General features: G+C 50.0%; 1 protein-coding gene and 1 long non-coding RNA gene across 2 annotated transcripts; both read left to right on the top strand.

Moving 5' to 3' along the window:
- Positions 1-10,784: 10,784 nt before the first annotated feature.
- LOC127922917 (LIM and calponin homology domains-containing protein 1-like) lies at positions 10,785-69,106 on the top strand. The gene is made up of 7 exons (XM_052506920.1): positions 10,785-11,027; positions 27,136-27,206; positions 27,395-27,464; positions 31,291-31,397; positions 67,776-67,806; positions 68,033-68,049; positions 68,812-69,106. Exons 1-7 carry the CDS (start codon positions 10,929-10,931, stop codon positions 69,104-69,106), a joined length of 690 nt encoding a protein of 229 aa, XP_052362880.1. The 5' UTR covers positions 10,785-10,928.
- LOC127922916 (uncharacterized) lies at positions 24,298-25,222 on the top strand. The gene is made up of 3 exons (XR_008112783.1): positions 24,298-24,869; positions 24,987-25,072; positions 25,186-25,222. It is a non-coding gene; the product is annotated as an uncharacterized LOC127922916 (long non-coding RNA).
- Positions 69,107-69,129: the final 23 nt, after the last annotated feature.

Below are 69,129 nucleotides of genomic sequence, written 5' to 3'. Positions count from 1 at the left end.
CACCTCACGTCTGGCCTCGTGAACCAGGCTTCCTTAACTGGAAACCTGGGAAGATCCATGTCAGAAATCCGCTAGAGAGGTTGGAACCCGGTCTAAATCAAGTCACGCCTCACAACAAACCAATCAAATGCCTTGCTTGGGAGGAGCTCCGAAGGTGTTCACCAGGTTAGTGCCGTAGGAGTTACCGTGACGACTAACATGTCAACAGAACAGACACTGTGACTAAACATTTAGAATATTCACAGCTACCATGATGACTAACATGTCAACAGAACAGACACTGTGACGACTAACATGTCAACAGAACAGACACTGTGACTAAACATTTAGAATATTCACAGCTACCGTGACGACTAACATGTCAACAGAACAGACACTGTGACTAAACATTTAGAATATTCACAGCTACCATGACGACTAACATGTCAACAGAACAGACACTGTGACGACTAACATGTCAACAGAACAGACACTGTGACGACTAACATGTCAACAGAACAGACACTGTGACGACTAACATGTCAACAGAACAGACACTGTGACGACTAACATGTCAACAGAACAGACACTGTGATGACTAACATGTCAACAGAACAGACACTGTGATGACTAACATGTCAACAGAACAGACACTGTGATGACTAACATGTCAACAGAACAGACACTGACGACTAACATGTCAACAGAACAGACACTGACGACTAACATGTCAACAGAACAGACACTGACGACTAACATGTCAACAGAACAGACACTGTGATGACTAACATGTCAACAGAAGAGACACTGTGATGACTAACATGTCAACAGAACAGACACTGTGATGACTAACATGTCAACAGAACAGACACTGTGATGACTAACATGTCAACAGAACAGACACTGTGATGACTAACATGTCAACAGAACAGACACTGTGACGACTAACATGTCAACAGAACAGACACTGTGACGACTAACATGTCAACAGAACAGACACTGTGACTAAACATTTAGAATATTCACAGCTACTGTGACGACTAACATGTCAACAGAACAGACACTGTGACTAAACATTTAGAATATTCACAGCTACTGTGACGACTAACATGTCAACAGAACAGACACTGTGATGACTAACATGTCAACAGAACAGACACTGTGATGACTAACATGTCAACAGAACAGACACTGTGATGACTAACATGTCAACAGAACAGACACTGTGATGACTAACATGTCAACAGAACAGACACTGTGATGACTAACATGTCAACAGAACAGACACTGTGATGACTAACATGTCAACAGAACAGACACTGTGATGACTAACATGTCAACAGAACAGACACTGTGATGACTAACATGTCAACAGAACAGACACTGTGACTAAACATTTAGAATATTCACAGCTACCATGACGACTAACATGTCAACAGAACAGACACTGTGACGACTAACATGTCAACAGAACAGACACTGTGATGACTAACATGTCAACAGAACAGACACTGTGACTAAACATTTAGAATATTCACAGCTACCATGACGACTAACATGTCAACAGAACAGACACTGACGACTAACATGTCAACAGAACAGACACTGTGATGACTAACATGTCAACAGAACAGACACTGACGACTAACATGTCAACAGAACAGACACTGTGATGACTAACATGTCAACAGAACAGACACTGACGACTAACATGTCAACAGAACAGACACTGTGACGACTAACATGTCAACAGAACAGCTACTGTGATGACTAACATGTCAACAGAACAGACACTGTGTCTAAACATTTAGAATATTCACAGCTACTGTGATGACTAACATGTCAACAGAAGAGACACTGTGACGACTAACATGTCAACAGAACAGACACTGACTAAACATTTAGAATATTCACAGCTACTGTGATGACTAACATGTCAACAGAACAGACACTGTGATGACTAACATGTCAACAGAACAGACACTGTGATGACTAACATGTCAACAGAACAGACACTGTGATGACTAACATGTCAACAGAACAGACACTGTGACTAAACATTTAGAATATTCAAATCAAATCAAATCAAATCAAATCAAATTTATTTATATAGCCCTTCGTACATCAGCTGATATCTCAAAGTGCTGTACAGAAACCCAGCCTAAAACCCCAAACAGCAAACAATGCAGGTGTAAAAGCACGGTGGCTAGGAAAACTCCCTAGAAAGGCCAAAACCTAGGAAGAAACCTAGAGAGGAACCGGGCTATGTGGGGTGGCCAGTCCTCTTCTGGCTGTGCCGGGTAGAGATTATAACAGAACATGACCAAGATGTTCAAATGTTCATAAATGACCAGCATGGTCGAATAATAATAAGGCAGAACAGTTGAAACTGGAGCAGCAGCAGTCAGGTGGAATGGGGACAGCAAGGAGCCATCATGTCAGGTAGTCCTGGGGCACTGTCCTAGGGCTCAGGTCCTCCGAGAGAGAGAGAAAGAAAGAGAGAATTAGAGAGAGCATATGTGGGGTGGCCAGTCCTCTTTGGCTGTGCCGGGTGGAGATTATAACAGAACGTGGCCAAGATGTTCAAATGTTCATAAATGACCCAGCATGGTTGAATAATAGTAAGGCAGAACAGTTGAAACTGGAGCACAGCTACCATGATGACTAACATGTCAACAGAACAGACACTGTGACTAAACATTTAGAATATTCACAGCTACTGTGACGACTAACATGTCAACAGAACAGACACTGTGACGACTAACATGTCAACAGAACAGACACTGTGATGACTAACATGTCAACAGAACAGACACTGTGATGACTAACATGTCAACAGAACAGACACTGTGACGACTAACATGTCAACAGAACAGACACTGTGATGACTAACATGTCAACAGAACAGACACTGTGACTAAACATTTAGAATATTCACAGCTACCATGACGACTAACATGTCAACAGAACAGACACTGTGACTAAACATTTAGAATATTCACAGCTACCATGACGACTAACATGTCAACAGAACAGACACTGTGACTAAACATTTAGAATATTCACAGCTACCGTGACGACTAACATGTCAACAGAACAGACACTGTGACTAAACATTTAGAATATTCACAGCTACCGTGATGACTAACATGTCAACAGAACAGACACTGTGACGACTAACATGTCAACAGAACAGACACTGTGATGACTAACATGTCAACAGAACAGACACTGTGATGACTAACATGTCAACAGAACAGACACTGTGATGACTAACATGTCAACAGAACAGACACTGTGACGAAACATTTAGAATATTCACAGCTACCATGACGACTAACATGTCAACAGAACAGACACTGTGACGACTAACATGTCAACAGAACAGACACTGTGACGACTAACATGTCAACAGAACAGACACTGTGACGACTAACATGTCAACAGAACAGACACTGTGACGACTAACATGTCAACAGAACAGACACTGTGACGACTAACATGTCAACAGAACAGACACTGTGACGACTAACATGTCAACAGAACAGACACTGTGATGACTAACATGTCAACAGAACAGACACTGTGATGACTAACATGTCAACAGAACAGACACTGTGACTAAACATTTAGAATATTCACAGCTACCATGACGACTAACATGTCAACAGAACAGACACTGTGACTAAACATTTAGAATATTCACAGCTACCGTGACGACTAACATGTCAACAGAACAGACACTGTGATGACTAACATGTCAACAGAACAGACACTGTGACTAAACATTTAGAATATTCACAGCTACTGTGATGACTAACATGTCAACAGAACAGACACTGTGACGACTAACATGTCAACAGAACAGACACTGTGATGACTAACATGTCAACAGAACAGACACTGTGACTAAACATTTAGAATATTCACAGCTACCGTGACGACTAACATGTCAACAGAACAGACACTGTGACTAAACATTTAGAATATTCACAGCTACCATGACGACTAACATGTCAACAGAACAGACACTGTGATGACTAACATGTCAACAGAACAGACTGTGACTAAACATTTAGAATATTCACAGCTACCGTGACGACTAACATGTCAACAGAACAGACACTGTGACTAAACATTTAGAATATTCACAGCTACTGTGATGACTAACATGTCAACAGAACAGACACTGTGACGACTAACATGTCAACAGAACAGACACTGTGACGACTAACATGTCAACAGAACAGACACTGACTAAACATTTAGAATATTCACAGCTACCATGACGACTAACATGTCAACAGAACAGACACTGTGATGACTAACATGTCAACAGAACAGACACTGTGACTAAACATTTAGAATATTCACAGCTACTGTGACGACTAACATGTCAACAGAACAGACACTGTGATGACTAACATGTCAACAGAACAGACACTGTGATGACTAACATGTCAACAGAACAGACACTGTGATGACTAACATGTCAACAGAACAGACACTGTGATGACTAACATGTCAACAGAACAGACACTGTGACTAAACATTTAGAATATTCACAGCTACCGTGACGACTAACATGTCAACAGAACAGACACTGTGACTAAACATTTAGAATATTCACAGCTACTGTGATGACTAACATGTCAACAGAACAGACACTGTGACTAAACATTTAGAATATTCACAGCTACCGTGACGACTAACATGTCAACAGAACAGACACTGTGATGACTAACATGTCAACAGAACAGACACTGTGACTAAACATTTAGAATATTCACAGCTACCGTGACGACTAACATGTCAACAGAACAGACACTGTGACTAAACATTTAGAATATTCACAGCTACCGTGACGACTAACATGTCAACAGAACAGACACTGTGACGACTAACATGTCAACAGAACAGACACTGTGACGACTAACATGTCAACAGAACAGACACTGTGACGACTAACATGTCAACAGAACAGACACTGTGACTAAACATTTAGAATATTCACAGCTACCGTGATGACTAACATGTCAACAGAACAGACACTGTGATGACTAACATGTCAACAGAACAGACACAGATTTTTTCACATCATTTCTGTTATTTCAAGATGAGCTGCAGCAAGAAGGAGAAATGGTTTACAATGCAACAGGTTTTGGTGTTTCTGGAGTGATTGTCTGAAGGCTAACACGAGGGACAGGAAGTAGCTAGACACACGAGGGACAGGAAGTAGCTAGACACACGAGGGACAGGAAGTAGCTAGACACACGAGGGACAGGAAGTAGCTAGACACACGAGGGACAGGAAGTAGCTAGACACACGAGGGACAGGAAGTAGCTAGACACACGAGGGACAGGAAGTAGCTAGACACACGAGGGACAGGAAGTAGCTAGACACACGAGGGACAGGAAGTAGCTAGACACACGAGGGACAGGAAGTAGCTAGACACACGAGGGACAGGAAGTAGCTAGACTGATGTTCGCTGAGCAGGTTACCCTACACATAACCCATGGTGGGCCTGTAGTGTAGGTAGACCCTACACATATAACCCATGGGTTGCTGAATCCTAGCTGACAAGGTAAAAATCTGTCGTTCTGCCCCTGAACAAGGCAGTTAACCTACTGTTCCCCAGTAGGCCGTCATTGTAAATAAGAATTTGTTCTTTAACAGACCTGTCTAGTCAAATATAAATAAAACTGTGGGACCTTATCGACAGGTGTGGGCCTTTCCTACTCCTGCCAAATTAATTGAGTTTACCACAGGTGGACTCCAAGCTGTAGAAACATTTTTAAGGATGATCAATGGAAACCATATACACCTGGCTCAAACTTCTAGTCTGATGGCAAGGGTCTGAATACTGGTATAAACTGAGGTTATTATATCATTTAGAAATGAGCCAGCATTTCTAAACCTCTTTTTGCTTTGTCAATATCGGCCATTGTGTGTAGATTAATGACGGGGAAAAACCCAATTTAATCCGTTTAGAATAATGTAACAAAGTGTGAGGAAAGTCTAGGGGTCTGAATTCTTTCAAATGCATTATGTTTAATGTAAAATGTCTCCATATATTTGTTTAAATGTGTTTGTTGTTGTCTCTTGCAGGCCATCAGAGGCTCTTGGTAGGTGGCAACTGGGGCCAGTGCAGGGTGAGAACACAATGCAACATAAGGACCCTCTTCAGATGTTACTTATGTAGAATTTCATATTTTATTCTCTCCCTCCCTCGTTCTCTCCCTCTCTTTCAGGTGGAGGCAGATAACGTGAACTTCCATTTCATCACCTTTGTCAATGTGAAAGGACAGCTTTATGAGCTGGGTGAGTGTGTGTGGCTGAGTCCCGGTGTTCCGCCCCTTCTCCCCGGTGTTCCGCCCCTTCTCCCCGGTGTTCCGCCCCTTCTCCCCGGTGTTCCGCCCCTTCTCCCCGGTGTTCCGCCCCTTCTCCCGATTCCGCCCCTTCTCCCCGGTGTCAACACACACTTTCCGCCCCTCTATATCTCTGTGATTCTGTTGTGTCCCGGTGTTCGGATGGGAGGACCCCTTCTCCCGGTGTTCCGCCCCTTCTCCCCGGTGTTCATCCCCTTCTCCCCTTCCGTTTACCCTTCTCCCCGGGTGTCTATTTACACACTTTCTCTGTCTCTCTCTGTGATTCTGTTGTGTAGATGGTAGGATGGAGGAACCGGTGACTGGAACCACCAAGGGATGACTCCTTCATCAGTGCGTTCCTCTTCCGTTCATCTAATCTCAGCCGGCGTGTCAAACCTTCGGTTCATCTGATCCGGCCGCGTGTCAAACCTTGTTCATCTAATCCCCGGCCGACGTGTCAAACCTTCGGTTCATCTATCTCAGCCGATCCCCGACTGACGTGTCAGAAGATTCATCACCCTAGCCGGCGTGCACTGTTTTCCTCAACCGGCGCCTCCCGGCCCAGACGCAAACTGCGTCAGACTTTATTCCCCGCGACGATCACCTACAGAGCAGCACTGTTTTTCCTCACAAAAATGGCGCCTCCCCGGCAGCAGCGCGCGTCGTCCTCCCGGCGGCCGGGCGCGCGTCGTCCCCTCCCCGGCGGCCGGCAGACGGCGTCGTCCCTCCCCGGCGGCGGGGAACGCGCGCGTCGTCACCTCCCGGCAGCCGGCGACGATTGGTTCGTCCCTCCCGGCAACCCGGACATTTGATAAGTCGTCCCTAATGAGGAGGACAGCTGAGAAATGTTCAAACAATAAAAACCAAACTTGATCTGATCTATAAACTATGACAGTGGCCTATTTTTGATTGATAAGCTAATGTAGTAATATCAATAAATGTTCAAACAATAAAAACCAAACAACGGGAACCTTAAAGACTCCTCCCAGAAATGTGTTTTGATTAGAAGTTTAACTAGTGATTCCGGGCTATGCCTTAAGCAAGCTGCAATGTGCTTTTCTCTGGACCAAAACATGACTTCCTATTGCTAGCTGATGTGGAGTGCATACCTTCTGTGCTAGCTGATGTGGGAGTGCATACCTTCTATTGCTAGCTGATGTGGCGTGCATACCTTCTATTGCTAGCTGATGTGGGGCGTGCATACCTTCTATTGCTAGCTGATGTGGGAGTGCATACCTTCTATTGCTAATGATGTGGGCGTGCATGCCTTCTATTGCTAGCTGGTGTGGGCGTGCATGCCTTCTATTGCTAGCTGGTGTGGGAGTGCATACCTTCTATTGCTAGCTGGTGTGGGCGTGCATGCCTTCTATTGCTAGCTGGTGTGGGCGTGCATGCCTTCTATTGCTAGCTGGTGTGTTTAAACTGGAATAATGTTGTAGTTTACACGGGCAAGTATTAGAATATTTGACAGGGCATATTTAATTATTAATCTGACTATTTCTCATAGATCTGGGAAGCTAAAAGGCTAGCTAGCTTGCTGTGTTTAGCCATACTGGAGATGTGAGAAGCTAAAGGGCTAGCTAGCAGGCCTGTAGCGCTATGCAGGTGAAGCTTGTAGAAAGAGTCAGGAATATGTAGTGTGGAGAGGATGTGTTCATTAGGATAACGTCTCCTGAGATGTCATAATATAATGATGATGCCTGGCTAACGTCTAAACAACGCAGAATGGACGTATATAGACATTCTACATCTGTCAGGCGTCTTGCCATTGAGCTCACTGCGTCACTCCCAGTGTATCCTCTTTAACCAGGGTTGTGCTAGCTGGGCTGTTCGTCTGGCGTTTCGCTACACCCTCAATAACATCTGCTAAATATTTGATTAATTTATCAGAGGCTCCAGAGCCACGGTTAGTGCTTAATCTCTCTCGTCTCTCTCCCCAGGATGCAGCCAGGGTGGTCGGGGTTTTGTGGAGAGAGCAGAGGGAAGTCCTTCTCTGCTGTGGCCCTCTGTCATACCTAGAGACCCTGGGGGAGGGCACGCACACATACATACACACACACACACACGCACACTGTACGTAGATGGTAGTTGCACAAGCCACGGGTGTCACGTTGATGTCACTACTGCTGTACTTTCTGTCTGCTGTACGGTTTTATTTATTTAATCAGATCACCACTGAGAAAGTAGTGCACTTACATGGGGGAGTAGGGAGGCGTTTGATCTGCAGCCAATCAGGTGTTCCTGTTTTTCTGCTGTCTGACTCCTCAGCTCTGTTTCTAACAGCTGTTACTGTGTTGGGATGACGTTGTTACTGTGTTGGGATGACGTTGTTACTGTGTTGGGATGACGTTGTTACTGTGTTGGGATGACACTGCAACAATGTTGGCTGTTACTGCGTTGTTACTGTGTTGGATGACACTGCAACAACAATCTGTGTCTTCCTTCCTGTGCTGCTGACTGCCAATAAACAACCAAACTACACACTTCTCCTCTGTGTGATGTAAAGTCATTCACTTCTGTCATTACTTTACTTGAGTAGCTTTCAGAGTAAACTGAAGTAGCTTCTACTTTGGAGGGTATTTCAGTTCTCTTTCCATCCTGATATTTTCAAACATGTTCGATTTTACTTAAAGTAGTATCTGTACTTTATGTTTATTTGACTTCTTTCACTTCACTTCACTACATTCCCCCAAAATACGTACATTTTCCCTGACAGACAAAAAGTGCTCATTACATTTTGAATGCTTAGCAGGACAGACAAAGTGTCCAATTCACTTTCTTGTGAACATCTCTGGTAATCCTTACTGTCTCTGATCTGGAGGACTCACTGAACAGAGAACATCCCTGGTCATCCCTACTGTCTCTGATCTGGAGGACTCACTAAACAGAACATCCCTGGTCATCCTTACTGTCTCTGATCTGGAGGACTCACTAAACAGAGAACATCCCTGGTCATCCCTACTGTCTCTGATCTGGAGGACTCACTGAACAGAGAACATCCCTGGTCATCCCTACTGCCTCTGATCTGGAGGACTCACTAAACAGAGAACATCCCTGGTCATCCCTACTGCCTCTGATCTGGAGGACTCACTAAACAGAGAACATCCTGGTCATCCCTACTGTCTCTGATCTGGAGGACTCACTAAACAGAGAACATCCTGGTCATCCCTACTGTCTCTGATCTGGAGGACTCACTAAACAGAGAACATCCCTGGTCATCCCTACTGCCTCTGATCTGGAGGACTCACTAAACAGAACATCCCTGGTCATCCCTACTGCCTCTGGTCTGGAGGACTCACTAAACAGAACATCCTGGTCATCCCTGGACATGTCTCTGATCTGGAGGACTCACCCATAAACAGAACATCCCTGGTATCCCTACTGCCTCTGGTCTGGAAGACCAGTTACTCAGTAGTCGGAGAGAACATTATCCCCTGATCTAGGGGGTGAGAGTTTCCCCAAACACCCATCGATCATATTAATCAACTACCTTTCATCAAATTCTCCACATTTTTCTCTCAAAACAGGTGGGTTGTTTGTATACACACACCGTAAAGCTTTTTGTACTTGTATATTGAGCATTTATAGCCCCAGTGGAATATATCTACAACTTCTTCAAAATGTCAAATGTGATCAATTTACCACAACTGTTTTGTTGAAATATCTCCAAGTTGTGAGTCCATCTTGTGTTAACGTGAATAACGGGGGGGAGAGTTGCCAGCTCCCGGGGCAGTTACACCTAGAACCCTACTATGTTTTGATCCTTTAGAACATTATTTTTAAACGAATCTAAACTACTGGAATTAAAAATAAATTTGGACTAAAAAACTTCCATGTAAATTAAATATGTAAATCATGTTAAGTAGCCTGATAATGAACCCATGTATTGATGTGAAAACAGATTTGTATTTATATCAATTAATGTGTTTGTAAAAATCAATTGAAAATTGAAAATAAATTGAAATTTAATTAAATAACAGAAGACCAAAGTTATCGCTGTGGTCGTCGGACGGAAGTTGTCCAGATCAGAGCTGGGAGCGCGTCGCCGTGGTTACAGACGCGGTGCGGCAGCGCGTCGCCGTGGTTACAGATGCGGTGAATCAACGCGACCTTTCTGCTTCTCTGGCGCTCGGTGGCAGCAGCGTCACGTTGTCTCGCCAGCTGACCGGAATTATAACGCCACCGTTTGTAAAATACACACACCGCCCCAACCCCCCTCCAACATTCTTCTATCCTCCCCGTCCTGCGGGCACCAGGACCGGCTGCTTGGCGTCTGTCTCGCGCCTGGCCGGTTGGAGGTTATTTTTAGTGTCCGGTTGGTTCGTGTTGCAGTGTGGGAGTCACGATAGATCATTTTTCCTCTACAGCCCAACCGGGAGACGCTCACGCCGAGTTACTGAGAATTCTGCTAGAATAAATGGATATAACAGTTACGGGCCCTCCGTGAGCCTTAACCGGTGGAATAACAAGCCCAGCTGTCCGGTAGGAATTAAGGGACGACATTGCCGAGCTTTTCTTAACAGAGAAAAGGATATTTAAACCCCACGAGCGCACCATAGCCTACTGAAGCCGTTATCAGAGATGGCCAGCACCGGGACTGAGCGCGAGGAACCTCACGTTCCCCTGGACGAACTGAGACATCCCGAGTCTGCATTCAGAGAGTCGCAGAAGTGGATTGAGGTGAGATGTCTGTGTATAAACAGGGTTATTACCGGGGTTCCTCTTCATGGAATACCTAGGATAGGGTAAGTAATCCCTCCCCCCGCCCCAAAAAAAAGATTTAGATGCAAGTGGCTGTTCCACTGGATGTCATAAGGTGTATGCACCAATTTGTAAGTCGCTCTGGATAAGAGCGTCTGGACTTAAATGTAATGTAAATGTTATAAATGTTATATTACAGTAGGAGGTTCTAGACACCGGTGTTATAAATGTTATATTACAGTAGGAGGTTCTAGACACCGGGGTTATAAATGTTATATTACAGTAGGAGGTTCTAGACACCGGGTTATAAATGGGTTATAAATGTTATATTACAGTAGGAGGTTCTAGACACCGGGGTTATAAATGTTATATTACAGTAGGGGTTATAAATGTTATATTACACAGTTTCTAGACACCGGGTTATAAATGTTATATTACAGTAGGAGGTTCTAGACACCGGGGTTATAAATGTTATATTACAGTAGGAGGTTATAGATATTACAGTAGGAGGTTCTAGACACCGGGGTTATAAATGTTATATTACAGTAGGAGGTTCTAGACACCGGGTTATAAATGTTATATTACAGTAGGAGGTTCTAGACACCGGGGTTATAAATGTTATATTACAGTAGGAGGTTCTAGACACCGGGGTTATAAATGTTATATTACAGTAGGAGGTTCTAGACACCGGGGTTATAAATGTTATATTACAGTAGGAGGTTCTAGACACCGGGGTTATAAATGTTATATTACAGTAGGAGTTCTAGACACCGGGTTATAAATGTAATATTACAGTAGGAGGGTTATAAATGTTATATTACAGTAGGAGGTTCTAGACACCGGGTTATAAATGTTATATTACAGTAGGAGGTTCTAGACACCGGGGTTATAAATGTTATATTACAGTAGGAGGTTCTAGACACCGGGGTTATAAATGTTATATTACAGTAGGAGGTTCTAGACACCGGGTTATAAATGTTATATTACAGTAGGGGTTATAAATGTTATATTACAGTAGGAGGTTCTAGACACCGGGGTTATAAATGTTATATTACAGTAGGAGGTTCTAGACACCGGGGTTATAAAAATGTTATATTACAGTAGGAGGTTCTAGACACCGGGGTTATAAATGTTATATTACAGTAGGGGTTATAGACACCGGGGTTATAAATTTTATATTACAGTAGGAGGTTCTAGACACCGGGGTTATAAATGTTATATTACAGTAGGAGGTTCTAGACACCGGGGTTATAAATGTTATATTACAGTAGGGGGTTATAAATGTTATATTACAGTAGGAGGTTCTAGACACCGGGGTTATAAATGTTATATTACAGTATGAGGTTCTAGACACCGGGGTATACATGTTATATTACAGTAGGGGTTATAAATGTTATATTACAGTAGGAGGTTCTAGACACCAGGGTTATAAATGTTATATTACAGTAGGAGGTTCTAGACACCGGGGTTATAAATGTTATATTACAGTAGGAGGTTCTAGACACCGGTGTTATAAATGTTATATTACAGTAGGAGGTTATAGACACCGGGGTTATAAATGTTATATTACAGTAGGAGGTTCTAAACACAGGGGTTATAAATGTTATATTACAGTAGGAGGTTCTAGACACCGGGGTTATAAATGTTATATTACAGTAGGAGGTTATAGACACCGGGGTTATAAATGTTATATTACAGTAGGAGGTTCTAGACACCGGGGTTATAAATGTTATATTACAGTAGGAGGTTCTAGACACCGGGGTTATACATGTTATATTACAGTAGGAGGTTCTAGACACCGGGGTTATAAATGTTATATTACAGTAGGAGGTTCTAGACACCGGGGTTATAAATGTTATATTACAGTAGGAGGTTCTAGACACCGGGGTTATAAATGTTATATTGCAGTAGGAGGTTCTAGACACGGGGTTATAAATGTTATATTACAGTAGGGGGTTATAGATGTTATATTACAGTAGGAGGTTATAGACCCCGGGGTTATAAATGTTATATTACAGTAGGAGGTTCTAGACACCGGGGTTATAAATGTTATATTACAGTAGGAGGTTCTAGACACCGGGGTTATAAATGTTATATTACAGTAGGAGGTTCTAGACACCGGGGTTATAGATGTTATATTACAGTAGGGGGTTATAAATGTTATATTACAGTAGGAGGTTATAGACACCAGGGTTATAAATGTTATATTACAGTAGGAGGTTCTAGACACCGTTATAAATGTTATATTACAGTAGGAGGTTCTAGACACCAGGGTTATAAATGTTATATTACAGTAGGAGGTTCTAGACACGGGGTTATAAATGTTATATTACAGTAGGAGGTTCTAGACACCGGGGTTATAAATGTTATATTACAGTAGGAGGTTATAAATGTTATAAATTACAGTAGGGGTTATAAATAAATTATATTACAGTAGGGGTTATAAATGTTATATTACAGTAGGAGGTTCTACATTATAAATGTTATATTACAGTAGAAGGTTCTAGACACCGGGTTATAAATGTTATATTACAGTAGGGGTTATAAATGTTATATTACAGTAGGAGGTTCTAGACACCGGGGTTATAGATGTTATATTACAGTAGGAGGTTATAAATGTTATATTACAGTAGGAGGTTCTAGACACCGGGGTTATAAATGTTATATTACAGTAGGAGGTTCTAGACACCGGGGTTATAAATGTTATATTATATTACAGTAGGGGGTTATAGATGTTATATTACAGTAGGAGGTTCTAGACACCGGGGTTATAAATGTTATATTACAGTAGGAGGTTCTAGACACCGGGGTTATAAATGTTATATTACAGTAGGAGGTTCTAGACACCAGGGTTATAAATGTTATATTACAGTAGGGGGTTATAGATGTTATATTACAGTAGGAGGTTCTAGACACCGGGGTTATAAATGTTATATTACAGTAGGAGGTTCTAGACACCGGGGTTATAAATGTTATATTACAGTAGGAGGTTCTAGACACCGGGGTTATAAATGTTATATTGCAGTAGGGGGTTATAGATGTTATATTACAGTAGGGGGTTATAAATGTTATATTACAGTAGGGGGTTATAAATGTTATATTAAAGTAGGGGTTATAAATGTTACAGTAGGGGGTTATACATGTTATATTGCAGTAGGGGGTTATAAATGTTATATTACACTAGGGGGTTATAAATGTTATATTACAGTAGGGGGTTATAAATGTTATATTACAGTAGGGGGTTATAAATGTTATATTACAGTAGGGGGTTATACATGTTATTACAGTAGGGGGTTATAAATGTTATATTACAGTAGGGGGTTATAAATGTTATATTACAGTAGGGGGTTATAAATGTTATATATTACAGTAGGGGTTATAAATGTTATATTACAGTAGGGGTTATAAATGTTATATTTACAGTAGGGGTTATAAATTTATATTGCAGTAGGGGTTATAAATGTTATATTACAGTAGGGGTTATAAATGTTATATTACAGTAGGGGTTATAAATGTTATATTACAGTAGGGGGTTATAAATGTTATATTACAGTAGGGGTTATAAATGTTATATTACAGTAGGGGGTTATAAATGTTATATTACAGTAGGGGTTATAAATGTTATATTACAGTAGGGGTTATAAATGTTATATTACAGTAGGGGGTTATAAATGTTATATTACAGTAAGGGGTTATAAATGTTATATTGCAGTAGGGGTTATAAATGTTATATTACAGTAGGGGTTATAAATGTTATATTGCTGTAGGGGGCTATGGGGATTATAAAATGTTATATTGCAGTAGGGGTTATAAATGTTATATGGGTAGGGGTTATAAATGTTATATTACAGTAGGGGGTTATAAATGTATATTACAGTAGGGGTTATAAATGGGGATAGCCTATAAAATGTTATATTACTGTAGGGGTTCTGGACTGGAGACCTGGGACTGAGGGGTAGCCTATAAATGTTATATTGCTGTAGGGGGTTCTGGACTGGAGACCTGGGACTGAGGGGATAGCCTATAAATGTTATATTGCTGTAGGGGTTCTGGACTGGAGACCTGGGACTGAGGGGATAGCCTATAAATGTTATATTACTGTAGGGGTTCTGGACTGGAGACCTGGGACTGAGGGGATAGCCTATAAATGTTATATTACTGTAGGAGGTTCTGGACTGGAGACCTGGGACTGAGGGGATAGCCTATAAATGTTATATTACTGTAGGGGTTTTGGAGACCTGGAGACCTGGGACTGAAGGGGATAGCCTATAAATGTTATATTGCTGTAGGGGGTTCTGGACTGGAGACCTGGGACTGAGGGGATAGCCTATAAATGTTATATTGCTGTTTCTGGACTAGACCTGGGACTGAGGGGATAGCCTATAAATGTTATATTGCTGTAGGGGGTTCTGGACTTTAGACCTGGGACTGAGGGGATAGCCTATAAATGTTATATTACAGTAGGGGGTTCTTGACTTTAGACCTGGGACTGAGGGGATAGCCTATAAATGTTATATTGCTGTAGGGGGTTCTTGACTTTAGACCTGGGACTGAGGGGATAGCCTATAAATGTTATATTGCTGTAGGGGGTTCTGGACTGGAGACCTGGGACTGAGGGGATAGCCTATAAATGTTATATTGCTGTAGGGGGTTCTGACTTTAGACCTGGGACTGAGGGGATAGCCTATAAATGTTATATTGCTGTAGGGGGTTCTGGACTTTAGACCTGGGACTGAGGGGATAGCCTATAAATGTTATATTGCTGTAGGGGTTCTGGACTGGAGACCTGGGACTGAGGGGATAGCCTATAAATGTTATATTGCAGTAGGGGTTCTGGACTGGAGACCTGGGACTGAGGGGATAGCCTATAAATGTTATATTGCAGTAGGGGGTTCTGGACTGGAGACCTGGGACTGAGGGGATAGCCTATAAATGTTATATTACAGTAGGGGTTCTTGACTGAGACCTGGGACTGAGGGGATAGCCTATAAATGTTATATTACAGTAGGGGGTTCTGGACTGGAGACCTGGGACTGAGGGGATAGCCTATAAATGTTATATTGCAGTAGGGGGTTCTTGACTTTAGACCTGGGACTGAGGGGATAGCCTATAAATGTTATATTGCTGTAGGGGGTTCTGGACTGGAGAGCTGGGACTGAGGGGATAGCCTATAAATGTTATATTACAGTAGGGGTTCTGGACTGGAGACCTGGGACTGAGGGGATAGCCTATAAATGTTATATTGCTGTAGGGGGTTCTGGACTGGAGACCTGGGACTGAGGGGATAGCCTATAAATGTTATATTACAGTAGGGGGTTCTGGACTGGAGACCTGGGACTGAGGGGATAGCCTATAAATGTTATATTGCTGTAGGGGGTTCTGGACTGGAGACCTGGGACTGAGGGGATAGCCTATAAATGTTATATTACAGTAGGGGGTTCTGGACTGGAGACCTGGGACTGAGGGGATAGCCTATAAATGTTATATTGCTGTAGGGGGTTCTGGACTGGAGACCTGGGACTGAGGGGATAGCCTATAAATGTTATATTACAGTAGGGGGTTCTGGACTGGAGACCTGGGACTGAGGGGATAGCCTATAAATGTTATATTACAGTAGGGGGTTCTGGACTGGAGACCTGGGTCTGAGGGGATAGCCTATAAATGTACTGTTGCCCTGTCACCTGTTGTCTCGCAGGGTGTCCGGTTACAACTTGACTAGAAGGCACAATGTGGGACATTACTGCTGCGTGATGAAGTGTGTGTGTGTGTGTGTGTGTGTGTGTGTGTGTGTGTGTGTGTGTGTGTGTGTGTGTGTTTGATTGAAACTAAGGGAATATGATCTAGTAAGGGATGGAACTTACTAGAATAGTATCTCTCGGTGGCCATGTTTGGTTTGTCTGAAGACACCTGGAGAGAGAGACCCGTTCCCCCTGAGCGCATGCACCAGAACCCCGCCTCCCGCAGACGAGAGCCAGGAGATTCCGGGTGGTAACCATGGCAGTGAACATGTGGACTAGTATTCACGCACATGGCTCTCTCTCTGTGACGTTTACAATCAGTGACCTCTGTGTGTGTCGAGGGGGAGGGTCTTGTTATTGTGAGTAGATCTACATGGTAACCTGTTTCCCCACCTTCTGATTGGTGGACAGCGACTGAGTGAAGCTGGTTCAACACTTCCTGTTTCAACCAGAGATCATGAGGATGAGGACGACGATGGTATCTTTGGTATCTTGTCAATCACCACCCACACACACGCACGCACGCACGCACGCACACACACACACACACACACACACACACACACACACACACACACACACACACACACACACACACACACACACACACACTCTGTCTTAGGTCAGTTAGGATCAACACTTTATTTTAAGAATGTGAAATGTCAGAATAATTGTAGAGAGAATGATTTATTTCAGCTTTTATTTCTTTCATCACATTCCCTTTCTTTCATCACAAGTTTACATACACTCAATTAGTATTTGGTAGCATTGCCTTTACATTTTTTTAAACTTGGGTCAAACATTTCGGTAGCTTTCCATAAGCTTCCCACAATAAGTTGGGTGAATTTTGGCCCATTCCTCCTGATAGAGCTGGTGTAACTGAGTCAGATTTGTAGGCCTCCTTGCTCGCATTCACACTTTTCAGTTCTGTCCACATTTCTATGGGATTGAGGTCAGGACTTTTGTGATGGAAAAATGACTTGTGTCCTTCACAAAGTAGATGTCCTAACCGACTTGCCAAAACTATAGTTTGTTAACAAGAAATGTGTGGTGGTTGAAAATGGAGTTTAATGACTACAAACTAAGTGAATGTAAACTTCTGACTTCAAATGTAGGTAGCACACAGGAGGACATTTATCTCTGTTGAGATCATTTCCTTTTTAATTTATAGCCAGAGGTAAAACATTTCCTGTTTTGACTAATTTAATAGAGTGGGTTGGTCTGCTCAATACCAAATTAGCATACCCCTGAGCTGAGCAACTGGGTCTTCCTCTATACCCACCCACCTGTGGATGGGACTACCAGCTCTCTGTAACCTAGAGGGCAACCAGTGGGTCTGTCTCCTCTATACCACCCACCTGGTAGTGTGGTGGATGGGACTACCAGCTCTCTGTAACCTTGAGGGCAACCAGTGGGGTCCATCTCCTCTATACCACCCACCTGGTAGTGTGGTGGATGGGACTACCAGCTCTCTGTAACCTAGAGGGCAACCAGTGGGTCCATCTCCTCTATACCACCCACCTGGTAGTGTGGTGGATGGGACTACCAGCTCTCTGTAACCTAGAGGGGCAACCAGTGGGTCCATCTCCTATACCACCCACCTGGTAGTGTGGTGATGGGACTACCAGCTCTCTGTAACCTAGAGGGCAACCAGTGGGTCCATCTCCTCTATACCACCCACCTGGTAGTGGTGGATGGGACTACCAGCTCTCTGTAACCTAGAGGACAACCAGTGGGTCCATCTCCTCTATACCACCCACCTGGTAGTGTGGTGGATGGGACTACCAGCTCTCTGTAACCTAGAGGGCAACCAGTGGGTCCATCTCCTCTATACCACCCACCTGGTAGTGTGGTGGATGGGACTACCAGCTCTCTGTAACCTAGAGGACAACCAGTGGGTCCATCTCCTCTATACCACCCACCTGGTAGTGTGGTGGATGGGACTACCAGCTCTCTGTAACCTAGAGGACAACCAGTGGGTCCATCTCCTCTATACCACCCACCTGGTAGTGTGGTGGATGGGACTACCAGCTCTCTGTAACCTAGAGGACAACCAGTGGGTCCATCTCCTCTATACCACCCACCTGGTAGTGTGGTGGATGGGACTACCAGCTCTCTGTAACCTAGAGGACAACCAGTGGGTCCATCTCCTCTATACCACCCACCTGGTAGTGTGGTGGATGGGACTACCAGCTCTCTGTAACCTAGAGGACAACCAGTGGGTCCATCTCCTCTATACCACCCACCTGGTAGTGTGGTGGATGGGACTACCAGCTCTCTGTAACCTAGAGGACAACCAGTCTGTCTCCTCTATACCACCCACCTGGTAGTGGGTGGATGGGACTACCAGCTCTCTGTAACCTAGAGGACAACCAGTAGGGTCTGTCTCCTCTATACCACCCACCTGGTAGTGTGGTGGATGGGACTACCAGCTCTCTGTAACCTAGAGGACAACCAGTGGGTCCATCTCCTCTATACCACCCACCTGGTAGTGGTGGATGGGACTACCAGCTCTCTGTAACCTAGAGGACAACCAGTGGGTCCATCTCCTCTATACCACCCACCTGGTAGTGTGGTGGATGGGACTACCAGCTCTCTGTAACCTAGAGGACAACCAGTGGGTCCATCTCCTCTATACCACCCACCTGGTAGTGTGGTGGATGGGACTACCAGCTCTCTGTAACCTAGAGGACAACCAGTGGGTCCATCTCCTCTATACCACCCACCTGGTAGTGTGGTGGATGGGACTACCAGCTCTCTGTAACCTAGAGGACAACCAGTGGGTCCATCTCCTCTATACCACCCACCTGGTAGTGTGGTGGATGGGACTACCAGCTCTCTGTAACCTAGAGGGCAACCAGTGGGTCCATCTCCTCTATACCACCCACCTGGTAGTGTGGTGGATGGGACTACCAGCTCTCTGTAACCTAGAGGACAAACCAGTGGTCTGTCTCCTCTATACCACCCACCTGGTAGTGTGGTGGATGGGACTACCAGCTCTCTGTAACCTAGAGGACAACCAGTGGGTCTGTCTCCTCTATACCACCCACCTGGTAGTGTGGTGGATGGGACTACCAGCTCTCTGTAACCTAGAGGACAACCAGTGGGTCCATCTCCTCTATACCACCCACCTGGTAGTGTGGTGGATGGGACTACCAGCTCTCTGTAACCTAGAGGACAACCAGTGGGTCCATCTCCTCTATACCACCCACCTGGTAGTGTGGTGGATGGGACTACCAGCTCTCTGTAACCTAGAGGACAACCAGTTCTGTCTCCTCTATACCACCCACCTGGTAGTGTGGTGGATGGGACTACCAGCTCTCTGTAACCTAGAGGGCAGACCAGTGGGTCCATCTCCTCTATACCACCCACCTGGTAGTGTGGTGGATGGGACTTTCTCTCCTTCTCTGTAACCTAGAGGACAACCAGTGGGTCCATCTCCTCTATACCACCCACCTGGTAGTGTGGTGGATGGGACTACCAGCTCTCTGTAACCTGAGGACAACCAGTGGGTCTGTCTCCTCTATACCACCCACCTGGTAGTGTGGTGGATGGGACTACCAGCTCTCTGTAACCTAGAGGACAACCAGTGGGTCTGTCTCCTCTATACCACCCACCTGGTAGTGTGGTGGATGGGACTACCAGCTCTCTGTAACCTCCAACCAGTGGGTCTGTCTCCTCTATACCACCCACCTGGTAGTGTGGTGGATGGGACTACCACCAGCTCTCTGTAACCTAGAGGACAACCAGTGGGTCCATCTCCTCTATACCACCCACCTGGTAGTGTGTGGATGGGACTACCAGCTCTCTGTAACCTAGAGGACAACCAGTGGGTCTGTCTCCTCTATACCACCCACCTGTAGTGTGGTGGATGGGACTACCAGCTCTCTGTAACCTCAATCTGGGTCATCTCCTCTATACCACCCACCTGGTATGTGGTGGATGGGACTTCTCTCCAGGACAACCAGTGTCCATCTCCTCTATACCTCTCACCTGGTCTAGTGTGGTGGATCTCTCCACTCTGTCTCCTAGAGGACAGCAGTCTCTCTCTCCCACCTCTATATCCATCTCTATCTCCAGTGTCTCTCTGGGCTCCTGTCTCTCTCTCTATCTATCCCTGTCTCTCTCTCTCTCTCTCCCACCTGAGGACTCTCTCTCTCTCCACCTGTCTCTCTCTCTCTCTCTCTCTCACCTGTCTCTCTGGATCTATATCTCAGCTCTCTCTCCACCTGTCTCTCTCTCTATCTCCTCATCTATATCTGGTGGATCTCCAGCTCTCTGTCCACCTGTCTCTCTCTCTCTCTCTCTCATCTATATCTCCATCTCTCTTTCTCTCTCTCTCATCTATATCTATTTCTCTCTCTCTCCACCTCTCCTCTCTCTCTCTCTCTCTCTCTCCACCTCTCTCTCATCTCCATATCTCTCTCCTCTCTCATCTATCTCTCTCTCTCATCTACCTGTCTTCTCTCTCTCTCATCTATATCTCTCTCTCTGTCTCATCTATATCTCTCTCTCATCTCATCTCTATCTCTCTCTCTCTCTCCACCTCTCATCTATATCTCTCTCTCTCCACCTGTCTCTCTCAATCTGTCTCTCTGTCTCTCTCTTCTCTAATTCTCAAGTTATTTATGACTGTAAGGCTGCTCTCTCTTTCTCAAGTTATTTAGTGTCTGTGTGTGTGTGTGTGTGTGTGTGTGTGTGTGTGTGTGTGTGTGTGTGTGTGTGTGTGTGTGTGTGTGTGTGTGTGTGACATTGGTGTCCAAGGAAACATAACAGCAGCAGCCTTCAGGTTAGTTTGTCTCCTCGAGGCCCGCCCCTGCATGGCACAGCGGCCACATAGAAATGTGTGTTCTAAACATGTGTGTTCTAGAACATAGAGACTCTGACGTGTGTTCTAGAACATAGATACCTTCTGACGTGTGTTCTAGAACATAGAACATGTGTTCTAGAACATAGATACCTCTGACGTGTGTTCTAGAACAGAGAGACCTCTGACGTGTGTTCTAGAACATAGATACTCTCTGACGTGTGTTCTAGAACATAGATACCTCTGACGTGTGTTCTAGAACATAGATACCTCTGACGTGTGTTCTAGAACATAGATACCTCTGACGTGTGTGTGTGTGTGTGTGTGTGTGTGTGTGTGTGTGTGTGTGTGTGTGTGTGTGTGTGTGTGTGTGTGTGTGTGTGTGTGTGTGTGTGTGTGTGTGTGTTTTTTTTTGTACATGCCAGATGTCACAGCTGTCCTTGCAGGGATTAATTGGAATAGCTTCAGATGTCCAACTGCAATATCTCTGTGGGGGTGTGTGTGTAATCTGGAGAGTTAAATGGAGAGAGAGTCCGTACAATAATTATACATTTGATTAATATAGATTATAGAAAATTATTATATGAAATAACTGTTTGATTGGGCCTCCTCGTCGCGCCAAGGACTAAGGCACCGCATCGCAGTGTTGAGGCGTCACTACAGATCCAGGTTCGTTGGTAAACTGGGGTTGATGTCCTGATGTTGAGTCAGGAGAATAGTGTCTATCGTTGGATGTTGAGTCAGGAGAATAGTGTCTATCGTTGGATGTTGAGTCAGGAGAATAGTGTCTATCGTTGGATGTTGAGTCAGTAGAATAGTGTCTATCGTTGGATGTTGAGTCAGTAGAATAGTGTCTATCGTTGGATGTTGAGTCAGTAAAATAGTGTCTATTGTTGGTAAACTGGGGTTAATAACCTGATGTTGAGTCAGGAGAATAGTGTCTATCGTTGATGTTGAGTCAGTAGAATAGTGTCTATCGTTGGATGTTGAGTCAGAGAATAATGTCTATCGTTGGTAGACTGGGGTTAATAATCTGATGTTGAGTCAGTAGAATAGTGTCTATCGTTGGATGTTGAGTCAAGAGAATAGTGTCTATTGTTGGTAGACTGGGGTTAATAATCTATGAACTGGACTGTGTGTTTAGTAGACAGTAGGGCCTGTCATCATTCACTATGAACTGGACTGTGTTTACAGGCAGACAGGGCCTGTCATCATTCACTATGAACTGGACTGTGTGTTAACAGGCAGTAGGGCCTGTCATCATTCACTATGAACTGGACTGTGTGTTTACAGGCAGTAGGGCCTGTCATCATTCACTATGAACTGGACTGTGTGGCAGTAGGGCCTGTCACAGAATTGGACTGTGTGTTAACAGGCAGTAGGGCCTGTCATCATTCACTATGAACTGGACTGTGTGTTTACAGACAGTAGGGCCTGTCATTCACTTCTGGACTATGAACTGACTGTGTGTTTACAGACAGTAGGGCCTGTCATCATTCACTATGAACTGGACTGTGTGTTTACAGACAGTAGGGCCTGTCATCATTCACTATGAACTGGACTGTGTGTTTACAGGCAGTAGGGCCTGTCATCATTCACTATGAACTGGACTGTGTGTTTACAGGCAGTAGGGCCTGTCATCATTCACTATGAACTGGACTGTTGTGTGTTTTCACAGGCAGTAGGGCCTGTCATCATTCACTATGAACTGAACTGTGTGTTTACAGGCAGTAGGGCCTGTCATCATTCACTATGAACTGGACTGTGTGTTTACAGGCAGTAGGGCCTGTCATCATTCACTATGAACTGGACTGTGTGTTTACAGGCAGTAGGGCCTGTCATCATTCACTATGAACTGAACTGGTGTTTACACTGGCAGTAGGGCCTGTCATCATTCACTAGGGCCTGTCATCATTCACTATGAACTGGACTGTGTTTACAGACAGTAGGGCCTGTCATCATTCACTATGAACTGGACTGTGTGTTTACAGACAGTAGGGCCTGTCATCATTCACTATGTCATCATTCACTATGAACTGGACTGTGTGTTACAGACAGTAGGGCCTGTCATCATTCACTATGAACTGGACTGTGTGTTTACAGGCAGTAGGGCCTGTCATCATTCACTATGAACTGGACTGTGTGTTTACAGACAGTAGGGCCTGCCATCATTCACTATGAACTGGACTGTGTGTTTACAGACAGTAGGGCCTGCATCATTCACTATGAACTGGACTGTGTGTTTACAGGCAGTAGGGCCTGCCATCATTCATATGAACTGGACTGTGTGTTTACAGACAGTAGGGCCTGTCATCATTCACTATGAACTGGACTGTGTGTTTACAGACAGTAACAACAACGTGACTTCAGATCATTAGAACACATTCACCAAAAAGACACAAAATACACCTGAATAGATTTCTGTAAATATTTAAAAACACAACGAGAGTCCTCCTCCTACATTAGGGAACTTTACAGTCCTATTGATTAAACAACCATGAAAAGACAGGTTCTCGCTCCCTCAGTTATACACATCAACAACAACCAGATCAACAACTTATGCTAGCCAGAGCAAGATGAACTCATATCTAACAAAGAAACATTAGGTAAACCCTCTCAAACTTTTCCAGCTCGTTGGCTGTCAAAATTGGACTGATAAACGATGGAGCTTACCCACCAATGCATGCTTGTCCCAACCCACGCTTTGACAACTGAATGGGAACTTGCCTGCCCTCACATTTGATCGATTTAAAAAAATATATATATATTTTACCTTTATTTAACCAGGCAAGTTAGTTAAGAACAAATTCTTATTTTCAATGACGGCCTAGGAACAGCGGGTTAACTGCCTGTTCAGGGGCAGAACGACGGATTTGTACCTTGTCAGCTCGGGGGTTTGAACTTGCAACCTTCCGGTTACTAGTCCAACGCTCTAACCATTAGGCTACCCTGCCGCCCCTACGCTCTAACCACTAGGCTACCCTGCCGCCTCTACGCTCTAACCACTAGGCTACCCTGCCGCCCCGATGCCAAATACATTTGATTGACAACTAGGGGTGCGTTCATAATTGCCTCCAGTGTGTCAGAATGCGATCTGGGTCGTTTGTAAATTCAGAGCGTTTCGCTGTCTCAGTGTTCTGTTATGGAAGGTTGAGTCAACTACAACAATGTCTGTGTTCTGTTATGGAAGGTTGAGTCAACTACAACAATGTCTCAGTGTTCTGTTATGGAAGGTTGTGTCAACTACAACAATGTCTCAGTGTTCTGTTATGGAAGGTTGTGTCAACTACAACAATGTCTCAGTGTTCTGTTATGGAAGGTTGAGTCAACTACAACAATGTCTGTTCTGTTATGGAAGGTTGTCAACTCTGTCTCAGTGTTCTGTTATGGAAGGTTGAGTCAACTACAACAATGTCTCAGTGTTCTGTTATGGAAGGTTGAGTCAACTACAACAATGTCTCAGTGTTCTGTTATGGAAGGTTGTGTCAATGTCTCAGTGTTCTGTTATGGAAGGTTGAGTCAACTACAACAGTGTTCTGTTATGTCTCAGTGTTCTGTTATGGAAGGTTGTCTCAGTGTTCTGTTATGGAAGGTTGAGTCAACTACAACAATGTCTCAGTGTTCTGTTATGGATTTTTTGGCTCAAATAGAACAACAATGTCTCATGTTCTGTTAAAACCCCTTTGAAGTTCATGGTTTTTGTAGCATGAACTGGGAATGTGATATTTTTGACTGATATTATGATTGTCTGTTTTGTTTCATGTCTGCCAAGTAGTTAAAAAACTTTCCCTTCCACTCTACATTATTACTGTAATGATGCTCTTATTACATATGTGTTAACTGTTGTTACTTCTGTTGTCAATTCACTTGTTTCATATGTTGTTAATGTTCTTAGTTAATTTGAATAAATGTATTTGATGTACAAATGTAATGTTTTTCTGTCATTTAGATTTCAGGAAGAAATTCCTGTAAATGTACAGCATTATACTGGCAACAGTTGGCAGCTTTAAGGTTGAATGAAATATTACTGTAAAATACATGATAAACTGGGTGGTTGGAGCCTACAACAATGTCTCACGCTGATTGACTGTTAGCCGTGGTATACAACGGTTTGACAAAACATATTTTACTTTTCTAATTCGTTGGTAACCAGTTTATGATAGCAATAAGGCACCTCGGTTTGTGGTATGTGGCAATAAACTCACGGTTAACGGCTGATGCTATCAAGGCACTCCACGTTGCGTGTGCCCAAGAACAGCCTAAGCCATATTCACATCCTCAGTGCCTTACTGCTTAATTATAGCATCAATGCTGTTAAGCAAATGTACAATGTTATGCTGGTGCCAATAATGACTGTGCATTTACAGAGAAAAGACAGGGTATGGCTAAACCCAGTTTTAAAAACCTGGTTAGAACCTCTTTATAACCTGGTTAGATCCTGGCTAGAACCTCTTTAAAACCTGGTTAGAACCTCTTTATAACCTGGTTAGAACACTCTTTATAACCTGGTTAGAACCTCTTTATAACCTGGTTAGAACCTCTTTATAACCTGTTAGAACATAACCTCTTTTTATAACCTGGTTAGAACCTCTTTATAACCTGGTTTGAACCTCTTTATAACCTGGCTAGAACCTCTTTATAACCTGGTTAGAACCTCTTTATAACCTGGTTAGAACCTCTTTATAACCTGGTTAGAACCTCTTTATAACCTGGTTTGAACCTCTTTATAACCTGGTTAGAACCTCTTTAGAACCTATGGCTGGTTGAACAGTCTTTATAACCTGGTTAGAACCTCGTTTATAACCTGGAACCTTTAGAACCTCTTTACAACCTGGTTAGAACCATTTTTAGCCTGGTTAGAACCTCTTTATAACCTGGTTCCTTTTTTTAACCTGGACTTAGAACCTGGTTAGAACCTCTTTAGAACCTGGTTTGAACCTCTTTAGAACCTTTTTAGAACCCTTTTAGAACCTGGCTAGAACCTCTTTATAACCTGGTTAGAACCTATTTATAACCTTGTTTGAACCTCTTTAGAACCTGGCTAGAACCTCTTTAGTACCTCTTTTAAGCTGGCTAGATCATCTTTATAACCTGGTTAGAACCTCTTTATAAGCTGGTTAGAACCTCGCTAGAACCTGGTTAGAACCTTGCTAGAACCTGGTTAGAACCCTCTTTATAACCTGGTTAGATCCTCTTTATAACCTGGTTAGATCCTCTTTATAACCTGGTTAGAACCTCTTTAGAACCTGGTTAGAACCTCTTTATAACCTTGTTTGAACCTCTTTAGAACTGTGTTTGAACCTCTAGAACATTTTAGAAGCCGGTTAGAACCTCTTTATAACCTTGTTTGAACCTTTTTAGAACCTTTTTAGAACCTGGCTAGAACCTCTTTAGAACCTGTCTAGAACCTGGCTAGAAACTCTTTAGAATCTGGTTAGAACCTATTTAGAACCTGGCTAGAACCTGGCTAGAACCTCTTTAGAACCTTTTTATAACCTGGTTAGAACCTCTATAGAACCGTGATGATGTGTGTTCTCCCCAGGAGGTGACGGGAAAAAGTTTCGGTGAGAAGGACTTCCGGAGCGGCCTGGAGAACGGGATCCTGCTCTGCGAGTGAGTCTGTGACCTCACTTCCGCCTTTGAAATCCCCACAATCCTCTGCTGTTCCACTGTCTCTCATTAAACACACACACACACACACACACACACACACACACACACACACACACACACACACACACACACACACACACACACATACATACTGAGTGTAGTGAAGTATTTGTCTGTGTCTCTTCCAGGTTACTGTGTTCCATCAGACCAGGTTTGGTCCAGAAAATCAACAGACTACCCTCGCCCATCGCTGGACTGGTCAGTACCACTAAATCAAATGGTTTAGAAACACCATTCTACGTCAGCCGATGTCACAAAGTGCTGTACAGAAACCCAGCCTAAAACTACAAACAGCAAGCAATGCAGATGTAGAGGCACGGAGGCTAGGGAAAACTCCCTAGAAAGGCAGGGACCTAAGAACAAACGTAGAGACGAACCAGGCTCTGAAGAGTAGCCAGTCTTCTGGTACTATACTAATATTACCTAACCAATAACTAGGCTGTACTGGGTAGAGAGGAACCAGGCTCTGAAGAGTAGCCACTCTTCTGGTACTATACTAATGTTACCTAACCAATAACTAGGCTGTACTGGGTAGAGAGGAACCAGGCTCTGAAGAGTAGCCACTCTTCTGGTACTATACTAATGTTACCTAACCAATAACTAGGCTGTACTGGGTAGAGAGGAACCAGGCTCTGAAGAGTGGCCAGTCTTATGGTACTATACTAATATTACCTAACCAATAACTAGGCTGTACTGGGTAGAGAGGAACCAGGCTCTGAAAGAGTGGCCAGTCTTCTGGTACTATACTAATGTTACCTAACCAATAACTAGGCTGTACTGGGTAGAGAGGAACCAGGCTCTGAAGAGTAGCCAGTCTTCTGGTACTATACTAATATTAACTAGGCTAACCAATAACTAGGCTGTACTGGGTAGAGAGGAACCAGGCTCTGAAGAGTAGCCAGTCTTCTGGTACTATACTAATGTTACCTAACCAATAACTAGGCTGTACTGGGTAGAGAGGAACCAGGCTCTGAAGAGTGGCCAGTCTTCTGGTACTATACTAATGTTACCTAACCAATAACTAGGCTGTACTGGGTAGAGAGGAACCAGGCTCTGAAGAGTGGCCAGTCTTCTGGTACTATACTAATGTTACCCAATAACTAGGGTCTGGGTCCAGGCTCTGAAGAGTAGTCTATATACTAATGTTACCTAACCAATAACTAGGCTGTACTGGGTAGAGAGGAACCAGGCTCTGAATGCCACTTCAATACTACACTGTGCTAACCACTGCTACTGCACTCATACTGTACTAATACTGCACTAATACTACACCAATGCTGTTACTAATACTGCATTAATACTACACCAATACTGCCTAATAATGGTACACTAATGCTACACTGATACTGCTCATGCTTGCTAATGTTATGAATGCTGCGCTTGTGCTGCTACACGTGCTGCTAATGCTGCACTAATATTGTACTAATATTACACTGAATGCTGCACTGCTGCTGCTATTGCGCAAATGCTGCTAATACTGCACTGTGCCATTACTGTGCGCGCTACTGCACTGATAATGCTGCTAATGCTACTGCGCTGTGCTGCACTGATGCTGCACTGTGCTGCTGTGCTGCTGTGCCAATACTGCACTAATGCTGCTGGTGCTGCACTGGATGCTGCTGTGTTGCTGTGCTGCGGCGGATGCACTGCTGCTGCGCTGTACTGCACTGGTGCTGCACTGATGCCACACGGATACAAGCACTGCTACTGCACTAATGCCACTAATGCTACTGGTACTACACTGATGCCATGAATACAACACGGCTACTGCACTAATACCACACTAATGCTACACACTAATTCGACACTAATACTACACTAATACTACACCAATACTGCACTAATACTACACTAATACTGTGCTAATGCTAACATAATACTGCACTAATATTGCGCTAATGCTACACTAAATCCAATCAAATGTATTTATATAGCCCTTCCGTACATCAGCTGATATCTCAAGGTGCTGTGCAGAGCCCAGCCTAAAACCCCAAACAGCAAGCAATGCAGGTGTAGAAGCACAGTGGCTAGGAAAAACTCCCTAGAAAGGCCAAAACCTAGGAAGAAACCAGGGAACCAGGCTATGTGGGGTGGCCAGTCCTCTTCTGGCTGTGCCGGGTGGAGATTATAACAGAACATGACCAAGATGTTAAAATGTTCATAAATGACCAGCATGGTCGAATAATAGTAAGGCAGAACAGTTGAAACTGGAGCAGCAGCACGGTCAGGTGGACTGGGGACAGCAAGGTCAGGTCATCATGGGTCAGGTAGTCCTGGGACATGGTCCTAGGGCTCAGGGTCCTAGGGCTCCAGGTCCTCCGAGAGAGAAAGAAAGAAAGGAGGAGAGAATTAGAGAGACGCACACTTAGATTCACACAGGAGAAGTACTCCAGATATAACAAACTGACCCTCGCCCCGACACATAAACTACTGCAGCATAAATACTGGAGGCTGAGACAGGAGGTTCAGGAGACACTGTGGCCCCATCTGAGGACACCCCGGACAGGGCCAAACAGGAAGGATATAACCCCACCCACTTTGCCAAAAGACAGCCCCCACCACTAGAGTGTTGGACACCCCCGGACAGGGCCAAACAGGAAGGATATAACCCCACCCACTTTGCCAAAGCACAGCCCCCACACTAATAGTGTTGGACACCCCCTGGACTGGGCAAACAGGAAGGATATAACCCCACCCACTTTGCCCAACTGCTACACCCCCCACACTAATAGTGTTGGACACCCCCGGACAGGGCCAAACAGGAAGGATATAACCCCACCCCACTTTGCCAAAGCACAGCCCCCTCACTAATAATGTTGGACACCCCGGACAGGGCCAAACAGGAAGGATATAGCCCCACCTCTCTTTGCCCCAGCACAGCCCCCACACTAATAGTGTTGGACACCCCCCTCCTCCCAGGGCCAAACAGGAAGGATATAACCCCACCCACTTTGCCAAAGCACAGCCCCCACACTAATAGTGTTGGACACCCCCCCCAGGGCCAAACAGGAAGGATATAACCCCACCCACTTTGCCAAAGCACAGCCCCCCACACTAATAGTGTTGGACACCCCCTCCCAGGGCCAAACAGGAAGGATATAACCCCACCCACTTTGCCAAAAGCACAGCCCCCTCCCACTAATAGTGTTGCCTATGCTCATTGCTGGACTGGTCCAGTATTATACTACTATATTACTACAATACTACTGCTATACTGCTACACTACTACTGCAATACTAAATAAACTAAACCTCTACTCTCTTTTCCTCTCTCCCTCCCCCCCTCCCATTCCCTCTCCCTCCTCATTCCTCTCCCTCCTCCCCTCCCCATGCCTCTCCCTCCCCCCCTCCCTCCCATTCCTCTCCCTCCCTCCCTATTCCTCTCCCTCCCTCCCCATTCCTCTCCCTCCTCCCTCCCCCATTCCTCTCCCTCCTCCCTCCCCATTCCTCTCCCCATCCTCCCTCCCCATGCCTCTCCCTCCCCCCCCTCCCTCCCATTCCTCTCCCTCCCCTCCCTATTCCTCTCCCCCCTCCCCATCCCTCCCCATGCCTCCCTCTCCCTCCCTCCCTATTCCTCCCCCTCCCTCCCCATTCCTCTCCCTCCTCCCCCCTCCCTCCCCATTCCTCTCCTCCTCCCCCTCCCTCCCCCATCCCTCTCCCTCCTCCCCCTCCCTCCCCCATCCCTCTCCTCCCCCTCCCTCCCCCCTCCCTCCCCATTCCTCCTCCCCCTCCCCATCCCCATCCCCTCTCCCTCCTCCCCCTCCCTCCCCATTCCTCTCCCCATTCCTCTCCCCCATCCCCCTCCCTCATTCCTCTCCCTCCTCCCCCATCCCTCCCCATTCCTCTCCCTCCTCCCCCCCTCCCTCCCCTCCTCCCCCCTCCCTCCCCATTCCTCTCCCTCCTCCCCCATCCCTCTCCCTCCTCCCCCTCCCTCCCCATTCCTCTCCCTCCTCCCCCCTCCCTCCCCATTCCTCTCCCTCCTCCCCCCTCCCTCCCCATTCCTCTCCCTCCTCCCCCATCCCCAGGACAACCTGTCAGTGTTCCTCAGAGGCTGTGAGGAGTTGGGTCTGAAAGGTTCCCAGCTCTTTAATCCGGGAGACCTTCAGGACACCTCCATACAAGCCAACCTCAGGTTAGAGAGAGAAACGTGTGTGCGTGCGTATATATAAATATACACAGTATATAACTAGGCCCCTATCAAGGCCTGAACTGTCCCTCAGAAACCCTTCCTCTCCCTATCAAGGCCTGAACTGTCCCTCAGAAACCCCTCCTCTCCCTATCAAGGCCTGAACTGTCCCTCAGAAACCCCTCCTCTCCCTATCAAGGCCTGAACTGTCCCTCAGAAACCCTCCTCTCCCTATCAAGGCCTGAACTGTCCCTCAGAAACCCTTCCTCCTATCAATGCCTGAACTGTCCCTCAGAAACCCTCCTCTCCCTATCAAGGCCTGAAATGTCCCTCAGAAACCCCTCCTCTCCCTATCAGGCCTGAACTGTCCCTCAGACCCCCTCTCCCTATCAAGGCCTGAACTGTCCTGTCCCCTCAGAAACCCCTCCTCTCCCTATCAAGGCCTGAACTGTCCTCAGAAACCCTCCTCTCCCTATCAAGGCCTGAACTGTCCCTCAGAAACCCTCCTCTCCCCTATCAAGGCCTGAACTGTCCCTCAGAAACCCTTCCTCTCCCTATCAAGGCCTGAACTGTCCCTCAGAAACCCCTCCTCTCCTATCAAGGCCTGAACTGTCCCTCAGAAACCCCTCCTCTCCCTATCAAGGCCTGAACTGTCCTCAGAAACCCTCCTCTCCCTATCAAGGCCTGAACTGTCCCTCAGAAACCCCTCCTCTCCCTATCAAGGCCTGAACTGTCCCTCAGAAACCCTTCCTCTCCCTATCAATGCCTGAACTGTCCCTCAGAAACCCTTCCTCTCCCTATCAAGGCCTGAACTGTCCCTCAGAAACCTCCTCTCCTATCAAGGCCTGAACTGTCCCTCAGAAACCCCTCCTCTCCCTATCAAGGCCTGAACTGTCCTCAGAAACCCCTCCCTCTCCTATCAATGGACTGAACTGTCCCTCAGAAAATCCCCTCCTCTCCCTATTAAGGCCTGAACTGTCCCTCAGAAACCCTCCTCTCCCTATCAAGGCCTGAACTGTCCCTCAGAAACCCCTCCTCTCCCTATCAAGGCCTGAACTGTCCTCAGAAACCCCTCCTCTCCCTATCAAGGCCTGAACTGTCCCTCAGAAACCCTCCCTCCCTATCAAGGCCTGAAACTGTCCCTCAGAAACCCTGTCCCTATCAAGGCCTGAACTGAAACCCTTCCTCTCCCTATCAAGGCCTGAACTGTCCCTCAGAAACCCTCCTCTCCCTATCAAGGCCTGAACTGTCCCTCAGAAACCCTCCTCTCCCTATCAAGGCCTGAACTGTCCCTCAGAAACCCTCCTCTCCCTATCAAGGTCTGAAATGTCCCTCAGAAACCCCTCCTCTCCCTATCAAGGCCTGAACTGTCCCTCAGAAACCCTCCTCTCCCTATCAAGGCCTGAACTGTCCCTCAGAAACCCCTCCTCTCCCTATCAAGGCCTGAACTGTCCTCAGAAACCCTCCTCTCCCTATCAAGGCCTGAACTGTCCCTCAGAAACCCTCCTCTCCCTATCAGGCCTGAACTGTCCTCAGAAACCCCTCCTCTCCCTATCAAGGCCTGAACTGTCCCTCAGAAACCCTTCCTCTCCTATCAAGGCCTGAACTGTCCCTCAGAAACCCCTCCTCTCCCTATCAAGGCCTGAACTGTCCCTCAGAAACCCTCCTCTCCCTATCAAGGCCTGAACTGTCCCTCAGAAACCCTCCTCTCCCTATCAAGGCCTGAACTGTCCTCAGAAACCCTCCTCTCCCTATCAAGGCCTGAACTGTCCTCAGAACCCTCCTCCTCCCTATCAAGGCCTGAACTGTCCCTCAGAAACCCCTCCTCTCCCTATCAAGGCCTGAACTGTCCCTCAGAAACCCCCTCTCCCTATCAAGGCCTGAACTGTCCCTCAGAAACCCCTCCTCTCCCTATCAAGGCCTGAACTGTCCCTCAGAGCCCTTCCTCTCCTATCAAGGCCTGAACTGTCCCTCAGAAACCCTCCTCTCCCTATCAAGGCCTGAACTGTCCTCAGAAACCCCTCCTCTCCCTATCAAGGCCTGAACTGTCCCTCAGAAACCCCTCCTCTCCCTATCAAGGCCTGAACTGTCCTCAGAAACCCTTCTCCCTATCAAGGCCTGAACTGTCCTCAGAAACCCCTCCTCTCCCTATCAAGGCCTGAACTGTCCCTCAGAAACCCTCCTCTCCCTATCAAGGCCTGAACTGTCCCTCAGAAACCCTTCCTCTCCCTATCAAGGCCTGAACTGTCCCTCAGAAACCCTTCCTCTCCCTATCAAGGCCTGAACTGTCCCTCAGAAACCCTTCCTCTCCCTATCAAGGCCTGAACTGTCCCTCAGAAACCCCTCCTCTCCCTATCAAGGCCTGAACTGTCCCTCAGAAACCCCTCCTCTCCCTATCAAGGCCTGAACTGTCCCTCAGAAACCCTTCCTCTCCCTATCAAGGCCTGAACTGTCCCTCAGAAACCCCTCCTCTCCCTATCAAGGCCTGAACTGTCCCTCAGAAACCCCTCCTCTCCCTATCAAGGCCTGAACTGTCCCTCAGAAACCCTCCTCTCTCCTATCAAGGCCTGAACTGTCTCTCCAGAAACCCTTCCTCTCTATCAGGCCTGAACTGTCCTCAGAAACCCCTCCTCTCCCTATCAAGGCCTGAACTGTCCCTCAGAAACCCTCCTCTCCTATCAAGGCCTGAACTGTCCCTCAGAAACCCTCCTCTCCCTATCAAGGCCTGAACTGTCCCTCAGAAACCCTTCCTCTCCCTATCAAGGCCTGAACTGTCCCTCAGAAACCCCTCCTCTCCCTATCAAGGCCTGAACTGTCCTCAGAAACCCTCCTCTCCTATCAAGGCCTGAACTGTCCTCAGAAACCCTCCTCTCCTATCAAGGCCTGAACTGTCCTCAGAAACCCCTCCTCTCCCTATCAAGGCCTGAACTGTCCCTCAGAAACCCTTCCTCCCTATCAAGGCCTGAACTGTCCCTCAGAAACCCTCCTCTCCCTATCAAGGCCTGAACTGTCCCTCAGAAACCCTTCCTCTCCCTATCAAGGCCTGAACTGTCCTCAGAAACCCTCCTCCCTATCAAGGCCTGAACTGTCCCTCAGAAACCCTTCCTCTCCTATCAAGGCCTGAACTGTCCCTCAGAAACCCTCCTCTCCCTATCAAGGCCTGAACTGTCCCTCAGAAACCCTCCTCTCCTATCAAGGCCTGAACTGTCCTCAGAAACCCTCCTCTCCCTATCAAGGCCTGAACTGTCCCTCAGAAACCCTCCTCTCCCTATCAAGGCCTGAACTGTCCTCAGAAACCCTTCCTCTCCTATCAAGGCCTGAACTGTCCTCAGAAACCCCTCCTCTCCCTATCAAGGCCTGAACTGTCCTCAGAAACCCTTCCTCCTCCTCCCTATCAAGGCCTGAACTGTCCCTCAGAAACCCCTCCTCTCCTATCAAGGCCTGAACTGTCCCTCAGAAACCCCTCCTCTCCCTATCAAGGCCTGAACTGTCCCTCAGAAACCCCTCCTCTCCTATCAAGGCCTGAACTGTCCCTCAGAAACCCCTCCTCTCCCTATCAAGGCCTGAACTGTCCCTCAGAAACCCTTCCTCCCTATCAAGGCCTGAACTGTCCCTCAGAAACCCTTCCTCTCCCTATCAAGGCCTGAACTGTCCCTCAGAAACCCTCCTCCCCTATCAAGGCCTGAACTGTCCCTCAGAAACCCTCCTCTCCCTATCAAGGCCTGAACTGTCCCTCAGAAACCCTCCTCTCCTATCAAGGCCTGAACTGTCCCTCAGAAACCCTCCTTCCCTATCAAGGCCTGAACTGTCCCTCAGAAACCCTCTCTCCCCATCAAGGCCTGAACTGTCCTCAGAAACCCTCCTCTCCTATCAAGGCCTGAACCCCTCAGAAACCCTTCTCTCCCTATCAAGGCCTGAACTGTCCCTCAGAAACCCTCCTCTCCTATCAAGGCCTGAACTGTCCCTCAGAAACCCTCCTCTCCCTATCAAGGCCTGAACTGTCCCTCAGAAACCCTCCTCTCCCTATCAAGGCCTGAACTGTCCCTCAGAAACCCCTCCTCTCCCTATCAAGGCCTGAACTGTCCCTCAGAAACCCCTCCTCTCCTATCAAGGCCTGAACTGTCCCTCAGAAACCCTCCTCTCCCTATCAAGGCCTGAACTGTCCTCAGAAACCCTTCCTCCCTATCAAGGCCTGAACTGTCCCTCAGAAACCCTCCTCTCCCTATCAAGGCCTGAACTGTCCTCAGAAACCCCTCCTCTCCTATCAAGGCCTGAACTGTCCCTCAGAAACCCTCCTCTCCCTATCAAGGCCTGAACTGTCCCTCAGAAACCCTCCTCTCCTATCAAGGCCTGAACTGTCCTCAGAAACCCTCCTCTCCTATCAAGGCCTGAACTGTCCCTCAGAAACCCTCCTCTCCTATCAAGGCCTGAACTGTCCCTCCTCTCCCTATCAAGAAAGAAACCCCTCCTCTCCCTATCAAGGCCTGAACTGTCCCTCAGGCCTGAACCCCCTCCTCTCCCTATCAAGGCCTGAACTGTCCTCTTTTCCTTCTATCAGGCCTGAACTGTCCCTCAGAAACCCTTCCTCTCCTATCAAGGCCTGAACTGTCCCTCAGAAACCCTCCTCTCCTATCAAGGCCTGAACTGTCCCTCAGAAACCCTCCTCTCCTATCAAGGCCTGAACTGTCCTCAGAAACCCTTCCTCTCCCTATCAAGGCCTGAACTGTCCCTCAGAAACCCTCCTCTCCCTATCAAGGCCTGAACTGTCCCTCAGAAACCCTCCTCTCCCTATCAAGGCCTGAACTGTCCCTCAGAAACCCTTCCTCTCCCTATCAAGGCCTGAACTGTCCCTCAGAAACCCCTCCTCTCCTATCAAGGCCTGAACTGTCCCTCAGAAACCCTCCTCTCCCTATCAAGGCCTGAACTGTCCCTCAGAAACCCTCCTCTCCCTATCAAGGCCTGAACTGTCCTCAGAAACCCCTCCTCTCCCTATCAAGGCCTGAACTGTCCCTCAGAAACCCCTCCTCTCCCTATCAAGGCCTGAACTGTCCCTCAGAAACCCTCCTCTCCCTATCAAGGCCTGAACTGTCCCTCAGAAACCCTCCTCTCCCTATCAAGGCCTGAACTGTCCTCAGAAACCCTCCTCTCCCTATCAGGCCTGAACTGTCCCTCAGAAACCCTCCTCTCCCTATCAAGGCCTGAACTGTCCCTCAGAAACCCTCCTCTCCCTATCAAGGCCTGAACTGTCCCTCAGAAACCCTTCCTCTCCCTATCAAGGCCTGAACTGTCCCTCAGAAACCCCTCCTCTCCTATCAAGGCCTGAACTGTCCCTCAGAAACCCCTCCTCTCCCTATCAAGGCCTGAACTGTCCTCAGAAACCCTCCTCTCCCTATCAAGGCCTGAACTGTCCCTCAGAAACCCCTCCTCTCCCTATCAAGGCCTGAAATGTCCCTCAGAAACCCTCCTCTCCTATCAAGGCCTGAACTGTCCCTCAGAAACCCTTCCTCTCCTATCAAGGCCTGAACTGTCCCTCAGAAACCCTCCTCTCCCTATCAAGGCCTGAACTGTCCTCAGAAACCCTCCTCTCCTATCAAGGCCTGAACTGTCCCTCAGAAACCCTCCTCTCCCTATCAAGGCCTGAACTGTCCCTCAGAAACCCTCCTCTCCCTATCAAGGCCTGAACTGTCCTCAGAAACCCTCCTCTCCCTATCAAGGCCTGAACTGTCCCTCAGAAACCCTTCCTCTCCCTATCAAGGCCTGAACTGTCCCTCAGAAACCCCTCCTCTCCCTATCAGGCCTGAACTGTCCCTCAGAAACCCTCCTCTCCCTATCAAGGCCTGAACTGTCCCTCAGAAACCCTCCTCTCCCTATCAAGGCCTGAACTGTCCCTCAGAAACCCTTCCTCTCCTATCAAGGCCTGAACTGTCCCTCAGAAACCCTCCTCTCCCTATCAAGGCCTGAACTGTCCTCAGAAACCCTCCTCTCCCTATCAAGGCCTGAACTGTCCCTCAGAAACCCCTCCTCTCCCTATCAAGGCCTGAACTGTCCCTCAGAAACCCTTCCTCTCCCTATCAAGGCCTGAACTGTCCTCAGAAACCTGAGACTCCCCTCTATCAAGGCCTGAACTGTCCTCAGAAACCCTCCTCTCCCTATCAAGGCCTGAACTGTCCTCAGAAACCCTCCTCTCCCTATCAAGGCCTGAACTGTCCCTCAGAAACCCCTCCTCTCCCTATCAAGGCCTGAACTGTCCCTCAGAAACCCTCCTCTCCCTATCAAGGCCTGAACTGTCCTCAGAAACCCTCCTCTCCCTATCAAGGCCTGAACTGTCCCTCAGAAACCCTCCTCTCCTATCAAGGCCTGAACTGTCCCTCAGAAACCCTCCTCTCCCTATCAAGGCCCTCCCTCTCCCTCCCTCCCTATCAAGGCCTGAACTGTCCCTCAGAAACCCTCCTCTCCTATCAAGGCCTGAACTGTCCTCAGAAACCCTCCTCTCCCTATCAAGGCCTGAACTGTCCTCAGAAACCCTTCCTCCCTATCAAGGCCTGAACTGTCCTCAGAAACCCTCCTCTCCCTATCAAGGCCTGAACTGTCCTCAGAAACCCTCCTCTCCTATCAAGGCCTGAACTGTCCCTCAGAAACCCCCCTCCCCTATCAAGGCCTGAACTGTCCCTCAGAAACCCCTCCTCTCCCTATCAAGGCCTGAACTGTCCCTCAGAAACCCTCCTCTCCCTATCAAGGCCTGAACTGTCCCTCAGAAACCCTCCTCTCCCTATCAAGGCCTGAACTGTCCCTGTCCCTCAGAAACCCTTCCTCTCCTATCAAGGCCTGAACTGTCCCTCAGAAACCCTCCTCTCCCTATCAAGGCCTGAACTGTCCCTCAGAAACCCTTCCTCTCCCTATCAAGGCCTGAACTGTCCTCAGAAACCCTCCTCCCTATCAAGGCCTGAACTGTCCCTAGAAACCCCTCCTCTCCCTATCAAGGCCTGAACTGTCCCTCAGAAACCCCTCCTCTCCCTATCAAGGCCTGAACTGTCCCTCAGAAACCCTCCTCTCCCTATCAAGGCCTGAACTGTCCCTCAGAAACCCTCCTCTCCCTATCAAGGCCTGAACTGTCCCTCAGAAACCCTCCTCTCCCTATCAAGGCCTGAACTGTCCTCAGAACCCCTCCTCTCCCTATCAAGGCCTGAACTGTCCCTCAGAAACCCTTCCTCTCCCTATCAAGGCCTGAACTGTCCCTCAGAAACCCCTCCTCTCCCCATCAAGGCCTGAACTGTCCCTCAGAAACCCTTCCTCTCCCTATCAAGGCCTGAACTGTCCCTCAGAAACCCTCCTCTCCCTATCAAGGCCTGAACTGTCCCTCAGAAACCCTTCCTCTCCTATCAAGGCCTGAACTGTCCCTCAGAAACCCTCCTCTCCCTATCAAGGCCTGAACTGTCCCTCAGAAACCCTCCTCTCCCTATCAAGGCCTGAACTGTCCCTCAGAAACCCTCCTCTCCTATCAAGGCCTGAACTGTCCCTCAGAAACCCTCCTCTCCCTATCAAGGCCTGAACTGTCCCTCAGAAACCCCTCCTCTCCCTATCAAGGCCTGAACTGTCCCTCAGAAACCCTTCCTCTCCCTATCAAGGCCTGAACTGTCCTCAGAAACCCTTCCTCCTATCAAGGCCTGAACTGTCCCTCAGAAACCCTCCTCTCCCTATCAAGGCCTCAGAAACCCTCCTCTCCTATCAGAACTGTCCCTCAAAACCCTCCTCTCCCTATCAAGGCCTGAACTGTCCCTCAGAAACCCTTCCTCTCCTATCAAGGCCTGAACTGTCCCTCAGAAACCCTCCTCTCCCTATCAAGGCCTGAACTGTCCCTCAGAAACCCTCCTCTCCCTATCAAGGCCTGAACTGTCCCTCAGAAACCCTCCTCTCCCTATCAAGGCCTGAACTGTCCCTCAGAAACCCTTCCTCTCCCTATCAAGGCCTGAACTGTCCCTCAGAAACCCCTCCTCTCCCTATCAAGGCCTGAACTGTCCCTCAGAAACCCCTCCTCTCCCTATCAAGGCCTGAACTGTCCCTCAGAAACCCCTCCTCTCCCTATCAAGGCCTGAACTGTCCCTCAGAAACCCCTCCTCTCCCTATCAAGGCCTGAACTGTCCTCAGAAACCCTTCCTCTCCCTATCAAGGCCTGAACTGTCCCTCAGAAACCCCTCCTCTCCTATCAAGGCCTGAACTGTCCTCAGAAACCCTCCTCTCCCTATCAAGGCCTGAACTGTCCCTCAGAAACCCTCCTCTCCCTATCAGGCCTGAACTGTCCTCAGAAACCCTTCCTCTCCCTATCAAGGCCTGAACTGTCCCTCAGAAACCCCTCCTCTCCCTATCAAGGCCTGAACTGTCCTCAGAAACCCTCCCTCTCCTATCAAGGCCTGAACTGTCCTCAGAAACCCTCCTCTCCTATCAAGGCCTGAACTGTCCTCAGAAACCCCTCCTCTCCTATCAAGGCCTGAACTGTCCCTCAGAAACCCTCCTCTCCCTATCAGGGCCTGAACTGTCCTCAGAAACCCTTCCTCTCCCTATCAAGGCCTGAACTGTCCCTCAGAAACCCTCCTCTCCCTATCAAGGCCTGAACTGTCCCTCAGAAACCCTCCTCTCCCTATCAAGGCCTGAACTGTCCCTCAGAAACCCTTCCTCTCCCTATCAAGGCCTGAACTGTCCCTCAGAAACCCCTCCTCTCCCTATCAAGGCCTGAACTGTCCCTCAGAAACCCCTCCTCTCCCTATCAAGGCCTGAACTGTCCTCAGAAACCCTCTCCCTATCAAGGCCTGAACTGTCCCTCAGAAACCCTCCTCTCCTATCAAGGCCTGAACTGTCCTCAGAAACCCTCCTCTCCCTATCAAGGCCTGAACTGTCCTCAGAAACCCTTCCTCCCTATCAAGGCAACTGTCCCTCAGAAACCCTCCTCTCCTATCAAGGCCTGAACTGTCCTCAGAAACCCTTCCTCTCCTATTAAGGCCTGAACTGTCCCTCAGAAACCCCTGTCCCTGAAAATGTCCTCAGAAACCCTTCCTCTCCCTATCAAGGCCTGAACTGTCCTCAGAAACCCCTCCTCTCCCTATCAAGGCCTGAACTGTCCTCAGAAACCCTTCCTCTCCCTATCAAGGCCTGAACTGTCCTCAGAAACCCCTCCTCTCCCTATCAAGGCCTGAACTGTCCTCAGAAACCCCTCCTCTCCCTATCAAGGCCTGAACTGTCCCTCAGAAACCCTCCTCTCCCTATCAAGGCCTGAACTGTCCCTCAGAAACCCTCATCAAAACTGTCCCTCAGAAACCCTCCTCCCTATCAAGGCCTGAACTGTCCCTCAGAAACCCTTCCTCTCCCTATCAAGGCCTGAACTGTCCTCAGAAACCCTCCTCTCCCTATCAAGGCCTGAACTGTCCCTCAGAAACCCCTCCTCTCCCTATCAAGGCCTGAACTGTCCCTCAGAAACCCTTCCTCTCCCTATCAAGGCCTGAACTGTCCCTCAGAAACCCCTCCTCCTCCTATCAAGGCCTGAAATGTCCCTCAGAAACCCTCCTCTCCCTATCAAGGCCTGAAATGTCCCTCAGAAACCCTCCTCTCCTATCAAGGCCTGAACTGTCCCTCAGAAACCCTTCCTCTCCCTATCAAGGCCTGAACTGTCCCTCAGAAACCCTCCTCTCCCTATCAAGGCCTGAACTGTCCCTCAGAAACCCTCCTCTCCCTATCAAGGCCTGAACTGTCCCTCAGAAACCCCTCCTCTCCCTATCAAGGCCTGAACTGTCCCTCAGAAACCCCTCCTCTCCCTATCAAGGCCTGAACTGTCCTCAGAAACCCTCCTCTCCTATCAAGGCCTGAACTGTCCCTCAGAAACCCCTCCTCTCCCTATCAAGGCCTGAACTGTCCCTCAGAAACCCTCCTCTCCTATCAAGGCCTGAACTGTCCTCAGAAACCCCTCCTCTCCCTATCAAGGCCTGAACTGTCCTCAGAAACCCTCCTCTCCCTATCAAGGCCTGAACTGTCCTCAGAAACCCTTCTCCCTATCAAGGCCTGAACTGTCCTCAGAAACCCCTCCTCTCCCTATCAAGGCCTGAACTGTCCTCAGAAACCCCTCCTCTCCCTATCAAGGCCTGAACTGTCCTCAGAAACCCTCCTCTCCCTATCAAGGCCTGAACTGTCCCTCAGAAACCCCTCCTCTCCCTATCAAGGCCTGAACTGTCCCTCAGAAACCCTCCTCTCCCTATCAAGGCCTGAACTGTCCCTCAGAAACCCTCCTCTCCCTATCAAGGCCTGAACTGTCCCTCAGAAACCCTCCTCCTCTCCCTATCAAGGCCTGAACTGTCCCTCAGAAACCCCTCCTCTCCCTATCAAGGCCTGAACTGTCCCTCAGAAACCCCTCCTCTCCCTATCAAGGCCTGAACTGTCCTCAGAAACCCCTCCTCTCCCTATCAAGGCCTGAACTGTCCCTCAGAAACCCTCCTCTCCCTATCAAGGCCTGAACTGTCCCTCAGAAACCCCTCCTCTCCCTATCAAGGCCTGAACTGTCCCTCAGAAACCCTCCTCTCCCTATCAAGGCCTGAACTGTCCCTCAGAAACCCTTCCTCTCCCTATCAAGGCCTGAACTGTCCCTCAGAAACCCCTCCTCTCCCTATCAAGGCCTGAACTGTCCCTCAGAAACCCTCCTCTCCCTATCAAGGCCTGAAATGTCCCTCAGAAACCCTTCCTCTCCCTATCAAGGCCTGAACTGTCCCTCAGAAACCCTCCTCTCCCTATCAAGGCCTGAACTGTCCCTCAGAAACCCTCCTCTCCCCTATCAAGGCCTGAACTGTCCCTCAGAAACCCCTCCTCTCCTATCAAGGCCTGAACTGTCCTCAGAAACCCTCCTCTCCCTATCAAGGCCTGAACTGTCCCTCAGAAACCCTTCCTCTCCTATCAGGTCCTGAAACCCTGTCTCCCTCAAGGCCTGAACCCCTCAGAAACTCTCCTCTCCTATCAAGGCCTGAACTGTCCTCAGAAACCCTTCCTCTCCTATCAAGGCCTGAACTGTCCTCAGGAAACCCCTCCTCTCCTATCAAGGCCTGAACTGTCCCTCAGAAACCCTCCTCTCCCTATCAAGGCCTGAACTGTCCTCAGAAACCCTTCCTCTCCCTATCAAGGCCTGAACTGTCCTCAGAAACCCTCCTCTCCCTATCAAGGCCTGAACTGTCCTCAGAAACCCCTCCTCTCCCTATCAAGGCCTGAACTGTCCCTCAGAAACCCCTCCTCTCCCTATCAAGGCCTGAACTGTCCCTCAGAAACCCTTCCTCTCCCTATCAAGGCCTGAACTGTCCCTCAGAAACCCTTCCTCTCCCTATCAAGGCCTGAACTGTCCCTCAGAAACCCTCCTCTCCCTATCAAGGCCTGAACTGTCCCTCAGAAACCCCTCCTCTCCCTATCAAGGCCTGAACTGTCCCTCAGAAACCCTTCCTCTCCCTATCAAGGCCTGAACTGTCCTCAGTCCCTATCAGAAATGTCCCTCAGAACCCCTCCTCTCCCTATCAAGGCCTGAACTGTCCCTCAGAAACCCCTCCTCTCCCTATCAAGGCCTGAACTGTCCCTCAGAAACCCTCCTCTCCCTATCAGGCCTGAACTGTCCTCAGAAACCCTGTCTCCTATCAAGGCCTGAAATGTCCCTCAGAAACCCTCCTCTCCCTATCAAGGCCTGAACTGTCCCTCAGAAACCCTCCTCTCCCTATCAAGGCCTGAACTGTCCCTCAGAAACCCTTCCTCCTATCAAGGCCTGAACTGTCCTCAGAAACCCCTCCTCCCTATCAAGGCCTGAACTGTCCCTCAGAAACCCCTCCTCTCCCTATCAAGGCCTGAACTGTCCTCAGAAACCCTTCCTCTCCCTATCAGGCCTGAACTGTCCCTCAGAAACCTCTTCCTCCCTATCAAGGCCTGAACTGTCCCTCAGAAACCCTCCCCTATCAAGGCCTGAACTGTCCCTCAGAAACCCCTCCTCTCCCTATCAAGGCCTGAACTGTCCCTCAGAAATCCCTCCTCTCCCTATCAAGGCCTGAACTGTCCTCAGAAACCCTCCTCTCCTATCAAGGCCTGAACTGTCCTCAGAAATCAAGGCCTGAACTGTCCTCAGAAACCCTCCTCTCCTATCAAGGCCTGAACTGTCCCTCAGAAACCCCTCCTCTCCCTATCAGGCCTGAACTGTCCCTCAGAAACCCTCCTCTCCCTATCAAGGCCTGAACTGTCCCTCAGAAACCCCTCCTCTCCCTATCAAGGCCTGAACTGTCCCTCAGAAACCCTCCTCTCCCTATCAAGGCCTGAACTGTCCTCAGAAACCCTCCTCTCCCTATCAAGGCCTGAACTGTCCTGTCCCTCAAGGCCTGAACCCTCCCTCTCCCTATCAAGGCCTGAACTGTCCTCAGAAACCCTTCCTCTCCTATCAAGGCCTGAACTGTCCCTCAGAAACCCTATCAAGGCCTGAAACTGTCCCTCAGAAACCCTCCTCTCCCTATCAAGGCCTGAACTGTCCCTCAGAAACCCCTCCTCTCCCTATCAAGGCCTGAACTGTCCTCAGAAACCCTCCTCTCCCTATCAAGGCCTGAACTGTCCCTCAGAAACCCTTCCTCTCCCTATCAAGGCCTGAAATGTCCCTCAGAAACCCCTCCTCTCCCTATCAAGGCCTGAAACTGTCCTCAGAAACCCTCCTCTCCCTATCAAGGCCTGAACCCTGTCCCTATCAGAACTGTCCCCCCCTCCTCTCCCTATCAAGGCCTGAACTGTCCCTCAGAAACCCCTCCTCTCCCTATCAAGGCCTGAACTGTCCTCAGAAACCCCTCCTCTCCCTATCAAGGCCTGAACTGTCCCTCAGAAACCCTCCTCTCCCTATCAAGGCCTGAACTGTCCTCAGAAACCCCTCCTCTCCCTATCAAGGCCTGAACTGTCCCTCAGAAACCCTTCCTCTCCCTATCAAGGCCTGAACTGTCCCTCAGAAACCCTCCTCTCCCTATCAAGGCCTGAACTGTCCTGTCCCCTCAGAAACCCTTCTCTCCCTATCAAGGCCTGAATGTCCCTCAGAAACCCTCCTCTCCTATCAAGGCCCTGAACTGTCCCTCAGAGAGCCCTCCTCTCCTATCAAGGCCTGAACTGTCCCTCAGAAACCCCTCCTCTCCCTATCAAGGCCTGAACTGTCCCTCAGAAACCCTCCTCTCCCTATCAAGGCCTGAACTGTCCCTCAGAAACCCCTCCTCTCCCTATCAAGGCCTGAACTGTCCCTCAGAAACCCTCCTCTCCCTATCAAGGCCTGAACTGTCCCTCAGAAACCCTCCTCTCCTATCAAGGCCTGAACTGTCCCTCAGAAACCCCTCCTCTCCCTATCAAGGCCTGAACTGTCCCTCCCCCTCCTCTCCTATCAAGGCCTGAACTGTCCCTCAGATCAAGGCCCTGTCCCTCCCCCTCCTCTCCCTATCAAGGCCTGAACTGTCCCCTCAGAAACCCTTCCTCTCCCTATCAAGGCCTGAACTGTCCCTCTCAGAAACCCCTCCTCTCCCTATCAAGGCCTGAACTGTCCTCAGAAACCCTTCTCTCTCCCTATCAAGGCCCTGTCCCTCAGAAACCCTCTCCCTATCAAGGCCTGAACTGTCCCTCAGAAACCCCTCCTCTCCTATCAAGGCCTGAACTGTCCCTCAGAAACCCCTCCTCTCCCTATCAAGGCCTGAACTGTCCCTCAGAAACCCCTCCTCTCCTATCAAGGCCTGAACTGTCCCTCAGAAACCCCTCCTCTCCCTATCAAGGCCTGAACTGTCCTCAGAAACCCTCCTCTCCCTATCAAGGCCTGAACTGTCCCTCAGAAACCCTCCTCTCCTATCAAGGCCTGAACCTCCTCAGAAACCCCTCCTCTCCCTATCAAGGCCTGAACTGTCCCTCAGAAACCCTCCTCTCCCTATCAAGGCCTGAAATGTCCCTCAGAAACCCCCCTCTCCCTATCAAGGCCTGAACTGTCCCTCAGAAACCCCTCCTCTCCCTATCAAGGCCTGAACTGTCCTCAGAAACCCTCCTCTCCTATCAAGGCCTGAAATGTCCCCTCAGAAACCCCTCTCTCCCTATCAAGGCCTGAACTGTCCCTCAGAAACCCCTCCTCTCCTATCAAGGCCTGAACTGTCCCTCAGAAACCCTCCTCTCCCTATCAAGGCCTGAACTGTCCCTCAGAAACCCCTCCTCTCCCTATCAAGGCCTGAACTGTCCCTCAGAAACCCTCCTCTCCCTATCAAGGCCTGAACTGTCCCTCAGAAACCCTTCCTCTCCCTATCAAGGCCTGAACTGTCCTCAGAAACCCTCCTCTCCCTATCAAGGCCTGAACTGTCCCTCAGAAACCCTCCTCTCCCTATCAAGGCCTGAACTGTCCTCAGAAACCCTCCTCTCCCTATCAAGGCCTGAACTGTCCCTCAGAAACCCTCCTCTCCTATCAAGGCCTGAACTGTCCCTCAGAAACCCTCCCTCCTATCAAGGCCTGAACTGTCCCTCAGAAACCCTTCCTCTCCTAAACCTGAACTGTCCTCAGAAACCCTCCTCTCCTATCAAGGCCTGAACTGTCCCTCAGAAACCCTCCTCTCCCTATCAAGGCCTGAACTGTCCCTCAGAAACCCCTCCTCTCCCTATCAAGGCCTGAACTGTCCCTCAGAAACCCCTCCTCTCCTATCAAGGCCTGAACTGTCCCTCAGAAACCCTCCTCTCCCCTATCAAGGCCTGAACTGTCCCTCAGAAACCCCTCCTCTCCCTATCAAGGCCTGAACTGTCCCTCAGAAACCCTCCTCTCCTATCAAGGCCTGAACTGTCCTCAGAAACCCTCCTCTCCTATCAGGCCTGAACTGTCCTCAGAAACCCCTCCTCCCTATCAAGGCCTGAACTGTCCCTCAGAAACCCTCCTCTCCCTATCAAGGCCTGAACTGTCCCTCAGAAACCCTCCTCTCCCTATCAAGGCCTGAACTGTCCCTCAGAAACCCCTCCTCTCCCTATCAAGGCCTGTCCCTCAGAAACCCCTCCTGTCCTATCAGGCCTGAACTGAAACCCTCCTCTCCCTATCAAGGCCTGAACTGTCCTCAGAAACCCTCCTCTCCCTATCAAGGCCTGAACTGTCCCTCAGAAACCCCTCCTCTCCCTATCAAGGCCTGAACTGTCCCTCAGAAACCCTCCTCTCCCTATCAAGGCCTGAACTGTCCCTCAGAAACCCCTCTCCCTATCAAGGCCTGAACTGTCCTCAGAAACCCTCCTCTCCCTATCAAGGCCTGAACTGTCCCTCAGAAACCCTCCCTCCCTCCTATCAAGGCCTGAACTGTCCTCAGAAACCCTCAGAAACCCTTCCTCTCCCTATCAAGGCCTGAACTGTCCCTCAGAAACCCTCCCCCTCCTCCCTATCAAGGCCTGAACTGTCCCTCAGAAACCCCTCCTCTCCCTATCAAGGCCTGAACTGTCCCTCAGAAACCCCTCCTCTCCCTATCAAGGCCTGAACTGTCCTCAGAAACCCCTCCTCTCCTATCAAGGCCTGAACTGTCCCTCAGAAACCCTCCTCTCCCTATCAAGGCCTGAACTGTCCCTCAGAAACCCTCCTCTCCCTATCAAGGCCTGAACTGTCCCTCAGAAACCCTCCTCTCCCTATCAAGGCCTGAACTGTCCCTCAGAAACCCTCCTCTCCCTATCAAAACCCTCAGAAACCCCTCCTCTCCCTATCAAGGCCTGAACTGTCCCTCAGAAACCCCCTCTCCCTATCAAGGCCTGAACTGTCCTCAGAAACCCCTCCTCTCCCTATCAAGGCCTGAACTGTCCCTCAGAAACCCCCTCCTCCTGAACTGTCCCTCATCAAGGCCTGAACTGTCCTCAGAAACCCTCCTCTCCCTATCAAGGCCTGAAATGTCCCTCAGAAACCCCTCCTCTCCCTATCAAGGCCTGAACTGTCCCTCAGAAATTCCTCCTATCAAGGCCTGAACTGTCCTCAGAAACCCTCCTCTCCCTATCAAGGCCTGAACTGTCCCTCAGAAACCCTCCTCTCCCTATCAAGGCCTGAACTGTCCCTCAGAAACCCTTCCTCTCCCTATCAAGGCCTGAAATGTCCTCAGAAACCCCTCCTCCTCCCTATCAAGGCCTGAACTGTCCTCAGAAACCCTCCTCCTCCCTATCAAGGCCTGAACTGTCCTCAGAAACCCTTCCTCTCTATCAAGGCCTGAACTGTCCCTCAGAAACCCTCCTCTCCCTATCAAGGCCTGAACTGTCCTCAGAAACCCCTCCTCTCCCTATCAAGGCCTGAACTGTCCCTCAGAAACCCCTCCTCTCCCTATCAAGGCCTGAACTGTCCTCTAGAAACCCTCCTCCCTATCAAGGCCTGAACTGTCCTCAGAAACCCCTCCTCTCCCTATCAAGGCCTGAACTGTCCTCAGAAACCCCTCCTCTCCCTATCAAGGCCTGAACTGTCCCTCAGAAACCCTTCCTCTCCCTATCAAGGCCTGAACTGTCCCTCAGAAACCCTCCTCTCCCTATCAAGGCCTGAACTGTCCTCAGAAACCCTCCTCTCCCTATCAAGGCCTGAACTGTCCCTCAGAAACCCTTCCTCTCCTATCAAGGCCTGAACTGTCCCTCAGAAACCCCTCCTCTCCCTATCAAGGCCTGAACTGTCCCTCAGAAACCCTCCTCCCTATCAAGGCCTGAACTGTCCCTCAGAAACCCTTCCTCTCCCTATCAAGGCCTGAAATGTCCCTCAGAAACCCCTCCTCTCCCTATCAAGGCCTGAACTGTCCCTCAGAAACCCTTCCTCTCCCTATCAAGGCCTGAACTGTCCCTCAAGAAACCCTCCTCTCCCTATCAAGGCCTGAACTGTCCCTCAGAAACCCTCCTCTCCCTATCAAGGCCTGAACTGTCCCTCAGAAAACCCTCCTCTCCCTATCAAGGCCTGAAATGTCCCTCAGAAACCTGAACTGTCCTCAGAAACCCTCCTCCCTATCAAGGCCTGAACTGTCCCTCAGAAACCCCTCCTCTCCCTATCAAGGCCTGAACTGTCCCTCAGAAACCCTCCTCTCCCTATCAAGGCCTGAACTGTCCCTCAGAAACCCTTCCTCTCCCTATCAGGGGCCTGAACTGTCCCTCAGAAACCTCCTCTCCCTATCAAGGCCTGAACTGTCCCTCAGAAACCCCTCCTCTCCCTATCAAGGCCTGAACTGTCCTCAGAAACCCTTCCTCTCCCTATCAAGGCCTGAACTGTCCCTCAGAAACCCCTCCTCTCCCTATCAAGGCCTGAACTGTCCCTCAGAAACCCCTCCTCTCCCTATCAAGGCCTGAACTGTCCCTCAGAAACCCTCTCTCCCTATCAAGGCCTGAACTGTCCTCAGAAACCCCTCCTCTCCCTATCAAGGCCTGAACTGTCCCTCAGAAACCCTCCTCTCTCTATCAAGGCCTGAACTGTCCCTCAGAAACCCTTCCTCTCCCTATCAAGGCCTGAATGTCCTCAGAAACCCCCCTCCTATCAAGGCCTGAACTGTCCTCAGAAACCCTCTCCTCTCCCTATCAAGGCCTGAAATGTCCTCAGAAACCCTCCTCTCCCTATCAAGGCCTGAACTGTCCCTCAAAAACCCCCTCCTCTCCTATCAAGGCCTGAAATGTCCCTCAGAAACCCCTCCTCTCCCTATCAAGGCCTGAACTGTCCCTCAGAAACCCTCCTCTCCCTATCAAGGCCTGAACTGTCCTCAGAAACCTCCTCTCCTATCAAGGCCTGAACTGTCCTCAGAAACCCTCCTCTCCCCTATCAAGGCCTGAACTGTCCTCAGAAACCCTTCCTCTCCCTATCAAGGCCTGAACTGTCCCTCAGAAACCCCTCCTCTCCCTATCAAGGCCTGAACTGTCCTCAGAAACCCCTCCTCTCCCTATCAAGGCCTGAACTGTCCCTCAGAAACCCTTCCTCTCCCTATCAAGGCCTGAACTGTCCCTCAGAAACCCCTCCTCTCCCTATCAAGGCCTGAACTGTCCTCAGAAACCCTCCTCTCCCTATCAAGGCCTGAACTGTCCCTCAGAAACCCTCCTCTCCCTATCAAGGCCTGAACTGTCCTCAGAAACCCCTCCTCTCCCTATCAAGGCCTGAACTGTCCCTCAGAAACCCCTCCTCTCCCTATCAAGGCCTGAACTGTCCCTCAGAAACCCTCCTCTCCCTATCAAGGCCTGAACTGTCCCTCAGAAACCCTCCTCTCCCCTATCAAGGCCTGAACTGTCCTCAGAAACCCCTCCTCTCCCTATCAAGGCCTGAACTGTCCCTCAGAAACCCTCCTCTCCTATCAAGGCCTGAACTGTCCCTCAGAAACCCTTCCTCTCCCTATCAAGGCCTGAACTGTCCCTCAGAAACCCTCCTCCTATCAAGGCCTGAACTGTCCTCAGAAACCCTTCCTCTCCCTATCAAGGCCTGAACTGTCCCTCAGAAACCCCTCCTCTCCCTATCAAGGCCTGAACTGTCCCTCAGAAACCCTCCTCTCCCTATCAAGGCCTGAACTGTCCTCAGAAACCCTTCCTCTCCTATCAAGGCCTGAACTGTCCCTCAGAAACCCTCTCTCTCCTATCAAGGCCTGAACTGTCCCTCAGAAACCTCCTCCCTATCAAGGCCTGAACTGTCCCTCAGAAACCCTCCTCTCCTATCAAGGCCTGAACTGTCCCTCAGAAACCCCTCCTCTCCCTATCAAGGCCTGAACTGTCCCTCAGAAACCCCTCCTCTCCCTATCAAGGCCTGAACTGTCCCTCAGAAACCCTCCTCTCCCTATCAAGGCCTGAACTGTCCCTCAGAAACCCCTCCTCTCCCTATCAAGGCCTGAACTGTCCCTCAGAAACCCTCCTCTCCCTATCAAGGCCTGAACTGTCCCTCAGAAACCCTCCTCTCCCTATCAAGGCCTGAACTGTCCTCAGAAACCCCTCCTCTCCCTATCAAGGCCTGAACTGTCCTCAGAAACCCTCCTCTCCCTATCAAGGCCTGAACTGTCCCTCAGAAACCCTCCTCTCCCTATCAAGGCCTGAACTGTCCCTCAGAAACCCTTCCTCTCCCTATCAAGGCCTGAACTGTCCCTCAGAAACCCTCCTCTCCCTATCAGAAAACTGTCCCTCAGAAACCCTCCTCTCCCTATCAAGGCCTGAACTGTCCCTCAGAAACCCCTCCTCTCCCTATCAAGGCCTGAACTGTCCTCAGAAACCCTTCCTCTCCCTATCAAGGCCTGAACTGTCCTCAGAAACCCTCCTCTCCCTATCAAGGCCTGAACTGTCCTCAGAAACCCCTCCTCTCCCTATCAAGGCCTGAACTGTCCCTCAGAAACCCTTCCTCTCCTATCAAGGCCTGAACTGTCCCTCAGAAACCCCTCCTCTCCCTATCAAGGCCTGAAATGTCCCTCAGAAACCCTCCTCTCCTCAAGGCCTCCCCTATCATCAGGCCTGAACTGTCCCTCAGAAACCCCTCCTCTCCCTATCAAGGCCTGAACTGTCCCTCAGAAACCCTCCTCTCCCTATCAAGGCCTGAACTGTCCCTCAGAAACCCTTCCTCTCCCTATCAAGGCCTGAACTGTCCTCAGAAACCCCTCCTCTCCCTATCAAGGCCTGAACTGTCCCTCAGAAACCCTTCCTCTCCCTATCAAGGCCTGAACTGTCCCTCAGAAACCCTCCTCTCCCTATCAAGGCCTGAACTGTCCCTCAGAAACCCTCCTCTCCTATCAAGGCCTGAACTGTCCCTCAGAAACCCCTCCTCTCCCTATCAAGGCCTGAACTGTCCCTCAGAAACCCTTCCTCTCCCTATCAAGGCCTGAACTGTCCCTCAGAAACCCTCCTCTCCCTATCAAGGCCTGAACTGTCCCTCAGAAACCCCTCCTCTCCCTATCAAGGCCTGAACTGTCCCTCAGAAACCCTCCTCTCCCTATCAAGGCCTGAACTGTCCCTCAGAAACCCTCCTCTCCCTATCAAGGCCTGAACTGTCCTCAGAAACCCTGTCCCCTATCAGGCCTGAACTGTCCTCAAAACCCCTCCTCTCCCTATCAAGGCCTGAACTGTCCCTCAGAAACCCTTCCTCTCCCTATCAAGGCCTGAACTGTCCCTCAGAAACCCTCCTCTCCCTATCAAGGCCTGAACTGTCCCTCAGAAACCCTTCCTCTCCCTATCAAGGCCTGAACTGTCCCTCAGAAACCCCTCCTCTCCCTATCAAGGCCTGAACTGTCCCTCAGAAACCCTCCTCTCCCTATCAAGGCCTGAACTGTCCCTCAGAAACCCTCCTCTCCTATCAAGGCCTGAACTGTCCCTCAGAAACCCTCCTCTCCCTATCAAGGCCTGAACTGTCCCTCAGAAACCCCTCCTCTCCTATCAAGGCCTGAACTGTCCCTCAGAAACCCTCCTCTCCCCTATCAAGGCCTGAACTGTCCCTCAGAAACCCTTCCTCTCCCTATCAAGGCCTGAACTGTCCCTCAGAAACCCCTCCTCCCTATCAAGGCCTGAACTGTCCCTCAGAAACCCTTCCTCTCCCTATCAAGGCCTGAACTGTCCCTCAGAAACCCCTCCTCTCCCTATCAAGGCCTGAACTGTCCCTCAGAAACCCTTCCTCTCCCTATCAAGGCCTGAACTGTCCCTCAGAAACCCTCCTCTCCCTATCAAGGCCTGAACTGTCCTCAGAAACCCTCCTCTCCCTATCAAGGCCTGAACTGTCCTCAGAAACCCTCCTCTCCCTATCAAGGCCTGAACTGTCCTCAGAAACCCTCCTCTCCCTATCAAGGCCTGAACTGTCCTCAGAAACCCCTCCTCTCCCTATCAAGGCCTGAACTGTCCCTCAGAAACCCTCCTCTCCCTATCAAGGCCTGAACTGTCCTCAGAAACCCTTCCTCTCCCTATCAAGGCCTGAACTGTCCCTCAGAAACCCCTCCTCTCCTATCAAGGCCTGAACTGTCCCTCAGAAACCCCTCCTCTCCCTATCAAGGCCTGAACTGTCCCTCAGAAACCCTCCTCTCCCTATCAAGGCCTGAACTGTCCTCAGAAACCCTTCCTCTCCCTATCAAGGCCTGAAATGTCCCTCAGAAACCCCCTCCTCTCCCTATCAAGGCCTGAACTGTCCTCAGAAACCCCTCCTCTCCCTATCAAGGCCTGAACTGTCCCTCAGAAACCCTTCCTCCCTATCAAGGCCTGAACTGTCCCTCAGAAACCCTCCTCTCCCTATCAAGGCCTGAAATGTCCCTCAGAAACCCCTCCTCTCCCTATCAAGGCCTGAACTGTCCCTCAGAAACCCTTCCTCCTATCAAGGCCTGAACTGTCCCTCAGAAACCCTCCTCTCCCTATCAAGGCCTGAACTGTCCTCAGAAACCCCTCCTCTCCCTATCAAGGCCTGAACTGTCCCTCAGAAACCCTCCTCTCCCTATCAAGGCCTGAACTGTCCCTCAGAAACCCCTCCTCTCCTATCAAGGCCTGAACTGTCCTCAGAAACCCTCCTCTCCCTATCAAGGCCTGAACTGTCCCTCAGAAACCCCTTCCTCTCCCTATCAAGGCCTGAACTGTCCCTCAGAAACCCTCCTCTCCTATCAAGGCCTGAACTGTCCCTCAGAAACCCTCCTCTCCCTATCAAGGCCTGAACTGTCCCTCAGAAACCCTCCTCTCCCTATCAAGGCCTGAACTGTCCTCAGAAACCCCTCCTCTCCCTATCAAGGCCTGAACTGTCCCTCAGAAACCCCTCCTCTCCCTATCAAGGCCTGAACTGTCCCTCAGAAACCCTCCTCTCCCTATCAAGGCCTGAACTGTCCCTCAGAAACCCTTCCTCTCCCTATCAAGGCCTGAACTGTCCCTCAGAAACCCTCCTCTCCCCTATCAAGGCCTGAACTGTCCCTCAGAAACCCCTCCTCTCCCTATCAAGGCCTGAACTGTCCCTCAGAAACCCTTCCTCTCCCTATCAAGGCCTGAACTGTCCCTCAGAAACCCTTCCTCTCCCTATCAAGGCCTGAACTGTCCCTCAGAAACCCTCCTCTCCCTATCAAGGCCTGAACTGTCCCTCAGAAACCCTCCTCTCCTATCAAGGCCTGAAATGCCCTCAGAAACCCTCCTCTCCCTATCAAGGCCTGTCCCTCAGAAACCCTTCCTCTCCTATCAAGGCCTGAACTGTCCCTCAGAAACCCCTCCTCTCCCTATCAAGGCCTGAACTGTCCCTCAGAAACCCTCCTCTCCCTATCAAGGCCTGAACTGTCCCTCAGAAACCCCTCCTCTCCCTATCAAGGCCTGAACTGTCCCTCAGAAACCCTTCCTCTCCTATCAAGGCCTGAACTGTCCCTCAGAAACCCTTCCTCCCTATCAAGGCCTGAACTGTCCCTCAGAAACCCCTCCTCTCCCTATCAAGGCCTGAACTGTCCCTCAGAAACCCTCCTCTCCCTATCAAGGCCTGAACTGTCCCTCAGAAACCCTTCCTCTCCTATCAAGGCCTGAACTGTCCCTCAGAAACCCTCCTCTCCCTATCAAGGCCTGAACTGTCCCTCAGAAACCCCTCCTCTCCCTATCAAGGCCTGAACTGTCCCTCCCCCTCCTCTCCTATCAAGGCCTGAACTGTCCCTCAGAAACCCTCCTCTCCCTATCAAGGCCTGAACTGTCCCTCAGAAACCCCCCTCTCCCTATCAAGGCCTGAACTGTCCCTCAGAAACCCTTCCTCTCCCTATCAAGGCCTGAACTGTCCCTCAGAAACCCTCCTCTCCCTATCAAGGCCTGAAATGTCCTCAGAAACCCCTCCTCTCCCTATCAAGGCCTGAAATGTCCCTCAGAAACCCCTCCTCTCCCTATCAAGGCCTGAAATGTCCCTCAGAAACCCCTCCTCCCTATCAAGGCCTGAACTGTCCCTCAGAAACCCTCCTCTCCCTATCAAGGCCTGAAATGTCCCTCAGAAACCCTCCTCTCCCTATCAAGGCCTGAATGTCCCTCAAAACCCTCCCCTCTCCTATCAAGGCCTGAACTGTCCCTCAGAAACCCTCCTCTCCCTATCAAGGCCTGAACTGTCCCTCAGAAACCCTCCTCTCCCTATCAAGGCCTGAACTGTCCCTCAGAAACCCTTCCTCTCCCTATCAAGGCCTGAACTGTCCCTCAGAAACCCCTCCTCTCCCTATCAAGGCCTGAACTGTCCCTCAGAAACCCTTCCTCTCCCTATCAAGGTCTGAACTGTCCCTCAGAAACCCTCCTCTCCCTATCAAGGCCTGAACTGTCCCTCAGAAACCCCTCCTCTCCCTATCAAGGCCTGAACTGTCCCTCAGAAACCCTTCCTCTCCCTATCAAGGCCTGAACTGTCCCTCAGAAACCCTCCTCTCCCTATCAAGGCCTGAACTGTCCCTCAGAAACCCCTCCTCTCCCTATCAAGGCCTGAACTGTCCCTCAGAAACCCTTCCTCTCCCTATCAAGGCCTGAACTGTCCCTCAGAAACCCTCCTCTCCCTATCAAGGCCTGAACTGTCCTCAGAAACCCCTCCTCTCCCTATCAAGGCCTGAACTGTCCCTCAGAAACCCTCCTCTCCCTATCAAGGCCTGAACTGTCCCTCAGAAACCCCTCCTCTCCCTATCAAGGCCTGAACTGTCCTCTAGAAACCCCTCCTCTCCCTATCAAGGCCTGAACTGTCCCTCAGAAACCCCTCCTCTCCCTATCAAGGCCTGAACTGTCCCTCAGAAACCCTTCCTCTCCCTATCAAGGCCTGAACTGTCCCTCAGAAACCCTCCTCTCCCTATCAAGGCCTGAACTGTCCTCTAGAAACCCTCCTCTCCCTATCAAGGCCTGAACTGTCCCTCAGAAACCCTCCTCTCCCTATCAAGGCCTGAACTGTCCCTCAGAAACCCCTCCTCTCCCTATCAAGGCCTGAACTGTCCTCAGAAACCCTCCTCTCCCTATCAAGGCCTGAACTGTCCCTCAGAAACCCTCCTCCCTATCAAGGCCTGAACTGTCCCTCAGAAACCCCTCCTCTCCCTATCAAGGCCTGAACTGTCCCTCAGAAACCCCTCCTCTCCCTATCAAGGCCTGAACTGTCCCTCAGAAACCCTCCTCTCCCTATCAAGGCCTGAACTGTCCCTCAGAAACCCCTCCTCTCCCTATCAAGGCCTGAACTGTCCCTCAGAAACCCTCCTCTCCCTATCAAGGCCTGAAATGTCCCTCAGAAACCCCTCCTCTCCCTATCAAGGCCTGAACTGTCCCTCAGAAACCCCTCCTCTCCCTATCAAGGTCTGAACTGTCCCTCAGAAACCCTTCCTCTCCCTATCAAGGCCTGAACTGTCCCTCAGAAACCCCTCCTCTCCCTATCAAGGCCTGAACTGTCCCTCAGAAACCCTCCTCTCCCTATCAAGGCCTGAACTGTCCCTCAGAAACCCCTCCTCTCCCTATCAAGGCCTGAACTGTCCCTCAGAAACCCTCCTCTCCCCATCAAGGCCTGAACTGTCCCTCAGAAACCCTTCCTCTCCCTATCAAGGCCTGAACTGTCCCTCAGAAACCCTTCCTCTCCCTATCAAGGCCTGAAATGTCCCTCAGAAACCCTTCCTCTCCTATCAAGGCCTGAACTGTCCCTCAGAAACCCTTCCTCCCTATCAAGGCCTGAACTGTCCCTCAGAAACCCCTCCTCTCCCTATCAAGGCCTGAACTGTCCCTCAGAAACCCTCCTCTCCCTATCAAGGCCTGAACTGTCCCTCAGAAACCCTTCCTCTCCCTATCAAGGCCTGAAATGTCCCTCAGAAACCCTCCTCTCCCTATCAAGGCCTGAACTGTCCCTCAGAAACCCCTCCTCTCCCTATCAAGGCCTGAACTGTCCCTCAGAAACCCTCCTCTCCCTATCAAGGCCTGAACTGTACCTCAGAAACCCTTCCTCTCCCTATCAAGCCCTGAACTGTCCCTCAGAAACCCCTCCTCTCCCTATTAAGGCCTGAACTGTCCCTCAGAAACCCTTCCTCTCCCTATCAAGGCCTGAAATGTCCCTCAGAAACCCCTCCTCTCCCTATTAAGGCCTGAACTGTCTCTCAGAAACCCTTCCTCTCCCTATCAGGGCCTGAACTGTCCCTCAGAAACCCTTCCTCTCCCTATCAAGCCCTGAACTGTCCCTCAGAAACCCCTCCTCTCCCTATTAAGGGCTGAACTGTCCCTCAGAAACCCTTCCTCTCCCTATCAAGGCCTGAAATGTCCCTCAGAAACCCTCCTCTCCCTATTAAGGCCTGAACTGTCTCTCAGAAACCCTTCCTCTCCCTATCAGGGCCTGAACTGTACCTCAGAAACCCCTCCTCTCCCTATCAAGGCCTGAACTGTCCTCAGAAACCCTTCCTCTCCCTATCAAGGCCTGAACTGTCCCTCAGAAACCCTTCCTCTCCCTATCAAGGCCTGAACTGTCCCTCAGAAACCCCTCCTCTCCCTATCAAGGCCTGAACTGTCCCTCAGAAACCCTTCCTCTCCCTATCAAGGCCTGAACTGTCCCTCAGAAACCCTTCCTCTCCCTATCAAGGCCTGAACTGTCCTCTAGAAACCCCTCCTCTCCCTATCAAGGCCTGAAATGTCCCTCAGAAACCCCTCCTCTCCCTATCAAGGCCTGAACTGTCCCTCAGAAACCCCTCCTCTCCCTATCAAGGCCTGAACTGTCCCTCAGAAACCCCTCCTCTCCCTATCAAGGCCTGAACTGTCCCTCAGAAACCCCTCCTCTCCCTATCAAGGCCTGAACTGTCCCTCAGAAACCCTCCCTCTCCTATCAAGGCCTGAACTGTCCCTCAGAAACCCCTCCTCTCCCTATCAAGGCCTGAACTGTCCCTCAGAAACCCCTCCTCTCCCTATCAAGGCCTGAACTGTCCCTCAGAAACCCCTCCTCTCCCTATCAAGGCCTGAACTGTCCCTCAGAAACCCCTCCTCTCCCTATCAAGGCCTGAAATGTCCCTCAGAAACCCCTCCTCTCCCTATCAAGGCCTGAACTGTCCCTCAGAAACCCCTCCTCTCCCTATCAAGGTCTGAACTGTCCCTCAGAAACCCTTCCTCTCCCTATCAAGGCCTGAACTGTCCCTCAGAAACCCCTCCTCTCCCTATCAAGGCCTGAACTGTCCCTCAGAAACCCCTCCTCTCCCTATCAAGGCCTGAACTGTCCCTCAGAAACCCCTCCTCTCCCTATCAAGGCCTGAACTGTCCCTCAGAAACCCCTCCTCTCCCTATCAAGGCCTGAACTGTCCCTCAGAAACCCCTCCTCTCCCCATCAAGGCCTGAACTGTCCCTCAGAAACCCTTCCTCTCCCTATCAAGGCCTGAACTGTCCCTCAGAAACCCCTCCTCTCCCTATCAAGGCCTGAACTGTCCCTCAGAAACCCTTCCTCTCCCTATCAAGGCCTGAAATGTCCCTCAGAAACCCTTCCTCTCCCTATCAAGGCCTGAACTGTCCCTCAGAAACCCTTCCTCCCTATCAAGGCCTGAACTGTCCTCAGAAACCCCCTCTCCCTATCAAGGCCTGAACTGTCCCTCAGAAACCCCTCCTCTCCCTATCAAGGCCTGAACTGTCCCTCAGAAACCCTTCCTCTCCCTATCAAGGCCTGAAATGTCCCTCAGAAACCCCTCCTCTCCCTATCAAGGCCTGAACTGTCCCTCAGAAACCCCTCCTCTCCCTATCAAGGCCTGAACTGTCCCTCAGAAACCCTCCTCTCCCTATCAAGGCCTGAACTGTACCTCAGAAACCCTTCCTCTCCCTATCAAGCCCTGAACTGTCCTCAGAAACCCCTCCTCTCCTATTAAGGGCTGAACTGTCCCTCAGAAACCCTTCCTCTCCCTATCAAGGCCTGAAATGTCCCTCAGAAACCCCTCCTCTCCCTATTAAGGCCTGAACTGTCTCTCAGAAACCCTTCCTCTCCCTATCAGGGCCTGAACTGTCCCTCAGAAACCCCTCCTCTCCCTATCAAGGCCTGAACTGTCCCTCAGCAACCCTTCCTCTCCTATCAAGGCCTGAACTGTCCCTCAGAAACCCCTCCTCTCCCTATCAAGGCCTGAACTGTCCCTCAGAAACCCTTCCTCTCCCTATCAAGGCCTGAACTGTCCCTCAGAAACCCTTCCTCTCCCTATCAAGGCCTGAACTGTCCCTCAGAAACCCTCCTCTCCCTATCAAGGCCTGAACTGTTCCTCAGAAACCCTCCTCTCCTATCAAGGCCTGAACTGTCCCTCAGAAACCCCTCCTCTCCCTATCAAGGCCTGAACTGTCCCTCAGAAACCCCTCCTCTCCCTATCAAGGCCTGAACTGTCCCTCAGAAACCCTTCCTCTCCCTATCAAGGCCTGAACTGTCCCTCAGAAACCCCTCCTCTCCCTATCAAGGCCTGAACTGTCCCTCAGAAACCCCTCCTCTCCCTATCAAGGCCTGAACTGTCCCTCAGAAACCCTTCCTCCCTATCAAGGCCTGAACTGTCCCTCAGAAACCCCTCCTCTCCCTATCAAGGCCTGAACTGTCCCTCAGAAACCCCTCCTCTCCCTATCAAGGCCTGAACTGTCCCTCAGAAACCCTTCCTCTCCCTATCAAGGCCTGAACTGTCCCTCAGAAACCCTCCTCTCCCTATCAAGGCCTGAACTGTCCCTCAGAAACCCCTCCTCTCCCTATCAAGGCCTGAACTGTCCCTCAGAAACCCCTCCTCTCCCTATCAAGGCCTGAAATGTCCCTCAGAAACCCCTCCTCTCCCTATCAAGGCCTGAACTGTCCCTCAGAAACCCCTCCTCTCCCTATCAAGGCCTGAACTGTCCCTCAGAAACCCCTCCTCTCCCTATCAAGGCCTGAACTGTCCCTCAGAAACCCCTCCTCTCCCTATCAAGGCCTGAAATGTCCCTCAGAAACCCTCCTCTCCCTATCAAGGCCTGAACTGTCCCTCAGAAACCCCTCCTCTCCCTATCAAGGCCTGAACTGTCCCTCAGAAACCCTCCTCTCCCTATCAAGGCCTGAACTGTCCCTCAGAAACCCTCCTCTCCCTATCAAGGCCTGAACTGTCCCTCAGAAACCCCTCCTCTCCCTATCAAGGCCTGAACTGTCCCTCAGAAACCCTCCTCTCCCTATCAAGGCCTGAAATGTCCCTCAGAAACCCTCCTCTCCCTATCAAGGCCTGAACTGTCCCTCAGAAACCCTCCTCTCCCTATCAAGGCCTGAACTGTCCTCAGAAACCCCTCCTCTCCCTATCAAGGCCTGAACTGTCCCTCAGAAACCCCTCCTCTCCCTATCAAGGCCTGAAATGTCCCTCAGAAACCCTCCTCTCCCCTATCAAGGCCTGAACTGTCCTCAGAAACCCTCCTCTCCCTATCAAGGCCTGAACTGTCCCTCAGAAACCCTCCTCTCCCTATCAAGGCCTGAACTGTCCCTCAGAAACCCTCCTCTCCCTATCAAGGCCTGAACTGTCCCTCAGAAACCCTCCTCTCCCTATCAAGGCCTGAACTGTCCCTCAGAAACCCCTCCTCTCCCTATTAAGGGCTGAACTGTCCCTCAGAAACCCTTCCTCTCCCTATCAAGGCCTGAACTGTCCCTCAGAAACCCTTCCTCTCCCTATCAAGGCCTGAACTGTCCCTCAGAAACCCCTCCTCTCCCTATCAAGGCCTGAACTGTCCCTCAGAAACCCCTCCTCTCCCTATCAAGGCCTGAACTGTCCCTCAGAAACCCTTCCTCTCCCTATCAAGGCCTGAACTGTCCCTCAGAAACCCCTCCTCTCCCTATCAAGGCCTGAACTGTCCCTCAGAAACCCCTCCTCTCCCTATCAAGGCCTGAACTGTCCCTCAGAAACCCCTCCTCTCCCTATCAAGGCCTGAACTGTCCCTCAGAAACCCTTCCTCTCCCTATCAAGGCCTGATCTGTCCCTCAGAAACCCCTCCTCTCCCTATCAAGGCCTGAACTGTCTCTCAGAAACCCCTCCTCTCCCTATCAAGGACTGAACTGTTCCTCAGAAACCCTTCCTCTCCCTATCAAGGCCTGAACTGTCCCTCAGAAACCCTTCCTCTCCCTATCAAGGCCTGAAATGTCCCTCAGAAACCCTCCTCTCCCTATCAAGGCCTGAACTGTCCCTCAGAAACCCCCTCCTCTCCCTATCAAGGCCTGAACTGTCCCTCAGAAACCCCTCCTCTCCCTATCAAGGCCTGAACTGTACCTCAGAAACCCTTCCTCTCCCTATCAAGCCCTGAACTGTCCCTCAGAAACCCTCCTCTCCCTATTAAGGGCTGAACTGTCCCTCAGAAACCCTTCCTCTCCCTATCAAGGCCTGAAATGTCCCTCAGAAACCCCTCCTCTCCCTATTAAGGCCTGAACTGTCTCTCAGAAACCCTTCCTCTCCCTATCAGGGCCTGAACTGTACCTCAGAAACCCCTCCTCTCCCTATCAAGGCCTGAACTGTCCCTCAGAAACCCTTCCTCTCCCTATCAAGGCCTGAACTGTCCCTCAGAAACCCTCCTCTCCCTATCAAGGCCTGAACTGTCCCTCAGAAACCCTTCCTCTCCCTATCAAGGCCTGAACTGTCCCTCAGAAACCCTTCCTCTCCCTATCAAGGCCTGAACTGTCCCTCAGAAACCCCTCCTCTCCCTATCAAGGCCTGAACTGTTCCTCAGAAACCCCTCCTCTCCCCTATCAAGGCCTGAACTGTCCCTCAGAAACCCCTCCTCTCCCTATCAAGGCCTGAACTGTCCCTCAGAAACCCTCCTCTCCCTATCAAGGCCTGAACTGTACCTCAGAAACCCTTCCTCTCCCTATCAAGGCCTGAACTGTCCCTCAGAAACCCCTCCTCTCCCTATCAAGGCCTGAAATGTCCCTCAGAAACCCCTCCTCTCCCTATCAAGGCCTGAACTGTCCCTCAGAAACCCTTCCTCCCTATCAAGGCCTGAACTGTCCCTCAGAAACCCTCCTCTCCCTATCAAGGCCTGAACTGTCCCTCAGAAACCCCTCCTCTCCCTATCAAGGCCTGAACTGTCCCTCAGAAACCCTCCCTCTCCCTATCAAGGCCTGAACTGTCCTCAGAAACCCTCCTCTCCCTATCAAGGCCTGAACTGTCCCTCAGAAACCCTCCTCTCCCTATCAAGGCCTGAACTGTCCCTCAGAAACCCTCCTCTCCCTATCAAGGCCTGAAATGTCCCTCAGAAACCCCTCCTCTCCCTATCAAGGCCTGAACTGTCCCTCAGAAACCCTCCTCTCCCTATCAAGGCCTGAACTGTCCCTCAGAAACCCCTCCTCTCCCTATCAAGGCCTGAACTGTCCCTCAGAAACCCCTGCTCTCCCTATCAGGCCTGAAATGTCCTCAGAAACCCTCCTCTCCTATCAAGGCCTGAACTGTCCCTCAGAAACCCCTCCTCTCCCTATCAAGGCCTGAACTGTCCTCAGAAACCCCTCCTCTCCCTATCAAGGCCTGAACTGTCCCTCAGAAACCCCTCCTCTCCCTATCAAGGCCTGAACTGTCCCTCAGAAACCCCTCCTCTCCCTATCAAGGCCTGAACTGTCCCTCAGAAACCCCTCCTCTCCCTATTAAGGGCTGAACTGTCCTCAGAAACCCTTCCTCTCCCTATCAAGGCCTGAACTGTCCCTCAGAAACCCTTCCTCTCCCTATCAAGGCCTGAACTGTCCTCAGAAACCCCTCCTCTCCCTATCAAGGCCTGAACTGTCCCTCAGAAACCCCTCCTCTCCCTATCAAGGCCTGAACTGTCCCTCAGAAACCCTTCCTCTCCCTATCAAGGCCTGATCTGTCCCTCAGAAACCCCTCCTCTCCCTATCAAGGCCTGAACTGTCCCTCAGAAACCCCTCCTCTCCCTATCAAGGCCTGAACTGTCCCTCAGAAACCCCTCCTCTCCCTATCAAGGCCTGAACTGTCCCTCAGAAACCCCTCCTCTCCCTATCAAGGCCTGAACTGTCCCTCAGAAACCCCTCCTCTCCCTATCAAGGCCTGAACTGTCCCTCAGAAACCCTCCTCTCCCTATCAAGGCCTGAACTGTCCCTCAGAAACCCTCCTCTCCCTATCAAGGCCTGAACTGTCCCTCAGAAACCCCTCCTCTCCCTATCAAGGCCTGAACTGTCCCTCAGAAACCCCTCCTCTCCCTATCAAGGCCTGAACTGTCCCTCAGAAACCCCTCCTCTCCCTATCAAGGCCTGAAATGTCCCTCAGAAACCCCTCCTCTCCCTATCAAGGCCTGAACTGTCCCTCAGAAACCCCTCCTCTCCCTATCAAGGCCTGAACTGTCCCTCAGAAACCCCTCCTCTCCCTATCAAGGCCTGAACTGTCCTCAGAAACCCCTCCTCTCCCTATCAAGGCCTGAAATGTCCCTCAGAAACCCCTCCTCTCCCTATCAAGGCCTGAACTGTCCCTCAGAAACCCCTCCTCTCCCTATCAAGGCCTGAACTGTCCCTCAGAAACCCCTCCTCTCCCTATCAAGGCCTGAACTGTCCCTCAGAAACCCTTCCTCTCCCTATCAAGGCCTGAACTGTCCCTCAGAAACCCCTCCTCTCCCTATCAAGGCCTGAACTGTCCCTCAGAAACCCTTCCTCTCCCTATCAAGGCCTGAACTGTCCCTCAGAAACCCTTCCTCTCCCTATCAAGGCCTGAACTGTCCCTCAGAAACCCCTCCTCTCCCTATCAAGGCCTGAACTGTCCCTCAGAAACCCTCCTCTCCTATCAAGGCCTGAACTGTCCCTCAGAAACCCCTCTCTCCCTATCAAGGCCTGAACTGTCCCTCAGAAACCCCTCCTCTCCCTATCAAGGCCTGATCTGTCCCTCAGAAACCCCTCCTCTCCCTATCAAGGCCTGAACTGTCCCTCAGAAACCCCTCCTCTCCCTATCAAGGCCTGATCTGTCCCTCAGAAACCCCTCCTCTCCCTATCAAGGCCTGAACTGTCCCTCAGAAACCCCTCCTCTCCCTATCAAGGCCTGAACTGTCCCTCAGAAACCCCTCCTCTCCCTATCAAGGCCTGAACTGTCCCTCAGAAACCCCTCCTCTCCCTATCAAGGCCTGAACTGTCCCTCAGAAACCCTTCCTCTCCCTATCAAGGCCTGATCTGTCCCTCAGAAACCCTTCCTCTCCCTATCAAGGCCTGAACTGTCCTCAGAAACCCCTCCTCTCCCTATCAAGGCCTGAACTGTCCCTCAGAAACCCTTCCTCTCCCTATCAAGGCCTGATCTGTCCCTCAGAAACCCTTCCTCTCCCTATCAAGGCCTGAACTGTCCCTCAGAAACCCTCCTCTCCCTATCAAGGCCTGAACTGTCCCTCAGAAACCCCTCCTCTCCCTATCAAGACCTGAACTGTCCCTCAGAAACCCTTCCTCTCCCTATCAAGGCCTGAACTGTACCTCAGAAACCCTTCCTCTCCCTATCAAGGTCTGAACTGTCTCTCAGAAACCCTTCCTCCCTATCAAGGCCTGAACTGTCCCTCAGAAACCCCTCCTCTCCCCTATCAAGGCCTGAACTGTCCCTCAGAAACCCCTCCTCTCCCTATCAAGGCCTGAACTGTCCCTCAGAAACCCCTCCTCTCCTATCAAGGACTGAACTGTTCCTCAGAAACCCTTCCTCTCCCTATCAAGGCCTGAACTGTCCCTCAGAAACCCTTCCTCTCCCTATCAAGGCCTGAACTGTCCCTCAGAAACCCTTCCTCTCCCTATCAAGGCCTGAACTGTCCCTCAGAAACCCCTCCTCTCCCTATCAAGGCCTGAACTGTCCTCTAGAAACCCTCCTCTCCCTATCAAGGCCTGAACTGTCTCTCAGAAACCCCTCCTCTCCCTATCAAGGCCTGAACTGTCCCTCAGAAACCCTCCTCTCCCTATCAAGGCCTGAACTGTCCCTCAGAAACCCTTCCTCTCCCTATCAAGGTCTGAACTGTCTCTCAGAAACCCTTCCTCCCTATCAAGGCCTGAACTGTCCCTCAGAAACCCTCCTCTCCCTATCAAGGCCTGAACTGTCCCTCAGAAACCCCTCCTCTCCCTATCAAGGCCTGAACTGTCCCTCAGAAACCCCTCCTCTCCCTATCAAGGACTGAACTGTTCCTCAGAAACCCTTCCTCTCCCTATCAAGGCCTGAACTGTCCCTCAGAAACCCTTCCTCTCCCTATCAAGGTCTGAACTGTCTCTCAGAAACCCTTCCTCCCTATCAAGGCCTGAACTGTCCCTCAGAAACCCCTCCTCTCCTATCAAGGCCTGAACTGTCCTCAGAAACCCCTCCTCTCCCTATCAAGGCCTGAACTGTCCCTCAGAAACCCCTCCTCTCCCTATCAAGGACTGAACTGTTCCTCAGAAACCCTTCCTCTCCCTATCAAGGTCTGAACTGTCCCTCAGAAACCCCTCCTCTCCCTATCAAGGACTGAACTGTCCCTCAGAAACCCCTCCTCTCCCTATCAAGGCCTGAACTGTCCCTCAGAAACCCTTCCTCCCTATCAAGGTCTGAACTGTCCCTCAGAAACCGCTCCTCTTTGTCCCTCTGTTGGTTTTCGTGTTCATCTATGTCCTACTTCTTGTTGTTGTCCTTGTTGGGTTGTTAGTCCTCCCCTTCCTTCTGTTTGTTGCCTGGTGATTCAGCAGATGAGAAGAACCAAGTTGATCACTCGCTCCACACTATTTCCACAAGATGAAAGTATCTTCCAATTCCTCGAGATGGGAAGAACAAAACTAAACTTAACTAAACTGTTCACATCTACAGTGGGAAGAACAAAACTAAACTTAACTAAACTGTTCATATATACAGTGGGAAGAACAAAACTAAACTTAACTAAACTGTTCATATATACAGATGGGAAGAACAAAAATAAACTTTAAACTGTTCATATATACAGTGGGAAGAACAAAACTAAACTTTAAACTGTTCATATATACAGTGGGAAGAACAAGTATTTGATACACTGACCATTTTTCAGGTTTTCCTACTTACAAAGCATGTCGAGGTCTGTATTTTATTATCATAGGTACACTTCAACTGTGAGAGACGGAATCTAAAACAAAGAGCTATGTATCACACACACACACACACACACACACACACTGACTACAGCAGAGCTACGTATCTCACACACACACACACACACACACACACACACACACACACACACACACACACACACACACACACACACACACACACACACACACACACTGACTACAGCAGAGCTATGTGGTCCTTCTGTAGCTCAGTTGGTAGAGCATGGCGCTTGTAACGCCAGGGTAGTGGGTTCGATTCCCGGGACCACCCATACGTAGAATGTATGCACACATGACTGTAAGTCGCTTTGGATAAAAGCGTCAGCTAAATGGCATATATTATTATTATTATTATAAAAATCCAGAAAATCACATTGTATGATTTTTAAGTAATTAATTTGCATTTTATTGCATGACATAAGTATTTGATCACCTACCAACCAGTAAGAATTTCAGCTCTCACAGACCTGTTAGTTTTTCTTTAAGAAGCCCTCCTGTTCTCCACTCATTACCTGTATTAACTGCACCTGGGGAGGACAGCTAATGTCAGTCCCACCAAGCCTTGGCTACACTTCTCTGATGAGATACAGACACCAGTCTCTGTCGAGAGCTTTGGTCACATGACCTGGTTCCAGGGCAGCCTGAGCTTTGGTCACATGACCTGGTTCCAGGGCAGCCTGAGCTTTGGTCACATGACCTGGTTCCATGATGAAACCACATGACTGTGGTCAACTCCAACCCAGCTAACAGCCTTCGTCTCAAAGACATGATGAAACCACGTGACTGTGGTCAACTCCAACCCAGCTAACAGCCTTCGTCTCAAAGACATGGTGAAACCACGTGACTGTGGTCAAGCTAAACACGGATAATGCTTCCGGTGAGGCACGGTGTCCGTTGGCCCTCAGTAGGTGAGGCAGGGTGTCTGTTGGCCCTCAGTGGGCGAGTCACGGTGTCTGTTGGCCCTCAGTGGGCGAGTCACGGTGTCCGTTGGCCCTCAGTAGGTGAGTCACGGTGTCCGTTGGCCCTCAGTGGGTGAGTCACGGTGTCTGTTGGCCCTCAGTGGGTGAGTCACGGTGTCCGTTGGCCCTCAGTAGAGGAGGCACGGTGTCCGTTGGCCCTCAGTAGAGGAGGCACGGTGTCCGTTGGCCCTCAGTAGGTGAGTCACGGTGTCCGTTGGCCCTCAGTAGGTGAGTCACGGTGTCCGTTGGCCCTTAGTGGGTGAGTCACGGTGTCCCTTGGCCCTCAGTAGGTGAGTCACGGTGTCCGTTGGCCCTCAGTAGGTGAGGCACGGTGTCCGTTGGCCCTCAGTAGGTGAGGCAGGGTGTCCGTTGGCCCTCAGTAGAGGAGGCACGGTGTCCCTTGGCACTCAGTAGGTGAGGCAGGGTGTCCGTTGGCCCTCAGTAGAGGAGGCACGTTGTCCGTTGGCCTTCAGTAGGTGAGGCACGGTGTCCGTTGGCCCTCAGTAGAGGAGGCACGGTGTCCCTTGGCACTCAGTAGGTGAGGCACGGTGTCCGTTGGCCCTCAGTAGGTGAGGCACGGTGTCCGTTGGCCCTCAGTAGAGGCACGGTGTCCCTTGGCACTCAGTAGGTGAGGCACGGTGTCCGTTGGCCCTCAGTAGGTGAGGCACGGTGTCCGTTGGCCCTCAGTAGGTGAGGCACGTTGTCCGTTGGCCCTCAGTAGAGGAGGCACGGTGTCCGTTGGCCCTCAGTAGGTGAGGCACGGTGTCCATTGGCCTACATTAGAGGAGGCACGGTGTCCGTTGGCCCTCAGTAGAGGAGGCAGGGTGTCCGTTGGCCCTCAGTAGGTGAGGCACGGTGTCCGTTGGCCCTCAGTAGGTGAGGCACGGTGTCCGTTGGCCCTCAGTAGGTGAGGCAGGGTGTCCGTTGGCCCTCAGTAGGTGAGGCACGGTGTCCGTTGGCCCTCAGTAGGTGAGGCACGGTGTCCGTTGGCCCTCAGTAGGTGAGGCATGGTGTCCGTTGGCCCTCAGTAGAGGAGGCACGGTGTCCGTTGGCCCTCAGTAGGTGAGGCAGGGTGTCCGTTGGCCCTCAGTAGGTGAGGCACGGTGTCCGTTGGCCCTCAGTAGAGGAGGCACGGTGTCCGTTGGCCCTCAGTAGGTGAGGCACGTTGTCCGTTGGACCTCAGTAGGTGAGGCACGGTGTCCGTTGGCCCTCAGTAGGTGAGGCACGGTGTCCGTTGGCCCTCAGTGGGTGAGGCAGGGTATCCGTTGGCCCTCAGTGGGTGAGGCACGGTGTCCGTTGGCCCTCAGTAGGTGAGGCACGGTGTCCGTTGGCCCTCAGTAGGTGAGGCACGGTGTCCGTTGGCCCTCAGTAGAGGAGGCACGGTGTCCGTTGGCCCTCAGTAGGTGAGAGAAGTGTGTAGAAGGTGTAGAAGCACCTGCCTCACCAGTAGAGGGCGCTAGCCTGCAAACTCCCCATACATTTGTTGTACCGAGTTGACAGACTGAAAGTGACCTCTCCTTTTCTCTTCAGGGACTCAGAATGCAGTAGAAAACTGAAGAATGTAAGTATTCAATTTAAGGGCTTTATTGGCATGGGAAACATATGTGAACATTGCCAAAGCAAGTGAAATAGATAATAAACAAAAGTGAAATGAACAGTAAACATTACACTCACAAAAATTTTGTGGGCAGTGTTGCACATCGCCTGTCTTCGTTTGAGAGCCAGGTCTGCCTCTCTCTCTCTCTGACAACACCCCCCATCTAGGTCTTAATTACAATATTCTCCAGGATGGAGAGCACGGCAGGTACACACACACACACACACACACACACACACACACACACACACACACACACACACACACACACACACACACACACACACACACACACACACACACACACACACAGGTAGGTACACACACACACACACACACACACACACACACACACACACACACACACACACACACACACACACACACACACACACACACACACACACACAGGTAGGTACACAAACACACACACACACACACACACATGCTATTAAAGATCCTTCCCCTCTCTACCACCCCTCCTTCCCTCCTTCCCTCCCTCCTTCCCCTCCCTCCTTCCCTCCTTCCCCTCCCTCCTACACTCCCTCCTTCTCCTCCCTCCTTTCCCTCTCTACCACCCCTCCTTCCCTCCCTCACTCCCTTCCCTCCTTCTCATTACACCCTAACTCCCTCCTTCTCCTCCCTCCTTCCCCTCTCTACCACCCCTCCTTCCCTCCCCTCACTCCCTTCCCTCCTTCTCATTACACCCTAACTCCCTCCCTCCTCCCTCCTTCCCCTCCCTCCTATACTCCTCGCTCCCTTCCCTCCTTCTCCTTACACCCTCCCTCCCTCCTTCCCCTCCCTCCTACACTCCCTCCTTCCCTCCCTCGCTCCCTTCCCTCCTTCTCCTTACACCCTAACTCCTTCCCTCCTCCCTCCTTCCTCCCTCCCTCCCTCCTACACTCCCTCCTTCCCCTCTCCCGCCCTTCCCTTCCCCTCTCTCCCTTCCCTTCCCTTCCCTCCTCCCAGTCTCCCTCAGCCCATCTTAGAGGAGGGAGGAGGGGGGGAGGGGGGAGGTCCCTTTAAGAGACCACCAGGGCCCCGCTCCAGAAACCACAAGACAGTCACATGGGCCCCAGATGGGGAGGAGCCTAAAGGGGAAGAGGGGGGTCTTGGGCAGGAAGAGGAAGTGTTGAAACGGGAAGTAGAAGAACATCGGCGGCTGCAGAGGCTGGAGAAGGCGGGGATTAAAGTTCTGCCCGCTGTGATTCGCTACGGCAGGTCAGCAGGCATGTGGCGTGTCGGCCTATGGCGTGTGGCCTAAGCTGTGACACCACTGTGGTCGCC

Source organism: Oncorhynchus keta, unplaced genomic scaffold (genome assembly GCF_023373465.1).
Source record: "Oncorhynchus keta strain PuntledgeMale-10-30-2019 unplaced genomic scaffold, Oket_V2 Un_contig_27657_pilon_pilon, whole genome shotgun sequence".
NCBI classification, from domain to species: Eukaryota; Metazoa; Chordata; class Actinopteri; order Salmoniformes; family Salmonidae; genus Oncorhynchus; species Oncorhynchus keta.
Note: the sequence above shows the minus strand (reverse complement) of the source record. Positions and strands in the feature narration are given on the sequence as shown.

Excerpts from the sequence above, each read along its gene's own strand:
- LOC127922917 (XM_052506920.1), top strand. The coding sequence starts at position 10,929 with ATGGCCAGCACCGGGACTGAGCGCGAGGAACCTCACGTTCCCCTGGAC. Across the intron at positions 27,207-27,394 it reads AACGGGATCCTGCTCTGCGA|GTTACTGTGTTCCATCAGAC; the intron begins GTGAGTCTGTGA and ends TGTCTCTTCCAG. Across the intron at positions 31,398-67,775 it reads TCCATACAAGCCAACCTCAG|GGACTCAGAATGCAGTAGAA; the intron begins GTTAGAGAGAGA and ends TTTTCTCTTCAG.